General features: G+C 43.5%; 2 protein-coding genes across 3 annotated transcripts in view; both read right to left on the bottom strand.

Annotated features, from left to right (window-relative positions):
- Positions 1–26200: 26200 nt before the first annotated feature.
- On the bottom strand, positions 26201–54092 carry DCDC2B (doublecortin domain containing 2B). Of its 2 annotated transcripts, none has more exons than XM_056560565.1 (11): positions 47337–47791; positions 38300–38357; positions 37214–37278; positions 31438–31569; positions 31218–31352; positions 31077–31116; positions 29229–29297; positions 29013–29136; positions 28828–28925; positions 26533–26595; positions 26201–26440 (listed from the first exon to the last, which is right to left on the bottom strand). In XM_056560565.1, exons 1-11 carry the CDS (start codon positions 47615–47617, stop codon positions 26432–26434), a joined length of 1074 nt encoding a protein of 357 aa, XP_056416540.1. In that variant the 5' UTR covers positions 47618–47791; the 3' UTR covers positions 26201–26431. The 2 variants fall into 2 exon arrangements, with proteins under 2 accessions (XP_056416540.1, XP_056416541.1); XM_056560566.1 differs by lacking the exon at positions 47337–47791 and adding an exon at positions 54051–54092 and having other exon boundaries at positions 26203–26440.
- Positions 54093–61019: 6927 nt separating this feature from the next.
- The window catches only part of IQCC (IQ motif containing C), a 12733-nt gene continuing 1663 nt past the window's right edge, over positions 61020–72089 (bottom strand). Inside the window, exons 2-5 of the mRNA XM_056556946.1 lie at positions 69058–69201; positions 68181–68967; positions 66556–66653; positions 61020–61293 (exon numbers count right to left, since the gene is read on the bottom strand). Of these exons, the coding sequence (XP_056412921.1) occupies positions 61255–61293; positions 66556–66653; positions 68181–68967; positions 69058–69201 (1068 nt within the window). The 3' untranslated portion in view covers positions 61020–61254. The remainder of the gene's footprint in view (positions 61294–66555; positions 66654–68180; positions 68968–69057; positions 69202–72089) is intronic.

Below are 72089 nucleotides of genomic sequence, written 5' to 3'. Positions count from 1 at the left end.
GATTTTAGCTTACTCAAGTTCATTTTGGCAAAATGTAGTCTTGCTTTTTATATCTCTGTGTCAGCAGTGGGGTCCTCCTGGGTCTCATGCCATATCATTTCATTTAAATGTCGACGGATAGTTGACACTGACATTGATGCTCCCTGAGCCTACAGAACAGCTTGAATATCTTTGGAACTTGTTTGGGGCTGCTTATCCACTATCCTGTGTTGACACATTTCATCAATTATTCTCTTCCATCCACACCCAGGGAGATTATGGGATGCAAACTTCTTGACAATGTTGTGCACTGTGGACAAAGGCAAATCTAGATCTCTGGAGATGGACTTGTAACCTTGAGATTGTTTATATTTTTCAACAATTCCAGTTCTCTTCTCCTCTTTTTGTTGTCCATGCTTAGTGGACATACAATGCAAAGACTAAGTGAACTTCTCTCCTTTTTATCTGCTTTCAGGTGTGATTTTTATATTGTTCACACCTGTTACTTGTCTAAGGTGAGTTTAAAGGAGCATCACATGCTTGAAACAATCTTATTTTTCCACAATTTTGAAAGGGTGCCAATCATTTTGACCAGCCCATTTTTGGAGCTTGGTGTGACATTATGTCCAATTTGCTTTTTTTTCCTCCCTTTTTTGGTTTAGTTCCAATACACACAAAGGGAATAAACATGTGTATAGCAAAACATGTGTTACTGCAATGCTTTTCTAGAAAAATTTCAGAGGTGCCAACATTTACGGCCATGACTGTATAAGCTAGGGCTATTAACAGTATTCAGAACATTGGGCAGACTAATGGGCTAAATGGTTTTTTATCTGGCAAAACATTCTATATTTCTTTCTGGCCATAAAGCTTTGTGATTGTGGAATGCTGCAGTGATTGTTAACCTCCATCTGCAAACAGAATCTTTAGAGCTCAGCCACAGTGACCATTGAGTTCTTGGTCATCTATCCTACCATGGCCCTTCTCCCCAAATTATTTAGTTTGGTGGTGGCCAGCTTTAGGAAGAATTATGATTGCTCCAAACTTCTTTTATTTTTTTGTACCCCTCTCCAGAAAAAAAAGTACCCCTCCGCAAAAAAAGTTAATAAAGATCATTTATCCCCTTCCCTAATAAAAGTTTGAATCACCCCCTTTTCCCATAAAAAAAAAAAAAACATGTGGTATCGCCGCATGAGGAAATGTCCGAAGTATAAAAATATATTGTTGATTAAACTGCACAATCAATGGCGTAGGCGCAAAAAAAATGTCAAAGTTCAAAATAGCGTATTTTTGGTCACTTTATATCATGAAAAAATGAATAAAAAGCGATCAAAACGTCCGATCAATACAAAAATTGTACCACTAAAAACTTCAGATCATGGCGCAAAAAAGTTATAGGGGTCAGAAGATGACAATTTTAAACGTATTAATTTTCCTGCATCTAGTTGTGATTTTTTCCAGAAGTACGACAAAATCAAACCTATATAAGTAGGGTATCATTTTAACCGTTTGGACCTACAGAATAAAGATAAGGTGTCATTTTTACCCAAAATGCACTTGTAGAAACAGAAGCCCCAAAAGTTACAATTTTGTCGCTCTATGATTTATTTTCCTTTTCGCCTTAGATTTTTGGGTAAAATGACTGATATCATTACAAAGTAGAATTGGTGGTGCAAAAACAAGCCATCATATGGATTTTTAGGTGCAAAATTTAAAGGGTTATGATTTTAAAAGGTAAGTAGGAAAAAACAAAAGTTCAAAAACAGAAAAATGCTCAGTACTTAAAGGAGTATTCCAGGCCAAAACTTTTTTTTATATATCAACTGGCTCTGGAAAGTTAAACAGATTTGTAAATTACTTTTATTAAAAAATCTTAATCCTTCCAATAGTTATTAGCTTCTGAAGTTGAGTCGCTGTTTTCTGTCTAACTGCTTTCTGATGACTCACGTCCCGGGAGCTGTCCAGCTCCTATGGGGATATTCTCCCATCATGCACAGCTCCCGGGACGTGACATCATCATTGAGCAGTTAGACAGAAAACTTCAGAAGCTAATAACTATTGGAAGGATTAAGATTTTTTAATAGAAGTAATTTACAAATCTGTTTCACTTTCCGGAGCCAGTTGATATATAAAAAAAAGTTTTTGCCTGGAATACCCCTTTAAGGGGTTAAGCAGTTGCCATTCCTATTATATAGACCAATCAAGAAACTTGAAAACCAGTCTTTGTAGGTTAAAGATACATGTTTGTTGTCAAATAGATACGTAAAATAAAAACATCATCTGTCTTACACAAACAGCAGTGACATAGAATTCTACAAGCCCTGGCATGCATTTGGCATCTGATGTTTTAATGTCCAATGCATGTATTTCAACAATGTGCTCCCAGAACTCTTCATTTCCTGCCAGCTGGAAATATACAACAAGCCACATGCCAGAAAGGCTTGCGTGCAATAGAGCTTGAGACAAGGAAGTGATTAGGAAAGAGAGACAAAGTGCACACCCACTTCACAACCTGTTCCTATTCCATGCCAACAGTGGTCACAGTTAGCGAGGTTTGTTTAACATAATCAGGAAAGGCGGGCATGGCATGACATGACATGACATGACCTGGCACACTTTGACCTTCAGATCTAACAATATCTGATTAACCGCAACAGCCGTGTAAATGTTATATACATAAAAGGATTGCGAGAAATTCTAAAAATGGATTGTAAATGGAAACACATATACTGTACATATATCTGAGGTCATACAGACAAATTATGCCTTGGAAGAAACAATAAAGGTGACACCCCACAGCAAGGCTATATATGGTACGCTGCATGCTTGGAAAAGTATTTAACACCCTATAATATCAACAGAATGTTCCAGTAAGTGAATTTATTTAGTCAGTCAAACAAGTCAATTTTATGCAGCGTTTTTGACATTGTTGACTGGGGGATCTTCACTCCAATCTCTGTAGCCTCTTAATAGTTATTAATCACCATCATGTTTTAGGCCTGGGCATAAATATTTGATTAAAAGTGTGGAGTGAGAGCTGCAGTTCATAAGACTGCATTATATTTGAATTCCAGCTGCAGCTAAATAGTTAAAGTCGATAAGTTGTGCTACAAAAATCTCTGTAGCCCAGGCCTAAAGAAATGTCTTTGGGGATGTATCCCCAATCCAAAGGATAGGAGGTCCAACTACTGGGACTGCCTGGGATCTCCAGAACATAGCCCCATTTCTCCCTGTGCATGGAGCAGTGTGCCGACGCGCCGCTCCATGCACAGGGAAAGACGGCTCCATTCTGAAAATTGCTCGGGCGTCAGCTTTCAGGAAATAGGGTGAGAGAGAAATGACACAATCATTCCCTGTGGGGGGTCTGCTCACCTTGTTCCGTTATGTGGTAGACACAACAACTTATATTTGCATGCAGAGTGTATTTCGTGGGGCAGCATGCCTGAAGTATGGTTGCAAGAAAAAAATGCCAGGATCATTCAGTCTAAACCACTTATCAGCTTACATTGGAGTTATAAATAGTATACCAACAATTTATTTCAATACAAAGGTATAGACAGACAAAGACATTAAAAAGGTTCAAACTGGTGCTAGAAAACAAAACTGTTATATGTTACTCAGTATCTAATCTTGATCATGTACATGTAATTTTTATGTCTATCACCCATATTTCACAAAAAAATAGCATAATACAGCTACTCAATGTCTTTTCAATTGTCTCAAAAGGAGGGAGCATGTCCCTCTCTTGCCTACACTGTGATGACTCCTCCCCCCTCCTACACTCTGCTGACTCACTGCTCTCGGGAGCCTGGCAGCCCTGCGCTGTAACCCTTTCCTCTCTGGATTTATGCTGTACACACACACTATGATTATTGGAGATTGCCGATACTCTATCACCAAAGACAATATGGTGAGTGTATAACTTACATCTTCCTGCCATTCATATGTGTCATCCTTAGGCAGTCCTGTAATGCTGGGACTTGTAGTTTTGAAATTGTTACAGTGTTTGGATAACAGTTTTTTACAGTAGTGTTGCCTTCAGCTGTGTGCCTACAGCTATTGCAAAACTACAACTCCCAATATGTCCAGACATCCTTTGACTGTCCAGGCATGCTTGAAGTTGTAGCTTTGCAACAGCTGGAGGCACATGTTTGTTACAGCAGTGTTGCTGCAGGCTGCGTTCCTCCTACAGCCTTGTCAATCAGACATGACCACATGGTCCATGACCCTTGGCTCATGCTGCTGTGGGACTCATCAGTGTCCCAGGAGGTATGGGGACCCCTAGTGGTGGGATTTTTGAAGGCAGTTTTCTTTAATAAAATGTAATAAAATGTTTGTTTTTTTAAAGTTGTATATTAGAAAAACTATTGTTTTGCCAGGATGTACATGTTGCGCCGAGGGCTCCGGGTCCCTGCTCCTCCCCGGAGTGCACGCGGCGTTCTCCTCTCTGCAGCGCCTCAGTCAGACCCGCTGACCAGGAGCGCTGCACTGTCACTGCCGGCGGGGATGCGATCCGAAAGGCCGGACGTGCCCGCCCGCGGGTTGCATCCCAATTTACTCACCTGTCCCGTTCCCCGGCTGTCTCGTCCCGGCGCGCGCGGCCCCGCTCTCTAGGGCCCGCGCGCGCCGGCTCTCTAAGATTTAAAGGGCCAGTGCACCACTAATTGGTGCCTGGCCCAATCAGTCTCAATTAGCTTCCCTGCTCCATGTGAATAAAAACCCACTTCCCCTTCCTGTCCTTGCTGGATCTTGTTGCCTTGTGCCCTGTGAAAGCGTTTACTGTGTTCCCAATCCTGTGTTTCCAGACCTTCTGCTGTTGCCCCTGACTATGACTCTTGCTGCCTGCCCTGACCTTCTGCTACGTCTGACCTTGCTCTTGCCTTGTCCCTTTGTACCACGCCTGTCTCAGCTGTCAGCTGGGGTTGAGTCGCTATCGGGTGGAACGACCTGGGGGTTACCTGCCACTGCAAGTCCATCCCGCTTTGCGGCGGGCTCTGGTGAAAACCAGTAACCCCTTAGACTCTGTTCCCCTGGTACGGCCCACGTCATCACCCCACTGACACAGAGGATCCACCACCAGTGTCCTCGCTGCATACCTATTCGGATCCTGACAGTACAACATATAAAAAGTTTAAGGAGTGGGGTGCCCATTTAAGGAGTCGGGTTATTGGAATGATAAATATACAATGCATGTACTAAGTACAGATTTCACAATCTTGCATAAGACTATGTGAATGCTGAATAAATTTTTGTGCAATATAAAACAATAACAAACTGTCACTGAAGGCTATATGGCCCCATGTGAATATGGAAGTATGGGTGCAATAAGCTAATATAACCACAATTTCAGTGCAGTTACATTTACTTGCACGTAAATCACTCTAAGATCGCTGCCACCACCAAGACTTATACAGGTGCCTTTTGTTACCCTTAATATTAAACTATCAATATCTCTACCCAAGAAATCTATAGAATTAACATTGGTTACGAGTGCTTCATGAGCCTATTTCCTGGGCTAAGTTTAGAAAGAAAGAGAAGGAACTGGATTTAGAGTATTTAATCTGCGTGAACACAGTCATAGTATAAAAAAAATTGCATTAAAGGAGTACTTCGGGATGTTAAAATTGTCATTTATACTGCCGGCAGTAAAAAAATAAAGAGGTACATACCTTCTGTCTGGTAACCCGTTCCCGCCTCCACCGCAATCCTCTTTCTGGTTGCCAGTGGTCAGTGAGTCATACTGCACCCATCCAATCACCGGCTGCAGTGAAGTCCCGTCTTGGCCAGCAATAGGCTTAGCGGCAGTGTGTTACGTTTTCAGCCCTGGCATCCTATCGCCTGAATCACTGGGCAGTTTTCACAGTTTTCAACTGTACAAGGCTATGGCAGTGTTTTACAACAAGTCTGATAAAGCACATTTGCCATAATTGGATATTTCCCAATGGGATACCTCTGTAGTAAAACTAATCTGTTGGGATATAGTATTTTAGGGACCTCAGAATAACCCTACACTGGAGACAAAGTGATAAACAAGTTATGTTAGGTACAACACTACAAACAATTTATTTTCTGCACCAACACCAAACTGTCTACCAAGATGTCTCTCCACACCTGTGGTTTTAGGGCAGTTCATGGCTTTTCTTGCATTATTCTTTGCTGCCAGGTGTTTGATGAATAGTGCTGTCAATAATAAAATATAAAATACAGGGGAGGGGCGTTTGGTATGAGCGGTCGCATGCTGTGAGTGCTCCTGCTCTGAGCCTGCTAATTTATCATCCTGATTACAAATCCTTACAAAATAGGATCAAAGCAAGGAAGATAGCCCCTAAACTGGATCCAGCTAAAAGAGTTTGCACGGGCTGACAGATAAAATGGCGCCGGCCCTAGTGCAACGCTCTCTTCTCTGGCTAATGCGTCGCAGCAGAAATCCACAGCCGGGGGCTCTGAGGACCCAGAGGAGCTTACCCTTAAGGAAGTGAGTGAACTGCTGCTGTCTGCAATCCAGGCTTCCAACACCTCTCTCACAGTCAAACTGGAGGAACTCAAAGTAGATGTGGGATTGCTGCTTCACTACCTGCAGACTGCAGACACTGAGGGACAGGGTCTCGGAGGCTGAGAGGCGCATCTCCACGGTTAAAGACATGGTAGGCCCCGTACCTGAATCCCTGGCGGCCCTTAGATCGCAGGGGGAACTGGCTAAACAAAAGAACAACGACCTCGAGAACCATCTCCTAGCGCCTTCATGGAAAAGTGGCTCCGAAACCTGTTTCCGGATGCTTCCTTCCTAACCACCTTTGCAGTAGAAAGGGCCCACAGGGTTCCTGCCTGACCCCCCATCCCCGGGGGCCCACCGAGACCATTCCTTGCCCAGCTATTGAACTGTAATGATCGATATGTGGTGCTTCACACCACCTGACTTCACTGATTTTCAGAGACGGAGGGCCACCTTTGCTGCTGTGAAGGGTCGTTTTCGCACCAAGGGAATCCTGTACTCCATGGCTCACCCTGCATGCCTTAGGATTGTAGATGGTGACTGGGCCTTCTTCTCATCGCCGCAGGAGGCTGACGACTGGCTGACCCCTCGACATGGTGTATCCCAGTGCCTCTACCTTGGCTGCACAGTGCCTTGGATGCTATGATCCAGTTTGCTGACTCCAGTGTGCTATGGACCTGTTGATCGTGAGTGGGGCCCCCCTCCTTTTTGTTCCCCCTTTTTTTTTTGGGGGGGGGGGGCATATTTTTATATTTTTACTTTTTGTTTCTTGCCCCTTTTGAGGCTTTCTCCCCCTGACTGCTGAGCCCATCTCCTGGACAGATGTGCCACTGCATGCCTTCGGATGTCCATACTGCCCCTTCCCATCTTTCCATGGCCCTTCCCGTTTTTATGCTGGACCCGTTTTTTCTTTTCTCCCCTCCCCCCTCCGGTTCGGGACCCCTGTCCCGTTTCATATGCCCCTCCTGTATACCCCCCGTGAACCTTCTTCCCATGGTGCTGCAGATTGTCCCGGACTGTTGGACTGCTTTTTCGAGGTACTCCTTATGTGTATGCCCACCTGGTTGATATAGTCTCTGGTAACTGGGACGCTCTCCTGCATAATGTGGAGGCCAGGCCTTCCTGATCCGCGATGGTGATCTGTTACCCGGAGTACCCTGATGCTTCTCTCCCATTCCCCTTTCCCTGCCCTTTTTGCCTTGCTGAAGTACACTTTATGGTCTCCTTCGACTTCTTCCGCTTCAGGGGAACCTTTGTACTTTTTCTCTCTCTTTTCCCGTTTCTCAACTGCCCATCCTTTTCTTCTCTGTGTTTCCTCCTTCCCTCCTCTACTTCTCCTTTCTTGTTCTTCTTTTTCTCCTTTACATAGTTACATAGTTAGTATGGTTGAAAAAAGACATACGTCCATCAAGTCTAACCAGGGAATTGAAGGGAAGGGTGTAAGGGGATAAGGGGAAGGGATGTAGTTTTATAATTCTGCATAAGCATTAATGTTATTTTGTTCCAGGAATGTATCTAACCCTGTTTTAAAGCTGTTAATTGTTCCTGCTGTGACCAGTTCCTGAGGTAGACTGTTCCATAAATTCACAGTCCTTATGGTAAAGAAGGCGTGTCGCCCCTTTAAACTAGACCTTTTCTTCTCCAGACGGAGGGAATGCCCCCTCGTCCTTTGGGGGGGGGGTTAACCTGGAACAGTTTTTCTCCATATTTTTTGTATGGGCCATTTATATACTTGTATACGTTTATCATATCCCCCCCTTAAACTCTTCTCAAGACTAAACAATTGTAACTCCTTATAGCTAAGATGTTCCATGCCCCATATTAGTTTAGTAGCACGTCTCTGCACCCTTTCCAGCTCCACAGTGTCCCTTTTATGTACAGGCGACCAAAACTGAACAGCATATTCCAGGTGAGGCCGTACCAATGCTTTATAAAGGGGGAGTATTATGTCCCTGTCCCTTGAGTCCATGCCTCTTTTTATACATGACAATATCCTGCTGGCTTTGGAAGCAGCAGCCTGACATTGCATGCTATTCTGTAGTCTGTGATCTACAAGTACACCCAGATCCTTCTCTACCAGTGACTCTGCCAGTTTAATCCCCCCTAAGACATACAACGCATGCAGGTTATTAGTACCCAGATGCATAACTTTACATTTATCCACATTGAACCTCATTTGCCAAGTGGATGCCCAGACACTTAGTCTATCCAAGTCATCTTGTAACTTATGCACATCCTCTATAGACTGTACCGTGCTACAAAGCTTGGTGTCATCTGCAAAGATAGAAACAGAGCTGTTAATACCATCCTCTATATCATTGATAAATAAATTAAACAACAGCGGGCCCATTACAGAACCTTGGGGTACGCCACTAACAACCGGGGACCAATCAGAGTATGAATCATTGACCACCACTCTGGGTACGATCCATGAGCCAGTGTTCAATCCAGTTACAAACTAAAGTTTCCAAGCCCAAAGACCTTAACTTAGCTGTCAAACGTCTATGAGGGACAGTATCAAATGCTTTAGCAAAATCCAGAAACACTATATCCACAGCCATTCCTCTGTCAAGGCTTCTACTCACCTCTTCATAAAAGCAAATTAGATTGGTTTGACAACTTCTATCCTTAGTAAACCCATGCTGGCTATCACTTATAATACAATTATCCCCTATGTATTCCTGTATGTAATCCCGTATAAGTCCTTCAAACAATTTACCCACAATGCACGTTAAACTTACCGGTCTATAATTGCCTGGCGAAGACCTAGAGCCCTTCTTGAAGATTGGCACCACATTCGCCTTGCGCCAGTCCCTTGGCACAATACCAGACACCAGAGAATCTCTAAATATCATGAACAAGGGTACAGATATTACTGAACTTACCTCTCTAAGAACTCTTGGGTGTAGTCCATCCGGCCCTGGAGATTTGCTTACATTTACTTTACTTAACTTACCTTGTACCATCTCTACATTAAGCCAGTTCAGTACATTACATCATGTGTTACCAGCACTGACCTGTCCAATGTCAGCTCCTTCTTCCATAGTATATACAGAACTAAAGAACCCATTCAGTAGCTCCGCCTTCTCTTGATCGCCCGTGACAACCTCCCCATTATCATTATTAAGGGGTCCTACATGCTCTGTCCTTGTTTTTTTTGTATTTATATATCAAAAAAAATATTTAGGATTTGTTTTGCTTTCTTTGGCCACCTGTCTCTCCTTTAAGTTGTCCTGTCCCCCCCTCCCCTCTGTCTCTGTGCTCTCTCCTGCATTTCCTCTTCTCCTGGGCTTACTCTTCCTTGCCTCCCTGCATTTTCTCCCTCACTTGTTATTCATTTTCTTCCTTCCCTACCTGTGTCTCATGCTCTGGTAATGCCTTATCTTACATGTCATGGCTGGTTCGTCCCACTAGATGGTGCTATAACTGCAGAGATGCTTTATGTGTTCATTGCCTGTTTCTGGTTGTGTTTGTTGTTCCTCCATCCTCCCTCAGTAGCACAGTGGCCTGCTGCATTATCACAATAACTACTACAAGTCCAAGCAAGCCTGAGAGGTTCCCTGTGTCCCGGTTACCTCTGTGGAAACTGCCTAATTGTAAAGACTGTTATCCACTTATTCTAAGTAAAAGTTCAACTTGCTTCAAAACCTTGCTGTGGACCTTCATTCATTGCATACCTTTTTGGGCTGGTTGTCCGCGGTGCCCTATACCAAAACAACCACATCCTGGCGTCACGAACACTAGGGGTTAACAACATCTTGCCCCCGGGGTTAATTCCATCAGTTCCCGCTATCTACACTGCAACACCCTGTGGTCACCACATCTCTTTTGGCATCACGAACAGGATATGGGTGTTTCTGCCTTTAACTATTCAACCACCAGACCACCCGCAGCAAGAAAACGGGTGTATACCATTATTGCAAGAGCCACTAGTCCTCCCCCTATTCAGAATTGTGATTGTAAAATTATCCGGAGCAGTTGCAAGCTGCAACCGAAATTGCACCCAAAAGTGTACAGGACATTGTCAGGGAAATTGTGCTTTTCTGGGGCGCTGGAAATAGTAAGGGGGAGGTGAAGAATACCGTGTTGTTGCTGAAGTACCTGTAAGGGTTAAAAGTCAGTCCCGGGCAGGAGCCAGCAGATGGATCACGGGAGACCAGCAGACGTCTGGGGACCTCATAAGTAGGTCACCCAAGCCGCTGCAGCACACAGTAAGAATTCTTAAAGGGCCAGCGTACCTTAATTACCCTGCAGCCACAGCACACTCAATCAAGGCTACAAAACCAGCACACTCAAACCTGCCTGCAGCAACAACGCACCCCAACAAGTCTACTGGTCAGCACACTAAAAAATGTCTTAAAGGGCCAGCGCACCCCAAATCTCTTAAAGCGACAGCGCACCCAATCAAGTCTGCAAGATGTCAGCACCCAGTTCACCTGGACCACAGGAAGAAGGTGTTCCTGCGACTCCACAAGGGGGGTCACCACTGTCTGCTAAGAGGGTTTTACCCTCTCTACCTCCAGTTCAACGCAACAGTCTAGGAGCTCATGTGGCCGCACCAGTCTTCTTGGGGAACCCTGTTCTTCCCACCTATAATGGGGATCCCTTCACTTTGCAAGATTTCAAGGAGAAGATACAGAGTCTTTTTGTTTTCTATTCATTTCCCCCTAATCAGCAGGTGCAGTTGCTTACTGGACAGCTACAAGGATCAGCCCTCGAAGAAGTCCTCAACTGGCCGGCCTCCGAGAAGGCAATGGTGGAGCAGATCTTTCAGGGACTGTACCAAGTGTTTGAGTCCCACTCCCCATCTCCCCACGTTGTCTAAGACTGTTAATGGTTCTTCCCACATATCAATATGTGGGAAGAACCATTAACAGTCTTAGACAACGTATTAAAGGAGTACTCCGGTGCACACTTTTTTAATTTTATCCCGTCCGGGCTACAAAATAAAAGAAAACACACTTTATCTTACCTGCCAACGAGCCCCCGGAGCTCCGGTACAGGTGTTCGGTCCCCGGGCTGTATTCTTCTTACTTCCTGTTAGCCCGGCACGTCACACGGAGCTTCAGCCTATCACTGGCCGAGGAGGGACATCGCGGAGATCAGAGTCCGGCGATGTCGTGCGGCTGGCTCCCTGGATCCGACGGAAGCCGGTAAGTTGCCTAGCAACATCTGGAGGGTACAATTTGAGACCACTATACAGTGGTCTCTAAACTGTAACCCTCCAGATGTTGCAAAACTACAACTCCCAGCATGCCCAGACAGCTGTTTGGGCATGCAGGGATTTGTAGTTTTGCAACAGCTGAAGGGTCCCAGTTTGGAGATCACTGGCAGTGATCTCTAACTGTGGCCCTCCAGATGTTGCAAAACTGCAACTCCCAGCATGCCACAACAGCAGTTTGCTGTCTGGGCATGCTGGTATTTGTAGTTTTGCAACAGCTGGAGGTCCACAGTTTGGAGATCTCTAAATTGTAGCCCTACAGATGTTGCAAAACTGCAAATCCCAGCATGCCCAAACAGCAAACAGCTGTCTCGACATGCTGGGAGTTGTAGTTGTGTACCTCCAGCTGTTGCATAACTACATCTCCCAGCATGCCCTTCGGTGATCAGTACATGCTGGGAGTTGTAGTTTTGCAACAGCTGGAGGCACACTGGTTGGTAAATACTGAGTTAGGTAACAGAACCTAACTGAAGGTTTTCCAACCAGTGTGCCTCCAGCTGTTGCAAAAGTACAACTCCCAGCATGCACTGTCTGTCAGTGCATGCTGGGAGTTGTAGTTTTGAAACAGCTGGAGGTTTGCCCCCCCCCCCCCATGTGAATGTACAGGGTACATTCACGCAGGCAGGTTTACAGTAAGTTTCCTGCTTCAAATATGAGCTGCGGCAAATTTTTTGCCGCAGCACATACTCCTAGCGGTAAGCTCACTGTAAACCGCCGCCAGTGTGAATGTACCCTAAAAACACTACACTACACTAACACAAAATAAAGGGTAAAACACAACATATACACCCCCTTACACTGTCCCCCAATAAAAATAAAAAACGTATTGTACGGCAGTGTTTCCAAAACAGAGCCTCCAGCTGTTGCAAAACATCAACTCCCAGCATTTCCGGACAGCCACTGACTGTCTAGGCATGTTGGGAGTTTAGCAACAGCTGGAGGCACCCTGTTTGGGAATCACTGGCGTAGAATACCCCTATGTCCACCCCTATGCAATCCCTAATTTAGTCCTCAAATGCGCATGGCGCTCTCTCACTTCGGAGCCCTGTCGTATTTCAAGGAAACAGTTTAGGGCCACATATGGGGTATTTCTGTACTCGGGAGAAATTGCACTACAAATTTTGGGGGGCTTTTTCTCCTTTTACCCCTTATGTAAAAAAAAACTTTTTTTACACTAACATGCTGGTGTTGTCCTTTACTTTTTATTTTCACAAGAGGTAAAAGGAAAAAATGACCCCCAAAATTTGTAACGCAATTTCTCCTGAGTACGGAAATACCCCATATGTGGGCGTAAAATGCTTGGCGGGGGCACAACAAGGCTCAGGAGTAAGAGCGCACTATGTACATTTGAGGCCTAAATTGGTGATTTGCACAGGGGTGGCTGATTTTACAGCGGTTCTGACATAAACGCAAAAAAAATAAATACCCACATGTGACCTCATTTTGGAAAATACACCCCTCATGTCATGTAATAAGGGGTACAGTGAGCATTTACGCCCCACAGGGGTCTGACAGATTATTGGAACAGTGGTCCGTGAAATTGTAATTTTTCATTTGCACAGCCCACTGTTCCAAAGATCTGTCAAATGCCAGTGAGGTGTAAATGCTCACTGCACCCCTTATTAAAATCTGTGAGGGGTGTAGTTTCGAAAATGGGGTCACATGTGGGGGAGGGGTCCACTGTTCTGGCACCACGGGGGGCTTTGTAAACACACATGGCCCCTGACTTCCATCCCAAACAAATTCCCTTTTCAAAAGCTTAATGGCGCTCCTTCTCTTCTGAGCATTGTAATGCGCCAGCAGAGCACTTGACGTCCACACATGGGGTATTTCCATACTCAGAAGAAATGGGGTTACAAATTTTGGGGGTAATTTTCTTCTATTACCCCTTGTAAAAATGTAAAATTTGGGGAAAAAACAGCATTTTAGTGAAAAAATTTTTTTTTTCATTTACACATCCGACTTTAATAAAAAGTTGTGAAATACCTGTGAGGTGTTAAGGCTCCCTGTACCCCTTGTTACATTCCTTGAGGGGTGCAGTTTCCAAAATAGTATGCCATGTGTTATTTTTTATTTTTTTTGCTGTTCTGGCACCATAGGGGCTTCCTAAATGTGACATGCTCCCCAAAAACCATTTCAGAAAAACTCACTCTCCAAAATCCCATTGTCGCTCCCTCCCTTCTGAGCCATCTACGGTGCCCGCCGAACACTTGACATACACATATGAGATATTTTCTTACTCAAGAGAAATTGGGTTATAAATTTTGAGAGGATTTTTTTCCTTTTACCTCTTGTAAAAATTCAAAAACTGGGTCTACAAGAACATGCGAGTGTAAAAAATTAAGATTTTGAATTTTCTCCTTCACTTTGCTGCTATTCCTGTGAAACACCTAATGGGTTAACATACTTACTGAATGTCATTTTGAATACTTTGAGGGGTGCCATTTTTATAATGGGGTCATTTGTGGGGTATTTCTAATATGAAGGCCCTTCAAATCCACTTCAAACCTGAACTGTTCCATGAAAAATTCAGATTTTGAAAATTTGGTGAAAAATTGGAAAATTGCTGCTGAACTTTTAAGCCCTCTGATGTTTTCCAAAAGTAAAAACATATCAACTTTATGATGCAAACATAAAGTAGACATATTGTATATGTGAATCAAAATATAATTTATTTAGAATGTCTATTTTCCTTACAAGCAGAGAGCTTCAAAGTTAGAAAAATTCTAAAATTTAAATTTTTTCATCAAATTTTGGAATTTTTCACTAAGAAATGGTGCAAGTATCGACAAAATTTTACCAATAACATAAATACGTCACGAAAAAACAGTCTCGGAATCAGAATGATAGGTAAAAGCATCCCAGAGTTATTAATGCTTAAAGTGAAAGTGGTCAGATGTGCAAAAAACGCTCTGGTCCTACAGTGAAAATTGGCCTGGTCCTTAAGGGGTTAAGGATGCCTTATCCTAACTTGAAATGAATCCTTATCTCAAGCGAGTCCTACAGTTATCCAATGTCATCCTGTTCGGTAAAGTTACAGAGCATGTATGGACATTTTAATGTGTACAGAGACTCTCATTATTACTTCATTACTTTCCTGTTCATCAGCCTGAAATTGGACGTTATGTAATGCTTCAGGACTGCATACGGCCCAGTGGCCATTTCGCTCATCTACCTAAGGGGACAGACGTCGAGGGCGACTTTCATTAAGTAAGGGGGCTTGTGGTGTCCCGGTACCGAACATAGTTCTGTACACTCCTTAAATCCCCTCAGGAAGAGTCCCTAAGGTCCACAGGGCTCTCCTGCAGGGTTACCCCTAGGTTATATGGTGTTTAATGCATTGTATATTCACTATGTACATTTATTGCATGTGTTCTACTGAGAATGTCATTATGTATAAAGTTGTACAGATTGTATAAAATGTATAGGACCTTCCTTGGTCATGTGACCTGCAGTCACATGATATACCCAGAGTTCCAAGGGCACAGGTACCCCAGGCAACCAGCTACCAATGGGCTTTAGTCCAGCCCCCTAGTATATAAGGGGCTGTAGTCTGTATATTCACTCTCTTAGTTCCTGGCATTGAAGAAAGCCTGCTGCATTATCACAATAACTGCAAGTCCAAGCAAGCCTGAGAGGTTCCCTGTGTCCCGGTTACCTCTGTAGAAACTGCCTAATTGTAAAGACTGTTATACACCTATTCTAAGTAAAAGTTCAAGTTGCTTCAAATACTTGCTGTGGACCTTCATTCATTGCATGCCGTTTTTGGGCTAATTGTCGGCGGTGCCCTATACCAAAACAACCACATCCTGGCGTCACGAACACTAGGGGTTAACAACATCTTGCCCCCGGGGTTAATTCCATCAAATCACGCTACCTACGCTGCAACACCCAGTGGCACACCTCTAACTCACATATCATATGACTACAAGAGACTCATCTCGCCCCTGATAGGAAACACCTAGTCTGTCGCTCCTAGGTACAATGGTCCCTACATTTCTTCCACACTTCCTTCTCCCGGGGAGTGCCTGTTGTGATACATAGATCTCTTCGGTGGGAGCCCACAGTGACACGTAAAGACCCACATGGTAGATATATCTTTATACATGCATATATTCACAATGTTCCCTATGTTTTACTTTTTCTGTATATGCCACACCCGGCCTCCTTAGACATCATCCACATGGCTATTGTGTTTGCAGCTGACTGCCCCAATGCTAAACCTATTTGTCTTGGTGACTTTAATTTACTGATAGAGCCTGTGTTGGACAGGCATAGCCCCCGGGGTGTCCCCCTTGATCAGTCCAGTAGATCCCCAGCCACTCCCTTTGCCTCCCTTCTGATGGAGGTAGGATGGATAGACACTTCTAGAGCTCGTAATACTGTACGTTTATATTCTTGCCATACCCCTGGTAGAAATGCTCTCTCGCGTATAGATCTGGGCCTGTGCAATGCTATGGCTCTCTCCCTAGTCTCTGATGTCACTTACGCCCCTTAGTGGAGTGTCGGACCACTCCCCTCTATTGATAACATTGTCTCTAGGTTCAGCTCCCGGCCCCCCCAGATGGAAAATACACCCTTTTTGGCTAGACCTTATTGGATACTCTGATCGTATTCCTGATGAGTTACAGGTGTTTCTGCAGGCTAATGTTGTAGATACCCCTCCTCCTCTTGTGTGCTAAACTTTGAAGGCCTATCTGAAGGGATGCCTCAGTTCTACTATTTCATATATTAAATAGGATGGCTCTAGAAGGGAGGCTGAGCTTGCTGCAAGGTGTTCTGAGCTGGAGGCGCTATATGTGGCAGATCCATCTGAGGCTAATAAAGTTGTTTGGCTCACGGCAGGTCGCCATTACATGATTAATTTAAATGAGAAAATGAATAGAAAGTTGTTGTTGTTTTTTTTACAAAGCAACACTATTTTGAACATGATAACCAATCCAGCAAACCTTTAGCTCATTTAGCTCGCCAAAACTCTGCTTCTCCGGTAATTTTGTAGCTTACAGCCTCAGATGGATCCACTATCATTGACAATGCCGATATCTCCCTTCAGTTTTCATCATTTTATGTTGATTTACTGTATATAGCTCTTGGGTAAACTATGATCCCCTTCAGGTGCATGCCTACCTGGACTAAATTGATTTTCCCACTTTATCTGAGACACATTGTGAGCCCCAATCTCCCTTCTGAAGTTGCAGCAGGCTCTTAAAGGCATAGCCCACATTTACAATCTAATGTACTCCCATTACTCCCTTATGTCCGTGCCAAATTTAAAATTTGGGGGTCCCTTCCCTTGGCTGTGGGGGGCCATATAAACCTAATTAAACTCATTATTCTCCCTAAATGCCTTTATTGTTTGGAGCATTCTGCATGCCCTGTACCTAAGTCATTTTTGATACTTTTCAGTCCCTGTTGTCCCCATTCATCTGGGGCCCCAATAGAGGTAAAGTGGCTCTTTCAGTACTACAATGTCCTAAACTGTGGGCGGGTGCTGTGCTCCCTGACATCCATTTATATTATCTAGCAGGCCAACTCCGTTACCTTGTTGCTGGGTCCTGTCTGATCCCCTGCCTAGTTCAGAACAAACCCTAGCGAGGTTTGCTAATGTCATGCCACTATGTCCACTCCTGGAGGGCTCCCCAATGAGGGGGTCTTCTTCCGCTTCATAAGGTTGCTATACAGGTATGGAGGGCGGCCAAGAGGGTACATGCCTATACTGATGTGCCATCTGATCTCCCACTGTGGCATAATCCCCATTTGCCTCAATTGCTGGGGTCCCAGGACTCCCACTTTTGGAGTGAGCGGGGTGTTCTTTCTTTGTCTAATGTATATATTGATGTTGTTTTTATGTCTTTTACTCAAATGCAAGAAGCTTAGGATGTACATAGGAACTCATTCTATAGATACCTACAACTGCGACATGCTCTTCAGGAGCAGTTTCCCACAGGGAGCCCCCCCGATCTCTGACTACCCCCTGATAGGGATTTTGAAATCCCAGCGTCCTAGGGGATTGATTTCTGTTTTGTACTCATACCTTATCCAGGCCAAAATTGCCCGAAATCCTTTACCAGCTGAACGGCACTGGCGGAACATATACCTGAAATGTCTTTTTTTTTTAAATTAGTGCCACTTGTTTTTTTGGCTTAGTCTGGTACTGCATTCACTTGAATATAACAGATCTCCAATACTGTACCACATGTGAGTTGCTTTTTCTGGCAGATAGCAGTCATGTTTTTTATACCTCATACACCTTTTTATTTATTTATTTTTTTACATTTTAGGCTAGATTCACACTACAGAATTTCCACCTGCAATTCCGCTTTGAAATTGCAGGCAGAAATTCCACTTGCTAAAATGTATAGTGTAGTGAATGGGTTTCCGTTCACACTTCGGAATTTGTGAAACGGAATTTGTGAACGGAAAATCCGCTTGGAAATTTCCGCCTGAAGAATGACGTTGCACATTTTTCAGGCGGAAATACTCGCGGAACACATTGCAGTCTATTGGAGACTGCAGTGTCGGCGCTGGCCGTACTCTGAATCTCTGGATGGACATTTTCTGCCTGGAGATTCCGCAGTGTGAACCTAGCCTTATAGTCAAACAGTGCAGAAAAAGAACCATCACATATTTTTTACCCAAATTTACCCAAAGCCCCTCACCTTTCTACAGCACCATATCAGATGTATAAAATTAGCTTTATTCTCCAAACCCTTCGGGCAGGTTGAGTATTGTCTGTAGCCTATAACTTCAAGAAATATAGGGGAGTAATATAATCTATAAATAATCCTTAACCCCTTAAGGACCAAGCCCATTTTCACCTTAAGGACCAGGCCAATTTTATTGTTGCATTTTCGTTTTTTCCTCCTCGCCTTCTAAAATCCATAACTCTTATTTTTCCATCTACAGACCCATATAAGGGCTTGTTTTTTGCGTGACCAATTGTACTTTGTAATGAAACCTCTCATTTTACCATAAAATGTACGGCAAACCCCCAAAAAAATTTTTAGGGAGGAAATTTTAATGAAAACCAAAATCTTGCACATTTTGGAGGGGTTCGTTTTCACACTGTACAATTTACGGTAAAAATGACATGTGTTCTTTATTCTGTGGGTCAATACGATTACAATGACACCCATGGCTAGATACTTTTATATTTTTGTACCACTTAAAAAAAATCTTAAACTTTTTGTACAAAATCAGTAATCTAAAATCGCCCTATTTTGACCGCCTATAACTTTTTCATTTTTCCGTATATAGGGTGGTATGAGGGCTAATTTTTTGTACCGTCACCTGTACTTTTTTTAGATACCACATTTGCATATATAAAACTTTTAGATCATTTTTTATAAATTTTTTTAAAATAAAATGTGACAAAAAAAGCAGCATTTCTGGACTTTTTTTTTACATTTACACCATTCACTGTACGGGATCATTAACATTATATTTTGATATTTTGGACATTTATGCATGCGGCGATACCAAATATGTTTATTTTAAAAAATTACGCTTTTTGGGGGTAAAATGGGAAAAACTGACAATTTTCATTTTTATTGGGGGAGGGGATTTTTCCTCTTTTTTTACATTTTTTTTTTACATTTTTCAACTTTTTTTTTACACTTTTTATGTCCCATAGGGGACTATCTATAGCAATCCTTTGATTGCTAATACTGTGCAGTGCTATGTATAGGACACAGCACTGCTCTGTATTATCGGTCATCTTCTGCTTTGTTCTGCTCGATCTCAGACCAGAGCAGAAGACCCCGGGAGACGGCCGAAGCCAGGTGAGGGGACCTCCGGCCACCATGCTGGACGATCGGATCGCCGCAGCAGTGCTGTGGGCTATCCGATCATCCATTCAAAGTACCGCAATGCCGCAGATGCTGTGATCTGTATTGATCACGGCATCGAGGGGTTAATGGCGGACATCCGCGCGATCGCGGATATCGGCCATTATGGGCGGGTCCCCGGCTGCTGCTAGCAGCCAGGACCTGCCGTCTATGATGCGAGCACCGTTCTGATGCTCGCTGTAATACACAGGACGTAAATGTACGTCCTGGTGCGGGAAGTCCTGCCAAACCAGGACGTACATTTATGTCCGTGGTTGTTAAGGGGTTAATTGTAAGTACTGGAACTTTTTATTCGAAGAACCCAGCACCACATTATTTAGGATTTTTCCCCAAGAAGGATCTTCCAAGGGTCCTGTACCTCTCTCCCATTTATCTTTAATATGGTCTTGAAATTTAATAGGTGTTTCATATATTAAACCTTTATAAATGTTCCTCAGGGATTTCATTGTGCTCTGTGGTTCCATAATATAAGTGAAAAGTTTATACCCGAGAGGTCTAATGAACAGTTGGAGGAGGTCCCACCATGGTTTCTCCAGCAGCCAACAACAAATTAATTCAACTGTATATTATCCATTATAGCTACATTACCCCGATTAGATTCCTAGCCATGGGTCGCTCTGACTCGGTGGCTTGTCACCGTTGTCATGCACCTAGGGCGGGCTTCTGGCACATTGTGTGGGATTGTACCCATATTGTACAGTCCTGGATGGAAGTCTTACAGCTCCTAGCCACTTTTTGAAACCTACTCCCCCCCCCCTCTCGTGACCGTCTTCTTTGCTTATTTGGTGTCCTGGATGAGGTGGTGTGGCCATATCATGTCCATATTTTACTCAGGAAATCTCTCTTCATGGCTTGCAAGACTGTGACTCTCTGCTGGATGGATCCCAGACCCCTGACATGAGCTATGTGGAAGAAGCTGATCAACGCAACTCTCCCATTTATGCAAATTGTTTGCAAGAATAGAAAATGCCCAGATAAATTCTACAGGGTGTGGGGTGACTGGTGTTCTTCTCTCCTACTCAATGTACTCCTGCTGAAGTTTGGAGCCTGCTCTCCATGATCTCTGTATAAGCGGTTTCTCCCCCTTTTATGTTCTGCTTTTCTTTTCTATATGTTCCCCAGGCAGCTTGGACGCATATGTACTGTTCTCTCTTTGTTGTCCAGTATTGTGCAATTGGTGGGTCGGGTCGGACGGAGGTATTGGTTCTTTGTATTTGTACATGCTAAGTTTGGTGTGTTCTATGTTTTTTTAGACCGCTGTTACCGGTCTCATCTGTGTAGCATTTGTACTTTTACATGGTCGGATTGATCATTTATACATACTGTTGTATACAGTTGGATGCCTTTATTTTGATGTCCTCTTGCTTCTGTATTAATGATCTGACCATGTAAAAGGTGTTTTCTTTTAGTGTTTCAATAAAACGAATAAAAAAAAAAGAAATATAAAATACACCACCAACTTTATTTTGCACCATTCTCCTCAGGTCTTTGTGTTTGTCCATATAAGAATAAAAAATGTATGAAAAAACAAACAGCAAAAACATGTGTGAAAGGGGGCTTAGTGAAATTAACATCTGGCTGTGTATTGTCTAAAGTGATAGAGATGTTGGGACTAGATGCATTACTGGCACCTCCAATATCCTTTTTCTATTTTCATTATGCATGTTTTTATTTTATTTTATTTTTTTATATGTCTTCAAAGGTTTCCCTCAGGCTGTGTTCCAACATGCTTTTGGACATATGCAGCAGAAACTATGTCCCCATTTTTTCACCAATGATTATTGGCAACATTTTGCAGCCATTGATGAACACATATGGGTGTGGTTGTGGCCACGTGTGTTCACTGCCATGCAGGGTTTACTGTATTTCGGTATAATCCCCAGAACCTTGGTATGTGTGTCTCAAGCATTCATTCATTTATAAAGACCTGACAGTTATCTTAATTCTTTTGGATAGAATAACCCCGTAGCACTATTCAATAAACAAATGCAGCAGCGGGCACAAGGGAGTGTATGAAGCAGCTGACACTCTGCTGCAACTGCAATCCCAGTCATTTAACCACCTAGATGCCATGGTCAATAGCAATTGTAGCATTTAAGTATTACACAGAGGAAGGATGCTCCCACTGTAACCTGATCAGCACCCCCCTGTGATAAATTGGGGGCATGCATCCATAGCTTCTAGGCAACTCGGGGGCCTATTGAAGGCCCCAAGGTTTGCCGTCTTAGTGCTCCTCTAATGAAGGATAGCCTTTTTTCATTCATTATGTAAAAAAATATACACAAACATATTTGTTATTACGGAAGCAAAAAAGAAAAAAATATATGAGAAGCACTCACTGATACATAAAGTCCATACTTCATTTCATATCCGCAAAATCGGTTAGATATGAAGGAGGTCTGTTCAAGTGACGATCATTTTGCATCTGATAAAGGCGCTTTCTCCAACTCTCAAACCACATTTGTAATGATCTTTATCAGAATACTATATCCCTCATGTTATATATCCCTCACAGTAAAAAGCATGAAATAAAATTTATCAAAAAAATGTAATTCACCCCAAAAGTGTTTTATTTAGCAAAAGTAGAAAAACATTACAAAAAATGAAATCTGATATACCTGTAATTGCATTGCCCCCCCCCCCAGAATACTGTTAACATGTCAGTTTACTGCACAGTGAGCGCCACACAAAAGAAGCCCATAGAAAAACCCCAAAATAAAAAATAAAAAAATGTTTCCACTCAACAAAAAAGTGCCAATACATTAAGTCCATTAAATGGTGTTGTATACAGTAAAAAAAATAAAAAGCTTTGATTATGTTGACAAAAATAAAATAAAAAGGAATGCACCAAGGTGTTACTAATAGCTCTGTGATTATGAAACGGGTCATGTTAAGTATCTGACAATAAAGAGACAATATGGTCTGTTACGATAGCTGGTTCGTAATAGGATAGTGCAAACTTACATAATATTTTATAACTGCAGGTTAAGTAATCTAGGTAGGTACTAGGCATGCTAATCCCTAGGTAATGAAGTGATTTACCAATGTGCTGACCCAGCATTGATGAGGACAAACCCATGCCTATGGGTATGAAAATGTAAGCATAATACACATTAAGTGAAACAAGTTGCCTATTTTTTCCAGTTGGATTTTTTGCACTTTTTCTGCCCATGTCACTGGGGGCAAATAAAGGATTTACCGCAAGCATTCACTACCTGTTGAACCCTTCTGTTTTATTCTCCTTTTTAGTTTTATAACAATGTGCATATACACTGCTCAAAAAAATAGGCAACACTAAGATAACACATCCTAGATCTGAATGAATTAACTAATTGTATGAAATACTTTCGTCTTTACTTAGTTGAATGTGCTGACAACAAAATCACGCAAAAATTATGCAATGGAAATCAAAATTATCAACCCATGTGTTCTGGATATGGAGTCACACTCAAAATCAAAGGGAAAAACCACACTACAGGCTGATCCAACTTTGATGTCATGTCCTTAAAACCAGTCAAAATGAGGCTCAGTAGTGTGTGTGGCCTCCATGTGCCCACATGACCTCCCTACAAAGCCTGGGCATGCTCCTGATGAGGTGGCGGATGGTCTCCTGAGAGATGTCCTCCCAGACCTGGACTAAAGCATCCACCAACTCCTGGACAGTCTGTGGTGTAACATGGTGTGAGACATGATGTCCCAGATGTGCTCAATCGGATTCAGGTCAAAACCTTCCTCTTGCAGGAGCTGCTGACACACTCCAGCCACATGAGGTCTAGCATTGTCTTGCATTAGGAGGAACCCGGGGCCCACCGCACCAGCATATGCTCTCAAAAGGGGTCTGAGGATCTCATCTCGGTACCTAATGGCAGTCATGCTACCTCTGACAAGCACATGGAGGGCTGTGTGTTCCCCCCAAAGAAATGCCACCCCACACCATTACTGACCCACCGCCAAACCGGTCATGCTGGTGAATGTTGCAGGCAGCAGAACGTTCTCCACGGCGTCTCAAGACTCTGTCACATGTGCTAAGTGTGAACCTGCTTTCAACTGTAAAGTGCACGGCGCCAGTGGCAAATTTGCCAATCTTTGTGTTCTCTGGCAAATGCCAAATGTCCTGTGTGAAAGCACAACCCCCACCTGTGAACGTCGGGCCTCATAGCACCCTCATGGAGTCTATTTCTGACCGTTTGAGTGGACACATGCACATTTGTAGCCTGCTGGAGATCATTTTGCAGGGCTCTGGCAGTGCTCCTCCTTGCTCAAAGGCAGAGGTAGCAGTCCTGTGCCTGCACTACCTTAGCCACTTGTATGGGTTGTAGACTCCGTCTCATGCTACCACTAGAGTGAAAGCACCGCCAGCATTCAAAAATAACCAAAACATCAGCCAGGAAGCAAAGGAACAGAGAAGTGGTCTGTGGTCACCACCTGCAGAACTCTCTGTTCCATTTGCACAACAGTATGTGAAATTGATTGTCAATCAGTGTTGCTTCTTGAGTGGACAGTGTGATTTCACTGAAGTGTGATTGACTTGGAGTTACATTGTGTTTTTAAGTGTTCCCTTTATTTTTTTTGAGCAGTGTATTATGTATGTTATTTATTTTTTATATTTGCAACTTTTAAAGCACCTAAATACAAATTGTGGTGTTTGAACATATCACCCTTTTGTGACAAGTAGTGTCACCTTCTTTTAGGGTGTTTGTTGAGCTCAGTTTGTAGCATGGTTGTGGGGTGAGTATGATTAAGCTGTGGAGTCTTTACCCAGTCACATCATGATACTAGAGAGGGTCTTCTTTAACCACTTGAATATTGCTATCTAGTAGACACTATGTATTTCGAATGCCCATGTATTCCAAAAATATTACAGCTTTTTTGTGTTATCACAAAAACTTAAGAGTAGTGTTATCCTGTTAGATTAAATAACCTCGATAAAAAAAGCAAAATAATCATCATGATACTTTTCAAAGGCTAGCTAAAATAAAATAAATAATGTTAAACAGCTAACTTTATGGACTACTTAGCTCACTTCTTCAGGTATGGTGGATTAGTTTTAATGGAGTTATAAAATTGGGACTACTAGTAGCACTGATTCATAGGTTTTTGAGACAACCCAAATTAGATTAGATAATTTAGACCAACATCAGAAAGGTCTTTACAACTCCATTTGAGATTAGCCCTGAACACCTGGGGGTAACGTTAAACTGTTGTGTGTACACACTCGGCATCAGGGCATACTGTTACGCTGTAACTTAACAGGCAGAAATCAACACCTGCACACAAACACAAGTGTGGCAGCCTCAGCTTCCTTCCTCAGCTTCACACTTACAGTATCCTGCGCAGGATTTTTAACTGCCGATTAGAAGCTGTGCCCAGTCATTTAGTTTACATTGAAATAGTCTGACCTAATGCTACTGTAATTGCCCGCTGGCACCTGGTATTGCCCATACGGCACAGGTAGGTTTAGTGTTCGGTCCCGTGCCACTTGAGAAACCTTGGAATTGGTGTGCGGGCTCAGGTATGTCCTTCATATAAGGATATACTGGCTAATGTCTCAATTTTAACATCAGTTTTGAGGGTTAGCCAATGTCATTGTTTACATCTACCACAGTAGTGCACCTAAATTCATGTATTATTCTATATGTTACACATCCACACCTTTCATCTGGTGTAGGATGCCATTGTGGCACTTGTAGTCTGCTGCAGGCATCCCCTATTGTATGCATTTTATGCTGGGGATCGGTCTTAGCAACAGACCACAAGTGCAGGATCTGCTCCCCCCAGCATAAATGCACAACTGCATTTTGGGTTGAGCACCTCCTGCTTTTTGAGACCACGTTTTTTCTTCTTGTTGCTTAAATCCTATATTTGGAGGTGTATAAACTCCACATTAATGCGCCTGGATCACTTTCTAGGCAGCATTAAGGTTCACCTGTGAGGCTGCAACATCAGCCAACTTGGGTGGGGCTTATAGCCTGCCTCCCTCCTCCCATTGTATGTGTGCCCAGCTACACTGGAGGGAACTGGGAGCAGGCTGAGAGTCGGACCTAATGCTGCTGTAATTGCCCACTGGCCCCTGGTTTTGCTTATCATGCACAGGTAGGTTAGTGTTAGGTCCCGTGACACTTGAGAAACCTTGGCATTGGTGTGCGGGCTCAGGTATGTCCTTCATATAAGGATATACTAGCTAATGTCTCAATTTTAACTTCAGTTTGAGGGTTAGCCATATGTCACTGTCTACATCTACCACAGTAGTGCACCTAAATTTATACATTGAAATCTGCAGCAGAGAATCCTGTGCATCAAATCCTGCACATCAAATCTGCGTACGTGTGAATGTACCCTTAGAGTTATTGGTTTCGATACTGTTAAGACATTTCACATAGCCAACAGCACAAATGGTTGTGCTGAGCGAAGGGCAATGACCCCTTATCCCATACAATACAAAATCCAATGATCATCAACAGGTTTACCTGAGTGAGTGTCCTAGGGGCTACTAAATCCAGATATTATTTCTGGCTATTGCAAAGAACACACATACTCAAATACCAAACCAATTGCACCTGAGAATTACTACAGTGTCTGATTTACTGTGTATTAATACTGGATGTAGTTGTTGTTTTTTTATTATACTATTCAAGCAGACATATTTACCTTAATATGAAATAAAATGTAGAGACTTCTATCTGTCATTCTTCATGCTATCATGAGAACAGGGAATATATGACAGGCTATATTATAAAAAAAACTATAAAAGTGTTTAGAATTTCATCAAAGAAAAGAGTAATCATTCGGAAGATTATGCAAAAAGTATATATTTGTGAACTGAATATAGGCTGCATTCATTACAGGTAATGGGTTGTCTTCTTTAACTCTGTATGGTGAGAAAAGTGAATGTCACTGGCCCTGTGATAAAAAAACAAGAACAAAAAAATAACTTGCACATACAGATCACTATGAATTCATATCTGTCCCTAATGTGTACTTGTTGCATGTACCTTCTTAGGCTGGACTCCTTTTTTCACGAGAACATTTTCTTCTGGTACAACTTCTGCTTCCCTCTGTACACAAGGAAAACAATGTTTTTTTAATGTTACATTTTTCAAAAATATTTTTTTTACAGAAAACTAATATTTTTTTTATATTTAACTTAAAGCATTTGTCCAATTTGGTAATCTCTTTTAGGGTAGATTCATATGTATATATCACACACATACATTTGTAGTATGCCAAAAAACGTATGCACTAAAACAAGACCTATTTGGCTCAATAATGCATACGCTTTTTTTTTTTGTTTTTTTTTTTGTTAATATATTAAACTATGTAAGAACTGTAAAATAGCCCGAAAACAATAAACTTCTATGGGGAAAAAACATCATATAATTTGCATACACAACAGCATATAGTGCATGCAGAAGTTTTCGATACCATGAGAAACTTGTACACAAACATACAGGGGACAAAAACAGGTTCAACCTGATAGTCTTTCGGCAACTTTTACATAACGGAAGTCTACTGGTATTATCTAGAAGTAAACGAGCCCTTAGTTGGAAGTCTTTCCTTTTAATTGACTATTATCATACAGTTGTTACTCTGCAGTGCCAGCACGGAGAAGAGAAACATTATATAGTGCCTTCTAAAATCACTAGGATGTCACTGAAGTTAATGAGCAATGTTATTAGTAAAGAGACAGTGATACACATGGGATTCTACAACTCCATATACCTATGCATTCTGTCAAAAAACGGATGCTGATGTATACCTTAACAGAGGACAACGGATGTATTCATTTAAATTTTTTCTTTAATTCTTTATTTACTCATTTTCAATAGAAGACAATTTCCCAACGCAGAGGGAATCAAACAGGGATGTATTCATTTAAATGGTTTGAATATAGTCACTTAGTGGGATATTTATCACTGTTTGTTTTGATAAGTAAGTTCTGAAGGCATTTTCTTTTGCTTTAGTTTTGCTTATGTGCAACATATTTATCATACTAACACAGAAGGTTGATAAATTCGCAGCTGAGACTTTTGTCAGACTTTTTTGCGACTTTTTAGGGTATGTTCAGACAAGCGGATCCACAGCATATTTTACGCTGCAGATCCGACGCTGAAGGACCCCTACATGGTGCCTTTAGATGTGCCTTCTTAGAGCGGCAATACGCCACTACAAGCAGACACACTGCTGCGATGTGTGAATTTCCGTGCATTCCCCGTTGTACTCACATACATCGGAGCCGCTCCCCCTGCTCCCTGAGCTAGGCCAAGAGCAGCCGCGATGTGTGAGTATACTGCGCATGCGTGCCGTGACCCACACATGGCAGGGTGTCTGCTCAGTGTATTGCTGCTCCGAGCAGGCACATCTAAAGGCACTGTGTAGTGGTCCTCTGGCGGCAGATCCGCAGCGTGAAATACCCTGTGGATCCGCTCGTGTGAATGTACCCTAAAATTTGCTCTTGTACTGGAGTTTTGTACTCCTAGAACAGACTTGCCATTTTTTGGAAGTTTGCGACTTCTTTTTGCCTACGTGCGACATTCGCACATCATAAATTCATGACCACTGCAAAGTGAAAACTAAAATTTGCTTACGTAAGGCTGTTTGTAACTTTTTGCTTACCCACGAAAGTCAAACAAAAAAGTGCTTAGGTGCAAGTGTGACTTTTTGTGTGCCCTGAGTAAGCAAAAAACAAAACATAATAAATAAATACCTTCATAAATGTCCCCCCTAGTGACTTTGTTTGGGAAGTATGCGCTATTTTAAGCAGACTGGACAATGCAGCATATTGCACCTTTGAGTCTGCTTAAAATAACACATATGCCCCGAACTGAGTCATTAGGTACTCGGTTCGGGCCAATGAATGAATTTGTTACTCTCCATAAAGTATACATCAGCATCCCCTTTTTGGCAGGATGCTGACGGATACCTCTGATGGAAGCTCTAACGCACTGTGGACCTAGCCTTTCCTTTTATCACCCTTTTGGAATGCATGCCCAGGGTTAAATCATAAGTAAAGATGGCTCTTTGCTTTCACGGCCTGTGACTTCATGTCACAGAGAGCAGCACTGAAAGGAAAGATCTGTGCAGTATGACCAATAACATTATAATAGTAAGGTGCTTTATTATACTTTTTTTTGACACCATACACAGGTTGTTTCCTTCACTGGACAACCCCTTTAATTAATTTGATGTAATGTGAACTAAACATGCATCATGTTAACTGACTACGAGCGGACAGTTAGTAAAGGAATACACAAAGTACCTTTATAGTAATACAATATATATATTTGTACCTGATCTACTGGAACCTCTACTCTTGTATGTGCATCCTCCTTTACTTCTTGAGCTCCTTCTAATTCTTGTCGTGTTTCTTTGACTTTAAATACTCCATCTTTTTTATTAAAAAGAATTAGTATTAGTGCAAGTGTATACAAGTTGTTTAGAAAAAATAATTAGATATGAACTGACGTGAAAGTACCTCTGTTTTCTTCCACTGGAGCCTTTTTTTTCCGTGTTGGATGCACCCTTACTGGTTTTGCATAGAAAACAGAATTCGCCCCATCAGGTGCTGCACCTGTGGAATAGATCCTACGACTGTCTCCCTTGGGGTGGGGGGATGGAATACAAGAACAGTATTAATGTACAGGTTTATAAATATCCTGTATCCTGCAAACCCATCCCTAACGTGTTGTACCTGAGTTGGAGAGCCATTAAGAGCAGAGTCGCTAACTCCATCTTGCGATATGCTATAGACTTTCCCCTCCTTAAGAATATGTAATGAAAGATAAATAATTTTAAAATTGCTTATTATATAAAATTTGGTGTGTACACAAAAATATTTACCAAAAATTTACTGTATTGCATCACAAACCACAAAAATAGAACCGTATGTGCAAGGAATCCACAAGGGTTCCCAATTTAAGAGCTGTGTGCTAGACCACAGCTGATGTGAAAGGAGGAATGGCCATGAAATACTGTGTCTGCGGTTGTTACCTCCTTCTCTACTGTGAAACTAGTAACCCACTCTTCACTCAGTTGGCTATACTAAGGAAGCCTTACTTTCTAACATAGGCTCCACTATATGGGCATCACCAATAAGGATGGCTCTTTGTTTTTCTTTTAAAATGATTATCTGCACCTCTCCAGGATCTTGTCCTATATTAGGTTGTGTAAACTGTCAGACGAGGGCAAGTCAAAAACACATAGAGAAGAAATTAGAAAACAATGCAGACTTCAATGTGTTGTTGTAGGCTCAACACGGTGCTAGCGGGAACAACCAAGGCAAGGACAGTAAAAATGGAGTTTATTCACAGACATGCATGTTCATGCATGTCTGTAAATAAACTTCATTTACACAGTCCTTGCCGTGGTTAGTCCTGTTAGCGCCATGTTGAGCCTACAACTCTGCATTAAAGTCCACATTGTTTTCTCCATTGTTCTGGCACCAGAAGGTCTGCAAATGGGACCCAACCCTTTCTGTGATATGTGCATTCCATTGTTGTGTATGTTGTTATACAACATCCTGTGGTAAGCGGCCTTTTGTCTATACCTGCCCCAGGTTCTCTTGGTGTGTTTACGCTATGGAGCGCCTTCTCTTTCTCCTCTAGATTATATTCAAGTACGGAAGATATAAGGATGGTTTCTTATCTTAAACAGAAAAATGCCCCTATAATGAAATTTAGAGGAGCTTTAGAGTACCACTCTTCTGTCTAACATAATGGGGTGGGGCAAATGCTGAGGAAGCCATTGCTCTGCGAATCTCATGCTAGTGTCCTATTAATTTAAAGGAGAGGTCTCATGCCGATAAGTACAGAAAAACGTATCCCCTATCCGCAGGATAGGAGATACGTTTTAGATCGTGGGGGGTCCAAGCGCTGTGGGCCCCCCCTGCGACCTCCTGTACGGAGCCCCGGCTCGCCCACAGAATGGCGCGTCACAACCCCCGGCCAAAGCGGGGGCCGCCACGCCCTCTCCATATATACATATATATGGGAGAGCTGAAGATAGCTGATTGGACGGGGGTTGTGACGCGCCACTCTGTGGGAGATCACGGGTGGCCACAGTGCTCTGACCCTGGAACTTCTCCTTTAAATAGGACATACGCATGAAGGGTTGCATTCAATATGCAACTACATTGACGTGGTCTGAAATGGCAGGAGGTGCTCAACCCCAAGTGCAGTTGTGCACTTGTGGTCCGTTGTTATGGGCGATGTCATTGTGGTACTTGTGACCGTCTGCAGGCATCCTCCATTGTATGCATATTATGCTGAAGATTGCCCGCAGCAACGGACCACAAGTGCAGGACCTCCACCCCAGTGTAGGTACACAACTGCACTTGGGGTTGAGCACCTCCTGACATTTCAGACCACTTCAATGTAAGCTGTTTAATGTATTCAATATGTCTAGTGACTATCTTTCAGTGCTGAATGTGACTTTCAAGGTAAGATAGTAGGAGATCACAGCAGATGATCTCTGTAACAGGTGATATTTTGTGTTTTATAGTACCAATGGTGTGCCTACATCAAAAACATCTAATGCTTACCACAACTTTAGGATTCCTGCGCCTAACACCAGGGCGATTCCTAAACCAAACATGACATAAGTGTAAAGTTCATATTCTTCATAACACGGAACAGACAGAATAAAGGAAAATAATATTTTTAAGGTAATTTAGTGTCTGTACTTGTTTCCTCCAGGTGGACTTAGAAGTTCTTCATATGGAAGACATTTATATTTCTCTGTCCCAACAGCAACATAATATTCTCCAGACACCAGCTCAGCTCCACTTGAGATAGATACTCCATCTAAAGTACAGACCCTGAAGAAGCAGATTATTAGCGCATTCAACATTAGTATCCGAAAGCAAGGTACATTCCTTTTTCATACCTACAAGCTTCACTCACTTTCTTACGGCTCCATTGTACAAGTTGGCCTTTTCAGTAAGCAGAGTTAAGACTAGCTCCCACTCCTTCAAGATACTTGGAGGTATAAGAACTCGGATAGGTGGAGTCATAAGATCTCCATTGCGAAATATACTGGCAAAAGTAGAAATTAGTAAATTAATACGTTGGCAGACTAAAAGAAGTAGTTGTTATTCTAATACACATAATGCAAGTGTCAAGTCTCCTTAATATCAACCTATAATCTTTGGGGCTATAAAAAAAATGTTCTTCTAGTCTTAACACAAAATCTTACACCTTGCATAGATAAACTCTTTTTATAAAAAGTGTATATGAAAATCCCATTCCTCTAGATAGAGAGAGTCATTGCTAAGAAAATCTCTCCCTGGAGGACCCAGTTAGTCAATGTAATACATAGACAGCTTATCGGTTGCCATGAGCACCAGAAGATTTTTAAATGGGCACTGTCAGATACAAAAACTTTTGATATGTTGTAAAGCATGCGAAACCAATAGGTTTTGCAATTGCTTTCATTCGAAAATTTTCAGGATTTCATACTGAAAAAAGCAAGTCAAACAACTGCCCTCCCTGCCTGCTTGGACACATACTAGTCCTGCTGTGTCCATGTGTCATCACCTATGTCATGGACACACTTTCTTGATGGACAGCTGTGCGAGCAGGGCTTACAGCTGGAGGAAAAATCCTCCCACTGTCAGCTTGTGTCCCACTACTGTCAGTGAGGACAAGCTGGGAGTTGTTAATGTTAGGGGAGATGTGAGCAGACAGCATACTGGGTGAGGGGGCGGAGACCTGCACAGTGAGACCAAGCCCCCTCCCTATGAGAGGAATTCAGACTAGTGAGCTAAATTAAAAGTAATATATCTTATCTGCCATAAACTTCCCTTGCCTGGTTCCAGCACCACCTCAGATCTCCACTAGGAACTGGCAGCATTTCAAGCCGCTTTGACGATTGGTCCTACTCTGAACAGGATTGTTCAGTACTGTGTGATGTGGCCAGTCTAGCCAATAAGGAGGTGGGGATGCCAGGCCAATGAGCTGCAGCACCAGCACTCACACCTCCCAGCAGTGGGACATGGGAATTTTCTATGCTCAGTCTCCAGCGATTGTGGTTCCACCCCCTTTATTAGCATTCCTTTGCCTGTTACTGGCATTCCTTACCTGATCTGTTACCTGTTACTAGACTACTCTTCTGCCTGCTCATTTACCCTTACATTTGCTTGTTTAATGTTCTGATTCTGTTTATGTTTTTGTATTGTCTTCCCGATTTTGACCCTCTGGCTTGGGGGATGCCATTTAAGGTGGATCATCCAAATAGGTAGAGACTGTGGTTTGGGGAGAGTATAGGTAAGCTCTGTTCTCTACCTGCCTTGATTCTGTTGGAGAAAAATGCTGCTTTTGTTGCACTTAAGGGTACACAATGAAACACATATTTTTTTTTTAAAGCCGAGGAACATGCTCTCGAATCACCCAAGGTGCAAGAAAAAGTGCAAACATGTTACACTAAAAAAACGTGCACAGAGGATGGGGTCTATCGCAAGCCCTTCTCCAAAAGGAGAGAGGCCCCCCCAAAAACCTTACCCTTCGCCTCCGGACCAAAAGGTACCTGCAAGGTTCCAGGTTCGATGTCCCTTTTCGCCAAAGCTACTAAGGGACCACAAATGCTCCCGGCATCCCCCTTGGCATTAGCCAAGGTATCTGCCCGCAGAGCCGATAACGGTAGGTACCCTGCCAAAGCAGGAGTACCAGGGGTGTTTGCAGGAAGGTGCGGAACCTAATGGCCAACCACACACCCCCCCTAGACCGCCAGGAGGGACACCCAGAAGGGCTACTGCATCCTGACAAATCCAGTGGACACACAACACGCAAAAAGTGACACAGTGAGACAAAAATAAATAAATAAGGGAATGTGTTTAGATATACTGCCCGAAACACATATACATTTGGAAATTACCCAAACTTGACAAACTGACTACATTTAGGCCATTAAAGTCAATGGGGTCTGTGCCTGTCTGTGGTCATATACGTTGGGATGCTATTTTAATAGGATGCCAATATATACATGCCATGGAAGGCACAATCATAGTGTGAACCGGGCCTTAGGCTACTCATGTACTGCTCTACAATGTAGAGGTAGGGAATCAGGGTCTCCTATTTTCTATGCATGTTCAATGACATTTTTTTTTAATTATTATATTTAAAATATTTTCTGTTGGTTGTGTTTTCTTTTGTCTGTTATGTCATTATGTATATTTCTGAAATTTTGTAGTTTTTACATTAGTCACTCAGCCTCACAATAGGCTGACACTTCTTGTTCTATAGAGATCACTTCTTAGGCAACCCCTGAAGGTGAGATACAGGATACAGTGTTATACAGGATCTAGAATGAACAAAAGGTGATGGTCACAGATCACCACCTCCCCCTCCTTGCACACTGACTGCACTGGTAACAGAGGATGCTGGGAGAAAATTCTCCCCTAGAAGTTAATCCAGTCCAGATACCATTCCATGTCGCTGCTGTAATGCATATCTATGAACTGCTGTTAGCAGAGTAGAACTGCAGCTCGGACAAGATAGACAGATTAATGTACAGAATATGGAATAAAATACACAATTGGAAAATAAAAACAGAACAAAAACTATTAAAATAATAATTTCCTCTCATTACTGCTGGAGCATTACAGCAGGGAAAATTGATATCAGCCAGCCAGCTTACCCCAGCAATACAGCAGACTGCACCATTTTTTTAATGGGAATTGGACAACTTTTTAAATGGTTGATTAATACAAGCTTAATTAAAGGAATCATCTAAAGTTACACTTTCTGATTGTGCCCTCTCTATTAGTTAGAAGACAGCACAGGGTATATATTAGATCATTGTAGTATCTGGGGAAACATTTTATTAAAGCAAATAAATCTTTAAAGGGTAGAGTCCATTGCTATGTTACTGACTTTAGTAATTGGATAAAAATGTGGTATATTGATCTACATGTTTGGCCATTATCTGTGCCAGTAATTTCTGGCCAGCTGACTATGACATCTCGTAATTGAGGATTGAATTCTTTCTAGTAAGCAAATTGTACAAAAGAGATGATAATGGAAATGATCATAATCAAACTAAGGCATAATTTATTGTAGGCTGTAGCAGCACAACCTGTAATATATTAATTTAAGTCCCTTTTCAATGTGGACATACTTCTTAAGGGCAGTCTTACTTCCTAGACTGACAGCCTTTCCTGGAAAAGCAGAAGGCTGTCAGTCACTGAGTAGAACCGCCCACTGGACTAATAAGGCTACAGTGAGCAGAGATGAAAAAGAAACAATAAATAAATATACAGCCTTATGAAGTGCAAGGAAAGCGCAATATAGCTACCATTGCCTCATCCTCCTTCTCTGCCCGAACACTTGCTGATATGGAACAGTTTTAACATGACGTATAAAACTTTAAAGATTTTACTCTATCTTGCTGGTGAGTGCTGCTTTCCACTTTTCCTATACATATATATATAAATATATGCATTTTGGGACAGATCACTACGTGTCACTTGACCCTTCTTTTGCTAAGATGAGGACCTCCTGGACTTTACCTACAGCTCCATTGCTAATCAGTACATTACCTATGCTGTGGAAACCTAAGAGATCAATGGTAGTAGCCGGTTCTACAGGTTCCAAACCAACCAAGAAAAATAGCAAGGCAAAAGGAGGTAGCACACCAATTGTAATCCAAATCATTTTTATTAGATCATACAAAACATTGCCCTAAACAATTAAAAACACTAAATAAGGGGTCCATAAGAAACATTGACCACCCTCAGCCATGGAGAGGGACCCCAAGCACCCAGGGGCTCCCCCCCAAGGGACACCCGTCTTAATCTCTCAACAATATATAGTGTACGGTTTCTCTCAAGACAAACAGCCCCTATACAGAGTGCAAAACATGCATGGAATAATAGAAAACTAGCAGCTATAAACCATGTACAAGTACATGCCTATTAAAGTGCACAGTCAATAAACCAGGTAAACATCCATATAGACATAATATAGAGCAATATACAAATAGCAGCTATAAATTATGCAAGTATATAAAAAGTTATACAATCCAGAGAGAAAGTGAAGTCACGGATAGTGACGGAACGCGTGGGGACCTTGTTTTTGGGGGGACACCCGCTCTCTCTATGACAGTGTGACGTATACAGTGACCCCCCGACTTATGATGGCCCCGACATATGATCATTTCAACATATGATGGCCTCTCAGAGCCCATCGTATGTTGAAGGCAGCATCGACTTATGATGCTGCTGTGTGTCGGGGCCATCATGCAAACAGCTATCTGAGAGCCCTGACAACTTCAGCAACTGACAGATAGTTGTTTAATGTGCCCCGTTCTGCCTCCTGTTACTCACATGCTGTCCTGCTAACTCACGCAGGCTTCCACTGTGAGCTCTGTGTAAGCCCCGCCCCCCCAGTGCAGCCATAGCCAATAGCCTGCAGCATCTTGCTGCAGGCATCCAATGAGCTGCTGGCTGCCCTCCCCTTCCTTTCCTATAGAGCTGTAGTCGGCAGGATCGTAATGGAGGACATTCTGTCCACCCCTGAAGGTATTTAAAGAACTGTACAGTACTGTATGCAATATCACACATCACATACAATACATATACACACAATACACCCCATACATCAATGTTTCCCTATCAGTGTGCCTCCAGCTGTTGCAAAACTATAACTCCCAGAATGCCCAGACAGTCAGTGGCTGTACATGCATGCTGGGAGTTGTGGTTGTGCAACAGCTGGAGGCACCCTGGTTTGTTAAACACTCCCCATACACTCCACATACAATGGTCATCCCAGAACCAATTAGCAGTTTCCCATAGAGATATGTATTCAATATACAATGGTTCCGAGGCCCCAGAACCAATTACCATTTTTACATAGACATATGTACTCTACATATGATGGTTTCAACATATGATGGTTCTCCTGGAACCAATTAATATCATATGTTGAGGGACCACTGTACTTCACTTTCTCTCTGGATTGTATAACTTTTTTATATACTTGCATACTATTGCATAACTTATAGCTGCTATTTGTATGTTGTTCTATATTATGTCTATATAGATGTTTACCTGGTTTATTGACTGTGCACTTTAATAGGCATGTACTTGTACATGATTTATAGCTGCTAGTTTTCTATTATTCCATGCATGTTTTGCACTCTGTATAGGGGCTGTTTGTCTTGAGAGAAACCGTACACTATATATTGTTGAGAGATTAAGATGAATGTCCCTTGGGGGGGGGGAGAGCCCCTGGGTGCTTGGGGTCCCTCTCCATGGCTGAGGGTGGTAAATGTTTCTTATGGACCCCCTCATTTTTAGTGTTTTTAATTGTTTAGGGCAATGTTTTGTATGATCTAATAAAAATTATTTGGATTACAATTGGTGTGCTACCTCCTTTTGCCCTGCTATTTTTCTTGGTTGGTTTGTATGCTGCTTGAAGGCATTGATAGCACCCAGGTGATTATTTTGAGGTTGAGCCTGCTATTTATTTGGTGGGTCCTACAGGTTCTACACAAAAGTATAAATAAATATAGAAATGAGTAAATACACTATACAGAATCCACAAAACCAAAAATCAAACTGCTTAACATTTTGTGCAACTTAACATACTTCCAACAGATCATACTGCGTATTCAAAGTCATAATTCCATACTTTTTAAAAAATACTTAAAGCACTACTGCCTTAAGTTTTTGAATATACTCACTGAATTATACAGGGAAGGTGAGACTCCTCCCTCCAGCGACCAGTGACTTTCAGCTTGCGAGAGAACTAGGGAAACATAGATTAGGGTGGGAATATATCTCTGACAACATTAATTATATTTTAGTATGTATTGTACATGCCCTTCCTGAACACCATGCATTCGCTTCTGAACACCATGACACCTGTTAAACACCCTTCCTGCTGACCCAATTTACACACCTCTCCCCTATGAACTTTTGACTCATCAAAAGCAGAGGAAGACCAATCCTTGTATACACACTGAGAAGAGCTAGCAAAAAGGGAAGAGAGGTCATGTATGGAGGAAGTATTCAAGAAAGAGGAACATTCTGGGAATTTTTGTCCTGGCTCTTAAAAGTACAAGTGTTCCACATGGGTTAGTTCACAAGAAATCTGGAGGACAATAACAGCCTCCAGTCTTTTGGATTTGGAGTTCCTCCAACCCATGTTAAATATGGAGGACAATAAGGATGGGTTCACACTACGGAATTCCAGCTGGACAAAATGCGGCTGATGATTCCGAGTGCAGCCAGCGCCAACTAAATCAGTTGATGCTAGGGCCACGCGGACATTGCCTTCCCCATAGACTGCAATGTCTTTTGCCTAAAGAAGGGACAAGACCATTCTTTTGGTGGCAAAATGTCAGCAGTGGAACGTCCCAGGCAGTACACCCAGGCAAATGGGGGTAAAAAGAAGTTCATTTACACAGACAATGATAAATTCCTCCCTATTGTGTTTTGATACGAAAAAAAGTAACTGATGCTTCAAAATCTGCTTTGGTACATGCTGAATTAAAGGGCTATTCCGGCTTTATACATCTTATGCCCTATCGAAAGGATACTTAATGGCCACACCCCCTAGTGACGCCATGCCACGCTCCATCCATTCATATCTATGGGAAGGGGGTGTGACGGCCGTCACTAGAGGGCGTGGCCATGACATTGCATCCCCGTCTTGGAGGCAGCGCCCAGGACAGAATAAGATTTACAAAGCCGGAATACCCCTTTTAAGTGTAAATATAACTAAAAAATGAGAGATACAGAACATTAAAAGACTTAGCTAATTTTACCTGTTGGTTGTCCCTAGCTTGTGTGGAGACAGGCGGCTTAACCTCAGTGTGAAGGTAACTATTATAAGATATGAAATACACAAGGTTAAATACAGTATAAAGGGAAATTTAGTCAAAACTCATCACCATGTAGTCATAATACATCATTAATATTATAAACATACACCATTTAGTCTTATCTTTAAAATCACCTGACAAATATTGTGTAGGTCTCCCTATTCCTCTGAAAACGACTGTAACCTGTCAAAGCAAAGACTTCTAACCTCTGTGTCCTGTGGTATCTGGCACCAAGATGTTAGCAGCAGATCCTTCAAGTCCTGTAAGGTGGGGCCTCCATGGATCTTACTGAGATCAGACTAATTTTGAGCAAAAGTAAACACCAAGAACTCTTTGTCATGTTCCCCAAACCACTCCTAAGGCTGCATTTCCATTTGGCAGGAAGTGGATCAAGTAGGAAGCATAAGTATAAATCCTTCCTTTATATTTCCCATTGTTATTCAATACACTTCTGGCTTTAGCTCAAAATCTACAGTAGCAGTTTTCCCCCAAAAAGGCAAGTGAAAACTCAAAAATGTTTGCAGTGTGGCAGGACACATATCCTGCTGAAAGAGGCCACTGCCTTAGGGTGTAGTGTTACAATAAAGAGGTGTAATTGGTCTGCAACAATGTTTAGGTAGGTGATGTGTGTCAAAGTGCCATCCACATGAATGCAAGAATCCCAGGTTTTTCTGCAAATCATTGCCTGGACTGTGTCTGCCAGTTTGCCTTCTTTCCAAAGTGAATTTTGTTGCCATCTATTCCTCTGGTAAGCAACACAAATATGCCTGGCCATCAATATGATCCATTATACCAGGCCACCTTGTTCCATTGTGCCATGGTCCAGTTCTGATGCTTACATGCCCATTGGAGGCGCTTTAGTTTTTTTACCTATTATATCTCACCACTTAACAGGAGCCATTGTCACAGGATAACCAATGTTATTGACTTCACTTTTTAATGCCCATTGTATGTTGAGGGTTCACTGTACATAAGTATCAACAATACAAAGTGTCTTATATTGACATGATCTGAAAGGAAGAAGACTTCAAGTCATATCAGGTCATGTATGTAAACTTTTCAGGCCATAACTGCTGGGACCTGTCCGCGATCTCCCGTATAGGGCTCAGGCTCTGTTTCTCACCTAGTGCGTCAGCAGTCGAAAAACGACCCCTCCATTCATCTCTATGGGAGAGGTGGAGACACAGGAACGCTGAGTCTCTCCACCTCTCCCATAGAGATGAATGAAGGAGGGTTGTTTGACTAGCCAACGTGCTGGGTGAGAAACATCACACACAGGAGATGAGACAAGGCCCCATACGGGAGATTGAGGGGGGCACAATCGGTCAGACACCCCCCCCCCAGCGATCAGTTTTTTACAACTGGACATCTTCTTTAAGGAGAAATGTCTTCTGGTCTGATGAAACAAACCATAGTATGTAGATGGGACTGATCACACTTCCAAACACAATTATGCTCAAGTGCTTGCAAGATAAGGGGGGGGGGTATCAAACCTGTGCAAAGGGGAACAGTTTTTTTTTTTTTTTTTGTTTGCTAGTTTGTTTTATAACTACATTTTGCCCATGGTGTCCAAGAATTGATGGTGCACTAATCCAGCACTTGTAATCCAAATAAAAAGAAAGTAATAGCTGCAGCACACCTTTTATTAAAAGGAGGTAACAAGGCATAGGCAACAATCATGTCACTGCTAGTGCAGGTTCTTGACAGCCAGAGGCAGGAGACTCTGATCTGATGAAACCAAGATTTTGGCCTTATTTCTAAGCATCATGTCTGGGGAAAACTAGGCAGAGGTGTAAAGATTACAGGGGAAATCTGGGGATTTTGAAGATCCCTGGGTGAATGCAGCTTTCAACTGTGTGTGCATCTTAATTAAAGACAAGTGGCTCTATCTCATCACTTTAGTAGGGGCCTCTGGTGCAAGCAGCGTTTCTGAGTGATGCTGCCTGCACCGTGAACTCAGAGAGCCGGAACCTTGGGGAGCAGAGTGCTGAAAGCTGCGGAGGAACGATGGAGAGATGAGTGGTGTTTTTTTTTTTTTTTCCTGGGGTCTACAGTATGAAGGCATTGTGAAGGGCCTACTACTTTATGGGGGCAAAGAGGGGGTCTAATACTATATGAGGGCAATATGGAGGCACAAAGGGGGTCTAATACTATATGCAAAATGAGGGGCTTCTACTATGTGGGGGCAGTATGGGGCCTAATACTATGTGGTGGCAGTTTAAGGGCTTGCTACTGTATTATAGTTAAACTACTATATGGGGCAGTATAATACACTGCTCAAAAAAATAAAGGGAACACTTAAACAACACAATGTAACTCCAAGTCAATCACACTTCTGTGAAATCACCCTGTCCATTCAGGAAGCAACACTGATTGACAATCAATTTCACATGCTGTTGTGCAAATGGAACAGACAACACGTGGAAATTATAGGCAATTAGCAAGACACCCCCAATAAAGGAGTGGTTCTGCAGGGGGTGCCCACAGACAACTTCTCCCTTCCTATGCTTTCAGGCTGATGTTTTGGTCACTTTTGAATGTTGGCGGTGCTTTCACGCTAGTGGTAGCATGAGACGGAGTCTACAACCCACACAAGTGGCTCAGATAGTGCAGCTCATCCAGGATGGCACATCAATGCGAGCTGTGGCAAGAAGGTTTGCTTTGTCTGTCAGCGTAGTGTCCAGAGCATGTAGGTGATACCAGGAGACAGGCCAGTACATCTGGAGATGTGGAGGAGGCCATAGGAGGGCAACAACCCAACAGCAGAACCGCTACATCCGCCTTTGTGCAAGGAGGAGCAAGAGGAGCACTGCCAGAGCCCTGCAAAATGACCTCCAGCAGGCCACAAATGTGCATGTGTCCACTCATTTGGTCAGAAACAAATTCATTGAGGGTGGTATGAGGGCCCGATGTCCACAGGTGGGGGTTGTGCTTACAGCCCAACACCGTGCAGGATGTTTGGCATTTGCCAGAGAACACCAAGATTGGCAAATTTGCCACTGGCGCCCTGTGCTTTTCACGGATGAAAGAAGGTTCCCACTGAGCACATGTGACAGACGTGACAGAGTCTGGAGACGCCATGGAGAATCTTCTGCTGCCTGCAACATCCTCCAGCAAGACCGGTTTGGTGGTGGGTCAGTAATGGTGTGGGGTGGCATTTCTTTGGGGGGCCGCACAGCCAGAGGTAGCCTGACTACCATTAGGTACCAAGATGAGCTCCTCAGACCCCTTGTGAGACCATATGCTGATGCAGTTGGCCCTGGGTTCCTCCTAATGACAATGCTAGACCTCATTTTGCTGGAGTGTGTCAGCAGTTCCTGCAAGAGGAAGGCATTGATGCTATGGACTGGCCTACCCGTTCCCCAGACCTGAATCCAATTGAGCACATCTGGGACATCATGTCTCGCTCCATCCACCATTGCCACGTTGCACCACAGACTGTCCAGGAATTGGCGGATGCTTTAGTCCAGGTCTGGGAGGACATCCCTCAGGAGACCATCTGCCACCTCATCAGGAGCATGCCCAGGCGTTGTAGGGAGGTCATACGGGCACATGGGGGCCACACACACTACTGAGCCTCATTTTGACTTGTTTTAAGGACATTACATCAATGTTGGATCAGCCTGTAGTGTGGTTTTTCACTTTGATTTTGAGTGTGACTCCATATCCAGACCTCCATGGATTGATAAACTTGATTTCCATTGATAATTTTTGTGTGATTTTGTTGTCAGCACATTCAACTATATAAAGACGAAAGAATTTCATACGATTAGTTTATTCATTCAGATCTAGGATGACTTATTTTAGTGTTCCCTTGAGCAGTGTATATGGAGCATTTTGAGGACTTAACTTTTTTATGGAGGTCCAGCTCTGAACCTCTGGAGTGCTCTGAATTTCCTTGAGTGGGCCAGCCACAGCCCTGATTCAAACCCAATCGAATCAGGACTGTGGCTGAGCCACTGAAAAATTGATTAAAATGGCTGTCCACTGACAGTCACCATCAAACCTGATGCTTAACCCATTGAAGATGCAGGGCCATGGCTCAGCATTGTTTACTATTTGCAATAAAAAATGTAATTGAAAAACTAACAGACATATGTAGTATCGCAACTTGCATAAATGTCTGAACTATTGAAGTATAATGTCAATGAAAATACCAAAATCCAGATTTTCAAATTTTTGGTCCCTTTCTATACAAATGTAATAAAAAGCAATCAAAAACTCCTATCAAAACAAAAATGGTACTGATAAAATGGTCCAGAAAGTGAATCCTCGTACATCCCTGTATACAGAAAAATAAGAGAGTTATATTGATCAGAAGAGGGTAATGTATACCATACAAATTTTCGTACAACATTTTTTTTAAAGTAGTAAAATAAAACAAAACCTATATAGTTTGGGTATCTTTTTAATCATGGACTTACAGAAGAAAGATAGCATGTCATTTGTTCTGTAGAAACAGAAGCCCTCAAAAGTTGCAAAATTCCTGTTTTTTTCTTCTTTTTTTAAGATTTTTACAAGCCCTCATATAGGTCTGTAGCTATTAGAAGGTGAGGAGGAAACAACTAAAATGAAAAATCCCTGAGTCCTTAAGCCCTACAGGACCCATGATGTAACATTACGTCATAACACCCTGGGTCTTAAGGACCCATGACGTACATGTACGTCATGGGCAATTCCGGTCCCCGCCGTGCGCCGGGCGGGGATCAGACCGGGATGCCTGCTGAAATCATTCAGCAGGCATCCCGTGCAAATGCCCAGGGGGGTCATCAACCACCCCCCCTCCCCCCCCCCCCATGTCGGCAAATCGCAGGAGAATTCACACCTGCGATTTGCGCAATTCCAGGTCATACGGGACTATGGTGACCCGGAAAATAAGGGGGATCGGGGTTGTCCAAGACACCCCTGGTCACCCTGAAGGCGTAGGAGTGAGGTGGCAGGGGTGCCACCCCTCCTATCCCTGCTATTGGTCGTATAGACATGACGACCAATAGCAGATCGGGGGCGGGGGGGGGCTAACTTTCGGTTTCCCCACTCTGCCCACCCACTGTAGGCGGGGCAGATCGGCGAAACCGACGGGGACCAGCGCCGAAGTCCACTTACCCATCCGTGGCAGCGGAGCGACGATCGGTGACGGAGATCAGCGGCAGAAGAGGACGGCGATGCAGCTCCCTGGAGTCTATGGAAGCAGGTGAGTTGCCTAGCAACATCTCGAGGGCTACAGTTTGAGACCAATGTACAGTGGTCTCAAACTGTAGCCCTCCAGATGTTGCAAAACTTTAACTCCCAGCATGCCCACACAGCTGTTTGCTGTCTGGACATGCTGGGATTTGTAGTTTTGCAACATCTGGAGGGCCACAGTTTGGAGATCACTGTGCAGTGGTCTCTAAACTTTAACTCTCCAGATGTTGCAAAACTGCAAATCCCAGCATGCCCAAACAGCAAACAGCTGTCTTGCCATGCTGGGAGTTGTAGTTGCGTACCTCCAGCTGTTGCATAACTACATCTCCCAGCATGCCCTTCGGCGATCAGTGCATGCTGGGAGTTGTAGTTTTGCAACAGCTGGAGGCACACTGGTTGGAAAATACTGAGTTAGGTAACAGAACCTAACTGAAGGTTTTCTAACCAGTGTGCCTCCAGCTGTTGCAAGTACAACTCCCAGCATGCACGGTCTGTCAATACATGCTGGGAGTTGTAGTTTTGAAACAGCTGGAGGTTTGCCCCCCCCCCCCCCCCCCCTATGTGAACGTACAGGGTACATTCACACTGGTGGGTTTACAATAAGTATCTTGAAGTTTGAGCTGCGGCAAATTTTTCGCCGCAGCGCAAACTCCTAACGGGAAACTCAACGTAACCCGCCAGTGCAAATGTACCCTAAAAACACTACACTACACTAACACATAATAAAGGGTAAAACACAACATATACACCCCCTTACACTGTCCCCCAATAAAAATGAAAAACTTTTATTTATTGTACAGCAGTGTTTCCAAAACGAAGCTTCCAGCTGTTGCAAAACAACAACTCGCAGCATTTCCGGAAAGCCACTGACTGTCCAGGCATGCTGGGAGTTTAGCAACAGCTGGAGGCACCCTGTTTGGGAATCACTGGCGTAGAATACCCCTATGTCCACCCCTATGCAATCCTTAATGTAGTCCTCAAATGCGCATGTCATAGCCGTGTCGTGTTTCAAGGAAACAGTTTAGGGCCACATATGGGGTATTTCTGTACTTGGGAAAAATTGCACTACAAATTTTAAACTAACATGCTGGTGTTGCCCCATACTTTTTATTTTCACAAGTGAAGTGGTAAATGGAAAAAAAGATCCCCAAAATTTGGAACGCAATTTCTCCTGAGTACGGAAATACCCCATATGTGGTCGTAAAATGCTCTGCGGGTTCACAACAAGGCTCAGGAGTGAAAGTGCACTATGTACATTTGAGGCCTAAATTGGTGATTTGCACAGGGGTGGCTGATTTTACAGTGGTTCTGAGATAAACACAAAAAAAGAAATACCCACATGTGACCCCATTTTGGAAACTACACCCCTCATGGAATGTAACAAGGGGTATAGTGAGCCTTAACACCCCACAGGTGTTTGACGAATTTTCGTTAAAGTTGGATGGGAAAATGAAAAAAAAAAATTTCCACAAAAATTTTCATTTTCACAAGGGAAAATAGGAAAAAAAAAGCCCCCCAAAATTTGTAACTCCATTTCTTCGGAGTAAGAACGTACCCCATATGTGGATGTAAAGTGCTCTGCGGGTGAACTACAATGCTCAGAAGAGAGGGAGCACCATTGGGCTTTTGAAGAGAAAATTTGTCCAGAATTGAAGGCCACATGTGTTTACAAAGCCCACATAGTGCCAGAACAATGCCCCCCCCCCCCCACATGTGACCCCATTTTGGAAACTACACCTCTCATGTAATGTAATAAGGGGTACAGTGAGCATTTACGCCCCACAGGTATCTGGCAGATTTTTTAAACAGTGGTCCGTGAAAATGAAAAATGTCATTTTTCATTGCACAGCCCACTGTTCCAAAGATCTGTCAAACGCCAGTGGGGTGTAAATACTCACTGCACCCCTTATTAAATTCTATGAGGGGTGTAGTTTCCAAAATGGAATCACATGTGGGGGGGTCCACTGTTCTGGTACCACGGGGGGATTTGTAAACGCACATGGCCCCTGACTTCCATTCCATTTCAAACAAATTCACTATCCAAAAGCTCAACGGCGCTCCTTCTCTTCTGAGCATTGTAGTGCGCCAGCAGAGCACTTGATGTCCACACATGGGGTATTTCCATACTCAGAAGAAATGGGGTTACAAATATTGGGGGTCATTTTCTTCTATTACCCCTTTTTCATTTACACAATTAACTTTAACAAAAAGTCGTAAAACACCTGTGAGGTGTTAAAGCTTACTGTACCCCTTGTTACGTTCCTTGAGGGATGTAGTTTCCAAAATAGTATGCCATGTGGTTTTTTTTTTTTTTTTTGCTGTGCTGGCACAGGGGCTTCCTAAATGCGACATGCCCACCAAAAACCATTTTAGCAAAATTTGATTTCCAAAAGCCAAATGCCCGCAGAGCATTTTACTTCCTAACATGGGGTATTTCCATACTCAGAAGAGATGGGGTTACAAATTTGGGGGCATTTTCTCCCATTACCTTTTGTAAAAATGGTAAATTTGGGGGGGGGGGAATGCACTTTAATGAAAAAAATTTATTTACACATCCGACTTTAACAGAAAGTCGTCAAACACCTGTGGGGTGTTAAGGCTCACTGGACCCCTTGTTACGTGCCTTGAGGGGGTGTAGTTTCCAAAATAGTATGTCATGTGGGGGGTTTCCTGCTGTTCTGGCACCATAGGGGCTTCATAAATGTGACATGCCCCCCAAAAACCATTTCAGCAAAATTCACTCTCCAAAATCCCATTGTCGCTCCTTCCCTTCTGAGCCCTCTACTGCGCCTGCCGAACACTTGACATACACATATGAGGTATTTCCTTACTCAAGAGAAATTGGGTTACAAATTTTGTGGGGCTTTTTCTCCCATTACCCCTTGCAAAAATTCAAAAACTGGGTCTACAAGAACATGCCAGTGTAAAATGAAGATTTTGAATTTTCTCCTTCAATTTGCTGCTATTCCTGTGAAACACCAAAAGGGTTAACAAACCTTTTGAATGCCACTTTGAATACTTTGGGGGGTGCAGTTTTTATAATGGGGTCATTTATGGGGTATTTCTAATAAGAAGGCCCTTCAAATCCACTTCAAAACTGAACTGGTCCCTGAAAAATTTTGATTTTGAAAATTTCTAACAGTAAAAACATGTAAACTTTATGATGCAAATATAAAGTAGACATATTGTATATGTGAATCAATCTATAAAAATGTTTTGGAATATCCATTTTCCTTATGAGCAGAGATCTTCAAAGTAAAAAAAATGCGAAATTTTAAATTTCTTCATCAAATTGTGGAATTTTTCACCAAGAAATGATGCAAGTATCGACAAAATTTTACCACTAATATAAAGTAGAATATGTCACGAAAAAACAATCTCGGAATCAGAATGAAAAGTAAAAGCATTCCAGAGTTATTAATGCTTAAAGTGACAGTGGTCAGATGTGCAAAAAATGGCCGGGTCCTACAGTGAAAATTGGCTGTGTCCTTAAGGGGTTAAGAGGATCTTCAGAGAAACAGCAGAAAATCACCAAGTTCAGGGTAAAGGGTCTGGATACTTATATAAATGCCATATTTTAGTTTTTTGATGGCAGAATGATTGTGGGGGGGGCACAAATATTTGTTTTTATATTAGCTCAAGGTGGCAACATAACATTTTACCTGTAAAATGCCACAATTATAATATTAGTTATTACAGTATAAATATCTCCCTTAAATTTCCATATGTTACTAATGTAAATATGCCACTTGAATGCACTGATAAACACATAACATATAATGTAACGGTTCATACTTACTCAAGTTTTCGGAACTTTTCAGTCCCTGCAGCAACATACTGCCCCCTGTTAAGTAGATCACTGAGCTGCGTCACACAATGGCCATTGCGTGGAGTGTAGATGTTGCGTACAGCCGTCGAAGCTTGGATACAGGTAGTCACCTCATTTAAAAAAGCTTCAAAGGTATGAAATTGCTTCTCATTCACAACCATGCGGCGCCCATGGTGAAAAGCGTCCCCATTTCGAAACACAAGTACGTTTCTGGCATGCGGAACCAGCTGTACCCCCGAAGGGGAGCTCATTTTTTTTTTTTTAATTATCTAAAAGTTATAAAAGACAAAAGTAGAGAAAACAAAAGCATAACAGAAACTAAAGTGTTCTCGTTACATTTCCTAGTGACAAGCAATATCTGTTATGCGCACATAAAGGACGCACACTGATCTGCACTCTCCTGTCTATCACTCAGTTGATGTGACTCTTTGCTGTTGCCAGGTGACAATAACTGGTTACAAGTGTTGGAAAGGAGGGTGCTCGGTTACGGCAACCACGCCTCTCCTACTAGAGCTACAGCTCTTCAATGTAGAGTTACTACACTTTTACAACTGAACGGTCGCATATTAATAATCATTCTGTCAAGGTCTTAACCCTTAGGGTATGCACATGGCGTATCTTATCGAAAGCAGAAAACTACACTGTAAAACACAGGGCAGACATTTCAAGGATAGCCTTAAAGATCTGGCTCATATTTAACTCTTTTTACCAGGTTTTGGTTTTTATCACGGTCATAGATGCAAGGTTAGCTGCACTTAATCGGGCTATTCAGGATTTCCAATCAGAATTTGCACAAAATAGTCTGCCATACTTAAAATTCACACAGGAAAAAAAAGGACCAACTTAAAAAAAAAATTTATAAAAAAAAACACTAAATGGTGTTTTTGTAAAATAACTAATTATACAGCTTCTACCTCCACCTTGTGTGCGGACTGGCCGGCAGCGTCTCCAGTCTGGTTCAGTAAAAACCAACAAAATGAAAGGCGCGTTGAAGGCACTAAAAGAAGTACTTTTATAGTATCAGTGATCCAGCCTATGGCACACACTGACCAGAGGTGTTTTCCAAAATGGTCTGTTTTACTAAAAGTATTTCCTGAAGAAAGTGGCTGTGTAGCTCATACTAGAAAAGGGGGGATTACAGATCCTGCAATGCATACTGCCGTATGTGCAGATTAAATGAATAACTTGCCTAGATGAAATGGTTGTGTAGTGATTTGGTAAGTGTTAATGTGGTGTCCCAGTACCGTATTACATACAGTACCTTGGTATGGGTCCCCAAAGTCAGAGTTCCTAGGAACCGTGGGGTCCTCAGGTTTAGTCTTCCCCTAGTCACCCCTTAGATAACTAATATATTGCACAATTAAATGTAAATAAATGTATATAGAAAGTGTACTTACCTTGTGCTAGCGTCGCAGGACCCGCGGGTCACGTAACGAGGTTTAGTCTCTATGGTTAATGCAAAGGGCCTTTGGAGGTTCATAGGCCATGTGATACCCACAATACTTTGTGAGGCTGATTGACAGATGGCGTGGACCAATCCTGGAACGGCCAGCCCCTGCCCATATAAGGGAGCTGCAGCCATTATTCTCTCTCTTGGGTTGCTGTCACTGAATGAGGTAGGACCTCCGCAACTTTCAACGACAATTACTAGGCCAAAGCCTTGCGGCCTCGGCTGAATAGCACAGTGAGTTCTTCTAAATTTCCCCGCAATTATTCGCAAGGACCCTGGACCTAAACAGAACCCAAACTCCAGCAGATCTGCGCATACTAAATTCCTACAAGTTAAAGAACTTACTAAAAGTCCCAACCAATGGTCAATCTCAGCCAAGTTGTTCAAAGACTCTATTACAAAGACTGTTCTTATGTTGGCATGCTACAGAAAATCTTCAGTAAAGTTTATGCAAGTTTTCAGCAAAACTTTGGTTGTGGACAATACTTTATTCTGCAAACACCTATCGTCCTTGGGAAGGGTGGCGATAGGCCAAGACACACAGCATTTAACCCTCACCCTGGCGTCACGACTGCCAAGGGTTAATAACACCCTTTATAACCTGGACAGCAACATCCCGACCCCCATTCACACCCTCAAGGCGGATTCCACATTAATCTACCAAAAAAGGTGACGAAGTAAATATATCACAAATATTTCATTATAAAAATAAATAAAAAAATATACAACAGATTCTGCCAAAGGGCCCTTGTGATTGTAATTCTGAGTAATTACTAAAATATAAAATGCACTAACCACCTAAATGTAACAAATAATGTAATATGCACAAGAATAAAACAAAACGCACAGATTCTGGTACATGCTGAGTGCTTCATACAATGTTCAAATTGGTGTCATGCTAAGCAGTGACTACATGGAATTCTGCATGAATCTATATCCAATGCACTTCAATGGGATTCCACTGTCCCATTCACACAGCAGAATTTCTGCTGCAGAATGTGAATAGACTATAAATTCATGCAATATTTAGTGCAGAAATGTTGCCATGTGACCATAGCCTTAAGGTGCATAGTACTGATTTGAACAGTGTATGAATGATATCTTGTGCATATTACCGTATATACTCGAGTATAAGCCGAGTTTTTCAGCACAATTTTTCGTGCTGAAAACACCCCCCTCGGCTTATACTCGAGTGAACTCTCCACCCGCAGTGGTCTTCAACCTGCGGACCTCCAGAGGTTTCAAAACTACAACTCCCAGCAAGCCCGGGCAGCCATCGGCTGTCCGGGCTTGCTGGGAGTTGTAGTTTTGAAACCTCTGGAGGTCCGCAGGTTGAAGACCACTGCGGCCTTCGACATCATCCAGCCCCCTCTCACCCCCTTTAGTTCTGTACAGTACTCGCCTCCGCTCGGCGCTGGTCCGGTGCTGCAGGACTGTCCAGTGAGGAGGTCGTCCGGTGGGATAGTGGTTCCGGGCTGCTATCTTCACCGGGGAGGCTTCTTCTAAGCGCTTCGGGCCCGGCCCCAGAATAGTCACGTTGCCTTGATGACGACGCAGAGGTACGTTCATTACCAACGTACTTCTGCGTCATCGTCAAGGCAACGCCTCTATTCTGGGCCCGAAGCGCGGAGAAGAGGAACCCCCGGTGAAGATAGCAGCCCGGAACCACTATCCCACCGGACGACCTCCTCACCGGACAGTCCTGCAGCACCGGACCAGCGCCGAGCGGAGGCGAGTACTGTACAGAACTAAAGGGGGTGAGAGGGGGCTGGATGATGTCAAAGGCCGCAGTGGTCTTCAACCTGCGGACCTCCAGAGGTTTCAAAACTACAACTCCCAGCAAGCCCGGACAGCCGATGGCTGCCCGGGCTTGCTGGGAGTTGTAGTTTTGAAACCTCTGGAGGTCCGCAGGTTGAAGACCACTGAGGGCGGATGATGACAAGAGGATGATGAAGGGGGGGGGTGGGATGATGACAAGGGGATGATGAAGGGGGGTGGGGATGATGACAAGGGGATGATGAAGGGGGGGTGTGGGATGATGACAAGGGGATGATGAAGGGGGTGGGGATGATGACAAGGGGATGATGAAGGGGGGGTGTGGGATGATGACAAGGGGATGATGAAGGGGGTGGGGATGATGACAAGAGGATGATGAAGGGGGGGTGTGGGATGATGACAAGGGAATGATGACAGGTGATGATGATGAGGGTCTGGATGATGACAGGGTGAGGATGATGAGGATGTTAATGACGGGGGTCTGGATGATGACAGGGGGGATGATGTATTTCCCACCCTAGGCTTATACTCGAGTCAATAACTTTTCCTGGGATTTTGGGGTGAAATTAGGGGCCTCGGCTTATACTCGAGTATATACGGTACATTTCTTTCTTTTTTTTTTTTTTTTTTTTTACTTTCAGGTGGTTACTATGATTTTATTTTTTAAAGTCATTACTCGAATTATCACAAAGGCCCTGTCAGAATTTGTGATATATTTACTTCTAGCCACCTCCATTCCTCTGTTTTTCTTTTTGATTATATTTTGCTTTATAAATTGTTAGATTATACTTACACTTGCCATATCACTATCAGAAAGGATGTGATTTAAACTACTATTGTATGCAATCGCTATGTTAAAAGTCAGGAATGTGCATAGCATTGAGCTCCACTCCCTGGCAAGCAGATCCAACCTTTTTGCTACATAGACTTAATAGCGAAAAGATCAGATTTCATTGATAACCAGGGAATAAGTGGGACCACCGCAAACTTTAAAGGCTTACTAGCGGAGTACCCGGCGCTGCACGGTTTTTCCTACTTTATCCTATTGAGGGAGGAAAAGCAACAAAGGAGGAAGCTTTTGTCCTCATATCCCGTCCCTAAATCCTGACCCCATATCCCCTCCTCATATCCCAACCCCAAATCCCCTCCTCATATTCCAACCTCATATCCTGTCCCTATATGCCGACCTCATATCCTGTCCCTATATCCCCTGCCCCATAGCTAATCATCATTTCTAATCCTCATATCCCGTCCTCAGGTGGGGCTGCCTTGTAGTAAAGATATTGTAAGATGAAAATAAAAGGGGTGTGGCTTAAAAGGCGGGTGTGTCGTCATGAGATGGGACAAGGCATGCAGGGAGGGAGTGGCTTACCAGCCGGACTGACGCATTCACTAGGAGAAGCAGAGCGGAGCTTGTGTACTAAAGGCACCAGAAGTCCTATATACTTGCATGGGACTTGAAACAAAAACCCCATGCTTCCCATATGGGGGCAGATTGGGGTTAATTTAACTATTATATATTTTTATTTGACATATAAGTAACATGTGACCAAGTATTATCGAAATATCTCCAGCTGTTTGGAAGTTATGATGCAGTAACATACTTCCCATAGACTTTTATGGGACTTTAAATAAAAACCCAGACTCTCACAAATGGGGGTGGGTAAGGGTTAAATTACCTATCCTAAGTTTGTTGTTGACACATAAGTAACATGTGTGCCAAGTTTCATGTTAATATCTTTAGCGGTTTGGAAGTGATCCTGGAAAAAAAAAAAATAAATAAATAAAAAAATATATATATATATATATATATAGATAGATAGATAGCTAGATAGCTAGAGATAGCTAGAGATAGCTAGAGATAGCTAGAGATAGCTAGAGATAGCTAGAGATAGCTAGAGATAGCTAGAGATAGATAGAGATAGAGATAGATAGATATATAGATAACTAGCAGCCGCAGCAGGTCTCAGGAACAAGACCCAATGCGATCAAAACTTTTGACATCTTTGGGCAACATGTCAAAAGTATTTTTAAATAACAGCAATCCTTTAAAAGGGTTATCCGTTTTTGTTTGTTTGTTTCTTTTCCAGAAAACACTCTGTATGACACTAGTCACATGCTATATCTGTAACTCCCATATATCAACTATGTGGAAATAGAAAATGGGACATTCACCGGTGCACCCTGTGCCTTTACCTCGTGGCAGTAGGTATATAAAAGGTAAGAGTAATAAATAACTGCTCACCTTCATGTGTTGCGCTCTGGGCGCAACACCGTTGTCGGCCTTAAAGGGGTACTTCGGTGGTCAACGTGTTTTTCCGTTTTTGACTTACCCTATTTGTTTTGTTTCATTTCTATTCTTGTTGTATAGGCTACTATGTTTCCGTTCTTTGTTGTCTTTTTATCCCCCACTTTGTTTTCCTATCTTTGCTTCTATTTCCTGTTTCTTGCTGTGCTGAAAACTACAAATCCCAGCATGCCACATGCCTTGCTGGTTTGGGGCAGCTCTTTTTTTTGTTCCGCCCTTTAACCACGCTGCTATTTTCCCGGGTCGGCCCCCTTATACACAGAACACTAATAAAATCAGCCCTGGTTGGGATACACTGTCATACACACACAAAATGGGACTACAACTCCCAGCATGTGTCATTCAGTAATCTTCAGTCTGTGGTATAACACCAGCATGTTGCCTCTGTAGTCTCTTGGGGGATGTACTTCACCACACCTCTATAGGGCATACACCAGTGTTTACCAACCAGGGTGTCTCCAGGTGTTGCAAAACTACTACTACCAGCATGCCCGGACAGCCAAACGCTGTCCGGGCATGCTGGAGGTTGAAGTTTTGATACAGCCGAAGACACCCTGGTTGGGAAACAATGCACTTTGTTTGTAATATACTTTATTGGCTAAAACAGTGTTTCCCAATCAGTGTGCCTCCAGCTGTTGCAAAACTACAACTCCCAGCATGCCCAAAGGCTATCAGGGCATGCTGGGAGTTGTAGTTTTACAACAGCTGGAGGCACACTGGTTTGGAAACACTGGTGTAACATGATGTGTATGCTGAATAGGCTAGGACAGTGTTTCTCAATCATTGTGCCTCCAGCTGTTGCAAAACTACAACTCCCAGCATGCCCTGACAGGCTTTGGGCATGCTAGGAGTTGTAGTTTTGCAACAGCTGGAGGCACACTGCTTGGGAAACACTGGTGTAACATGATGTGTATGCTGAATAGACTAGAACAGTGTTTCCCAACCAGTGTGCCACCAGCTGTTGCAAATCTACAACTACCAGCATCCCCACAGTCTGGGCAACAGCTGGAGGCACACTGGTTTGGAAACACTAGCATAGACACATAACAGGGACTACAACTCCCAGCATGTGTCATTCAGGAGCCCCCCCCCTCCCCCTTCACATATAGAGATAATCCCCATTATGAGATTTATTCCTCAGTCCGTGTACCTTGTCATCCCCCCCTTCAGATAACACACTTATCTGTGTTCCTTCTCCTGTGCAGACCTGCAACTTCAGAAGACAGAGTGGGGGAAGGGGAGGTGAGGAACTGAGTACTCAGGCTTCTCATGCAGACCCCCGGAAGGGCATGGAGATGAGGGGGCGTGGCTTATTTCTCTTATGCAGACAGAGAGAAAAAAAAGCCCTGACATGTTGTAAAAGAACAGTAGTAACAGCAGTAAAAGAAAGCACTCTGAACTACTGAACTTTCTGCCCAACAAACAGGTAAGCAAAACACATACATGCTGCCAAAACTTATGTATATTGCAAAAAAACTAAACTTACAAAGAAGATGCAACATAGTCAAAAAAATTAACCACCGGAGTACTCCTTCAAGCAGAGAAGAGACAGCAGACTTTTCGGCTCTTGCTGGGTCAGGAGACGGAGTAGAAAAATGCAGATACTCCAGGTAATATTGAACAGCGTTCTTTTATTGTCTCAAAACAAGCAGTTTACAACGTGTTTCGAGGGGGTCTGCACCCCTCTTCCTCAGGTCAGGGAGCTCCCTGGCCTGAGGAAGAGGGGTGCAGACCCCCTCAAAACACATTGTAAACTCCTTGTTTTGCCACAACAAAAACACAGATCAGACAGGGAAACACATACGTTTCAATTTAGCAGGGGTATAATACGACCTCAATACATAGCTAGATTGGATCAACATATTTCTACTACTAACAACAGCGGAGTAATAAATACCCTCAACCACCTTCCACTGGCATTCAGACAAATCTGGGATATCAGCCACCCATTTATGAAAGACTTCAGTGAAAGGGCTAGGCCTCACCGACTGAAGGAGAGCATAGGACTGAGTAAGGGGTTTAGAAAGATCTGTGGTGCCCAGGAGAAGCTCCACATCAGAAAACACAGGAGTAAACGTCAAGGAGCCAAACAGCGCCTGAACCATATGCCAAAGCTAAATATACCTATAAAAGGGATGCTATAACATTCCTTCATGTCCGAAAAGAATAAGAAAACCTGATCCTCCCCAAACAAGTGGATCACAAATTTGACTCCAAGAGTTCCACAGAAACTGGCCTCCTGTAACCCATGCAGGTGAGGAAAATGCACATTCTCCCACAAGGGTGCCCTAGGAGATACCAGAGGCTGCGGAAATTTGCCTGACACCACGGACCACACTTTAGCTATAGTTTGAAGAGGGATAAAAAAAAAAAAAGAGCGAGAGTGATACCTGTAGAGTGAGTTAGTAAAAGCTTCATAGGAACCCATAAGCGCTCCAGCAAAGGCTGTAGCCGAATTCAACAGATCCAGGTCGATCTACCACACTGCATAGGAGGCAATTACAGGACATAGACCAGTTGAGAGGCAAGAAAATAGTTACAGACATCAGGGGCACACAAGCCGCCCTGCTGTTTAGGAGCATGGAGAAGGGCCCGACCAAGTCTGGGAGGCTTTCCCTGCCAATGGAAGGATCCCAGAGCACCACACAGTGTATTCAAATATTTCTTAAGAGGAATGAGGGGAGCTAAGTGAAAGATGTAAAGGAATATAGGAAGGTAAATCATTTTGAATATATTGATCCTGCCAGCTACGGATAGAGGGAGTAAGGACCAGGCTTCAACCGCTCCACAGTGGAGCATGAGAGCTACTCCAAATTTAGGGAAAAATAATCCATCAGGGATGCAGTGACTTCCACCCCTAGGTATCTAAAACGAGGGACCACCTGTACACCCTCTGGAAGAGAGGAGAGAAGGGGAACCCCAGGTGAGAGCGCCATTAGAGAAGACTTAGCCCAGTTGACCCGTAAGCCTGAAATCGAACCAAAACGGTCAAGTAGGTCAATTAGAGACAGGAAAGACCCTTCCGCATCCGCCAAGTACACTAACGTGTCATCAGCATAAAGGCAAACCTTCTCTACAATAGAACCCCTGGGGATACCACAGATAGTGGGGTCATTGCGATTGGCTGCTGCCAGAGGCTCAACTGCTAGCGCAAAAAGGAAGGGAGATAGTGGGCACCCCTGCCTCGTTCCACAGCCTAGGAGAAAGGGAGCAGAAACATCTAAGTTAGTGCGAGTGCGGGCCCTAGGGCTATCATATAACAAACAAACCAAAGCACAAAAACGGGGCCCAAACCCAAATGCACCCAAGACCTCCCACAAATACGGCCACACCACAGAATCAAAGGCCTTATAGACATCCAGACTAACTACCACTCCAGTAGGAAAACCCTCCCCTACTGCTGTAATATTGAGTTGCAGGCGCTTTACATTCACATCAGTAGCTCTACCCAGCATAAACCCAGTTTGGTCAGGATGAATGATGGAGGAGATGACACCACGTAGGCGAGTAGCCAGTACTCTAGCCAAGATCTTAATAAACATTTAAAAGGGAGATAGGTCTATAAGAATCAGGAAACGTGTCCTTTCCAGGCTTGAGTACCACCACAATCAACGCCTCCCTCAGAGTCAGAAAGAGAATCTCCAACAGCCATCGAAGTGAAACAGTTTAAGGAGGATAGGAGCCAGCCTCTCCCCATTCATTCTATACCAATCATCCCATCTAGACCCAGGGTTTTCCCATGAGGAAGATCACTAATGGCCTGCTCCACCTCTTCAACTGTAAAGGGAGCGTCCAATGCCTCCGCACGACTGAGCATGGGAAGGGATAGCTCACGTAGGAAAAACAAAATTCCCCCCTGACATTGAATGGGATTAAAAGGGGCAGAATACAAGGAGGCGTAAAAGTCCATGAAGACTGAGTTAATCAACTGGGGGTCAGACACTACAGAACCATGCCCGCCCCTGATACAAGGGATAGAGGCAGCAGGTCGGCTAGCAACCTCCTATTCTTGTCCCCAAACTCAAAATAGGGCGGCTTCCCTGTCCGCTAACTGCAACTGAACTGTATCCTTCTGGACAACTAAAATAGACCTCTGAGCTTCGGCCCATGTCCTTTCATTATCAGGAGAGGGATGCCTAATATAAGCCACCTCTAAAGCACTCACATCCTGCATCAACTTGCTCTCCATAGCCGATCTAATTTTCCTCTGACCCGCTATAAAAGCGCCCCTCACCGTGGCCTTGTATGCATCCCATTGAACTAAAGGGTCAAGATAAGCAGCATTATGCTCCCAGTAATCAGCATACGCAACAGCCTCGGCCTGCAGCCAGCCAGGATGCATGCGCAAAACACAGGAAGGACCTAGGTTAAGGACTACAAGTATAGCAGAGTTGTCTGAGATCCTCCTAATGGTGTAGGAAACATCTCATCGCCTGGAGGAGGTCCTCGGACGCCAGAGCAATATCAATGCGAGAAAAGGACCTAAGGGCCGCAAAGTAAAAGGAAAAAGAAGATGCAGTCGGGCACTTCCACCTTCAGAGGTCAGTCAGGCCCAATGTCAAGCGCCAGGTATTAAAAGAGTGCGGTCGGGCAGAGGATCAGGAGCCACATTGAAATCGCCTATGAAAAGACAGGATCGGAGGGAAAAGACAACGGTTTATTAGTAATCAACTCCAACACAGAGACCTGAAAAGACGGAGGCACATAAACTGAGACAAGAACAAAGGAGAAAGAACCCAGAGAACAATGGAATATCACAAACCTCCCAAAGTGGTCACATGCTACCTTGGAAACAACCAATGGCAAGGACTTAGTAATTAAAACAGAGACACCTCTAGTGGAGAAAAGGAGGCATGATAGCCCTGCACTATCCAAGCAAGAACTTTCTGGCCCATAATATGAGTTTCCTGCAGACATATGATGTGAGGAGAGTGACACTTCACAAAATCCAGATATAAGGCCCTCTTGAAATTGGAGTTAAGCCCTAAACATTGCAGCTAATAACTTTTAGGGTCCCCATCACTAAGGCTGGGTTCACACTACGTTTTCTCCCATACGGGAGCGCATACGGCAGGGGGGAGCTAAAACCTTGCGCTCCCGTATGTCATTCATTTCAATGAGCCGGCCGGAGTGAAACGTTCGGTCCGGTCGGCTCATTTTTGCGCCGTATGCGCTTTTACAACCGGACCTCAAACCGTGGTTGACCACAGTTTTAGGTCCGGTTGTAAAAGCGCATACGGCGCAAAAATGAGCCGACCGGACCGAACGTTTCACTCCGGCCGGCTCATTGAAATGAATGACGTACGGGAGCGCATACGAAGGCATACGGGAGCGCGAGGTTTTTGCTCCCCCCTGCCGTATGAGCTCCCGTATGGGAGAAAACGTAGTGTGAACCCACCCTAACTCCTTAACGACGAAGGACATCTATTTACGTCCTGCGCCGGCTCCTGCGGTGACCCCGTGTCATATCGCGGCGGTCCCGGCGGCCATCAACGGCCGGGACCCGCGGCTAATACAGGACATCACCAATCGCGGTGATGCCCTGTATTAACCCTTCAGATGCGGCAATCAAAACTGACCGCCGCGTCTGAAGCGAAAGTGAAACTATCCCAGCTGCTAAGTCGGGCTGTTCGGGACTGCCGTGGTGAAATCGTGGTGTCCCAAACAGCTTACAGGACACCAGGAGGGACCCTACCTGCCTCCTCGGTGTCCGATCGGCGTATGATTGCTCTGTGCCTGAGATCCAGGCAGGTGCAGTCAAGCGCCGATAACACTTATCACAGGAGTGTTAATACATGCCAGTGATCTGTGTAAAAGATCAGTGTATGTAATGTTATAGGTCCCTATGGGAGCTATAACATTGCAAAAAAAAAGTTTAAAAAAAGTGTTAATAAAGATAATTTAACCCCTTCCCTAATAAAAGTTTGAATCACCCCCCTTTTCCCATTAAAAAAATAAAAGTGTAAATAAAAATAAACATATATGGCATCGCCGCATGCATAAATGATCGAACTATAAAAATATATCGTTAATTAAACCGCACGGCCAATGGCGTACACGTAAAAAAAGTCCAAAAAAAGCGTATTTTTGCCCACTTTGTATACCAAAAAACGAATAAAAAGTGATCAAAAAGTCAGATCAAAACAAAAATGGTACCGATAAAAACTTCAGATCACGGCGCAAAATATGAGCCCTCATGGAAAAATAAAAAAGTTATAGGGGTCAGAAGGGGATATTTTTAAACATATAAATTTTCCAGCATGTAGTTATGATTTTTTCAAGTATGACAAAATTAAACCTATATAAGTAGAGTATCATTTTAACTGTGTGGACCTACAGAATAATGATAAGGTGTCATTTTTTCCGAAATGTGCACTGCGTAGAAAAGTAAGCCCCCAAAATTTACAAAATGGCGTTTTTTTATTCGATTTTGTCACACAATGATTTTTTTTTCTGTTTCGCCGTGGATTTTTGGGTAAAATGACTGATGTCACTGCAAAGAAGAATTGGTGGGGCAAAAAATAAGCCATAATCTGGATTGTAGGTGGAAAATTGAAAGGGTTATGATTTTTAAAAGGTAAGGAGGAAAAAACAAAAAGCAAAAACTGAAAAACCCTGCGTCCTTAAGGGGCTAAAGACATCCAGAGACAAAAGCAGGACGGACCAAAGGAGGACCGGGTCAAGGAAGGAGAGAGCACCGGGGCCACACACACCACACGCAATCAACATAAAAACAGACAAGCAAAACATTCCCCAGAATTCCCTGTCTAACACTAAACGGGACTTAGTAAAACGTCTATGCCCTAACACAGTGTAGACATATACCCTAAATATTCCCCGATGTGGAGACAGCGCAGCGCTGGGTTGATAACTCATTCATTCCCGAGGGGGAGGGGCCCGGTAAGAACCGGTATACCGCCCAGCACTAGTAGAAAGCGCCAATCCACAAAGGGTACTCACTGACTGAGGGCAAAGCAGCAGGCAGGACAGGTAACACTCTCCATTGGTGTAGAGAAGAACGCCTTTAAAGTCCCTTTGGTCACAAGGAGGCCAGCAGTCTGCAGCAAGAAGCTTGGGAGGCAGGTGAAGAGCAGGGTAGTGGGGAGACCGCAGCAGCTCAGGAGGACCCTTTATATTACAGGGCAGCCACACAACAGCAGTCCATCCAGGCAGTAGAGGAGCGCACCCCCTTACAAGCAGGAGACCCAGTGGCAGAACAGGAAGAATGTCCACTTCACCCTTAGCAAGACCCTGCCGGCTACGGGAGTAACTATGGCTGCCAGGGGGAGAAGAAGGCCCCGCCCACATAGGCCCAAGATGCCACCTAGATTCCTCCAAAAGAACAGCCCAGGACCGGACCGAAGCCAAGAAGAGTACAGAGCTCCACACTCCAGTCTGCCTGGGATCAGAAGACCTTGCCGCCCACCAGCAGCCACAGCAGCCCCCCACCGATCCTCACACCGCCGGAGCAGCAGTCGCTGGGAGCCGTCTGCTCTTCCACCAGACACCGGAGCCCGACCGGAGGCACCACCAGCTCCCAAGCACCAGGGATATCTTTGAGAAGAGAGGTGGCCAGACAGGATAAGAATTCAGGTGCAGAGTACTCCTGCTCCGTCCTGCCTGGGCTGCAAAAAAACTGAAAATAAACCATCTCTCACCTTCCTGGGTTCCCGCGGAGCGCCACTACAGCTGATCGGTCCTCCGGTCCATCTTCTTCATACTTCCGTGTGAACGAAGCGTCACATGGCGCTCAGCCTATTATGGGCCGAGGCAGAACATTGCGGCGGCCGGCGATCGGCTGAGCGCCATGTGACGCTTCGTTACACACGGAAGTATGAAGAAGATAGACCGGAGGACCGATCAGCTGTAGTGGCACTCCGCGGGAACCCAGGAAGGTGAGAGATAGTTTATTTTCATTTTTTTTGCAGCCCGGGCAGGACGGAGCAGGAGTAGTCTGCACCAGAGTACTCCTTTAAAGCTGGGATAGCTTTAAAGCTGGGATAGCTGGAATGTCTGACATAAGTCAAAAGTGTGGTGTTAACAGGGCCTTATACACAGAAAATGAATTTAACTACTTACTATATGTTTTGTAAATGCTGAAAAGACTTAAAACAACCAAGACACACAATAAATAAAGTGCTTTATTACTTATTTGCACCAACCATTATTAAATGTTGTAAAATGTCCATTGTTATTTCTTAACAGGAAAATTCAGCAGCGAGGATCCTGATCAATTTAGTGAAAAACCTGATGTTCAATCCTCCATGGAAAATCTGTGACTACTGTCCTGAAGTATTTGTAAAACCGGCACTGCGAAAGTTCTGGCTGACAGATGATTTCAAGATCACCGAAGATCAATCACAGGCCCCTATCCTCTGTCTTACCATAAGATACTGCGGGAAAAAAAACGGTTGTCACATTAGATAATAGTAAGAAAGTAGCCAAACACAGTTATATGTGGTACTGAGGGGTTTACACCAAGATCAACTGGTTGTTTTGCAGTGGAACGTTTGTCAGTATCAATCACAAACAGAGCAAAGGACATTGCAAAGCTTTTAGGAAACTTCAAGTCTGATTTTGTGCAAATACCTAGTAATTTCAGGAATGTGCAAAATTGAACACCTTTTTCTGAAGGCATATTGGGCACATAAATGTAAATAAATTGTGAAAAATGTAGGCTGCACAAAATAACCAATTTCCTTATTATTGTTTGGCTGCCTATAAGCCAAATTTTTTTTGGCAATGAGGTCACATAAGTGGGTCATAGACATTGGATAAATGTCAGCTAATTCTGCCAGGAATGGTCAAACATTTTAAAGTGTATGGTGGCAAATGTCCGGGGAATTGGGCATGTTGTATTTCAATTTCCTGATCCCTTTTTAACAAGATAAGGATGGGATTGTATGAAAGATAGAAAGAAATCCAAATTTATATGGCAACACCTTACCTCCACTAGCTTTTTACATATAAAAACATTTCAGCAATGGACATTAAAAGCATTGTCCACTTATTACAGTTTTTCTTTCTTATTTATAAAAGAAGTAATGGTACATTTTTCTAAGATACATATATTTAACCTCTTAAGGACGCAATCAAAAACGTACGTACACCCTGCGCCCGGTCTATAATGCGGGGTCACACCGGGTCAGTCCCGGCGGCTGATGACAGCCGAGACACTGGGCTAATAGGATGCGGCACTGATGGTTGTGTTGCGCGCCATTAAGCCTTTAGACGCGGCGTTCAAAGTTGATTGCCGTGTCTAAAATGAAAGTAAAAGCTTCCCGGCAGCTCAGTCGGGCTGATCGGGACCATCGCGGTGCAATTGCGATGTCCCGATCAGCTAGAACGCGAGCGGAGGTCCTCTCACCTGCCTCCGATCGGCGATTGATTGCTCCAAGCCTGAAATCCAGGCTTGAGCAATCGACCACCGATAACACTGATCTTTGCCGCGTCAGTGCACGGCAATGATCTGTGTATGAGATCGGTATGAGAAATGTAATAGCCACTGGGGGGGGGGGGGGGCTATACCACTGCAAAAAAAAGTGTGATAAAAGTTAATAAGGATCATTTAACCCATTCCCTAATAAAAGTAAGAATCACCCCCCCCCCTTTTCCCATAAAAAAATAAAACAAAATAACTATGTAAATAAAAGTAAACATATGTGGTGTCGCCTCGTGCGGAAATTTCCAAACTATAGAAAATCGATCCTTAATTAAACCGCACGGTAAATGGCGTACGCGCAAAAAAATTCCAAAGTGCAAAATAGAGTATTTTTGGTCACTTTTTATATCATGAAAAAATGAAGGAAAAAAAAGCGATCAAAAAGTCCGATCAATAGAAAATTGGTACCGATAAAAACTTCAGATCACGGCGCAAAAAATGAGTCTCCATACCGGCATCTATGCGGAAAAATAAAAAAGTTATAGGCGTCAGAATATGACAATTTTAAACATATAAATTTTCCTGCATGTAGTTATGATTTTTTTTTGGGAAGTACTACAAAATCAAACCTATATAAGTAGGGTATCATTTTAACAGTATGGACCTACAGAATAATAAGGAGTCATTTTTTACCAGAAAATGCACTGCGTAGAAACAGAAGCCCCCAAAAGTTACAAAATGAACATTTTTTTTCAATTTTGTCGAACAATTAACTTTTTTTCCGTTTCGCCGTGGATTTTTTGGTAAAATTACTAGTCACTGCAAAGTAGAATTGGTGGCACAAAAAATAAGCCATAATATGGAATTTTAGGTGCAAAATTAAAAGCATTATGATTTTTAGGAAAAAACGAAAATGCAAAAACAGAAAAACCCCGAGTCCTTAAGGGGTTAAAATTCTGCTAAAGTACTTTTCTTATACCAGGGAAGTTACCTCATCTCTGTACAGTAGAATGGTATCAATCATAGATTAGTCTGTGTAATATATCCATGAACTAACAGACAGGCCTCTACATGTGTCAGTCATTTGACATGCCACAAACACACATACACACACGTCATGTGACCCTAGAATTCAGTTGACAATGGTTACATGATATCCAGGGCTGACTAAGAATAATTATAGAACAATTATTGTTATTATGGTTAGCTCAACAACTTATTCACTGTGAATGGAAAAATATGTAAAACTTTACCGTCTGTCTCTAGGTAATGTCATGTTGTAAAAACACATTAGGGCCCATTTAGATGTGTAATACAGATTGTAAAATACAGCATAGCAGCCTCCCATTTTTCTCAAAGAGATTATGCTGCACCATTGACACTACAGAATTTCTACAGAAATTCTGGACCCCAGACTCTCCCAAAATAATTACATTTTTCATTCTTTTGGTGAAATCTGAAATGCTCTGCTGTCTATTAACCCCTTAGGGTTAACACCTTAAGGACTCAGACAATTTTATTTTTAGGTTTTCGTTTTTTCCTCCTTCCCTCAAAAAATCATAACTCTTATATTTTCATCCACAGACTAGTATGAGGGCTTCTTTTTTGCGCGACCCGTTGTAATGCCATCACTCACTTTACCTTAAAATGTATGGCGCAACCAAAAGAATACTATTTGTGTGGGGAAATTAAAAAGAAAACCGTAATTTTGCTAATTTTGGAAGGTTTTGTTTTCACACCATACAAGTTATGGTAAAAATGACATGTGTTCTTTATTCTCTGGGTCAATACGATTAAAATGATACCCATGATTATTACCGTATTTATCGGGGTATACCACGCACCGGCCTATAACACGCACCCTCATTTTACCAAGGATATTTGGGTAAAAAAAGTTTTTTACCCAAATATCTATGGTAAAATGAGGGTGCGTGTGTGTGCATGTATACCCCAATATACCCCCAGGAAAGGCAGGGGGAGAGAGGCCGTCGCTGCCCGCTTCTCTCCCCCTGCCTTTCCTGGGGTCTAGAGCGCTGCTGTCGGCCCTTTTCACCCCCTGGTTATCGGCGCCGCTGCCCGTTCTGTCCGCCTGACTATCGGTGCCGGCGCCGATAGCCAGGGGGAGAGAAGGGGCAGCGGCACCCATTGCCGGTGCCGCTGCCCCCCCCCCCATCCCCGGTGGCATAATTACCTGAGTCGGGTCCGCGCTGCTGCAGGCCTCCGTCGTGCGTCCCCAGCGTCGTTGCTATGCACGTTCAGCGCATAGCAACGACGCCGGGGACGCACGACGGAGGCCTGCAGCGGACCCGACTCAGGTAATTATGCCACCGGGGTTGGGGGAAGGCAACGGGGCAGCGGCGCCGGCAATGGGTGCCGCTGCCCCTTCTCTCCCCCTGGCTATCGGCGCCGGCACCGATAGTCAGGGGGACAGAACGGGCAGCGGCGCCGATAACCAGGGGGTGAGAAGGGCCGACAGCAGCGCTCTAGACCCCAGGAAAGGCAGGGGGAGAGAAGCGGGCAGCGACGGCCTCTCTCCCCCTGCCTTTTCTGGGGGTGTATCGGCGTATAACACGCACACAGACTTTAGGCTAAAAATTTTAGCCTAAAAAGTGCGTGTTATACGCCGATAAATACGGTACTTTTCTATTACTGTTGCACTTAAAAAAAAAATCACAACCTTTTTAACCAAATTAGTACAACTTTTTCATTTTTCCGTATAAGCGGTGGTATGAGGGCTCACTTTTTGCGCCGTGATCTGTACTTTTTATTAATACCATATTTGCTTATACAAAATTTTTATTACATTTTTTATTAATTTTTTTTGGAATAAAATGTTATAAAAAAAAAAGCAGCTATTTTGGACTTTTTTTTTACGTTCACGCCGTTAGCCGTACGGGATCATTTACATTTTATTTTAATAGTACGGATTTTTACGCACGCGGCGATGCCAAATATGTATATATAATAATTTTTCTTACACTTTTTGGGGGTAAAATAGGGAGAATGGGACAATTTACGTTTTTATTGGGGGAGGGGTTTTTTCACATTTTTTTTACTTTATTTTTTTTACACTCTTATAGTCCCCATAGGGGACTATTTATACCAACCATTCGATTGCTAATCCTGTTCAGTGCTATGTATAGGACACAGCACTGATCAGGGTTATCGTTCATCTTCTGATCTGGTCTGCGGGAAGGCAGATCAGAGCAGAAGACTCCAGGAAGGCAGCGGAGTCAGGTGAGGGGACCTCCGTCTGCCGTGCAGGATGATCGGATCGCCGCGGCAGCGCTGCGGGCGATCCGATCATGCTTTTAAGTGACTGTGATGCTGCCGATGCCGTGATCTGTATGGATCACGGCATCTGGCGGGGTTAATGGCAGACATCCGCGGGATCGCGGGTGTCCGCCATTACCGGCGGGTCCCTGGCTGCGATCCACAGCCGGGACCTGCCGCGCATGATGCGGGCATCGCTCCGATGCCCGCGGTTATGCTCAGGACGTAAATGTACGTCCTGGTGCGTTAAATACCACATCACCAGGACGTACATTTACGTCCTGCGTCGTTAAGGGGTTAAGACAGCGCATTTCCAAACAGTCCTAGTGTCAGCATGTTTGGCCAGCTCAAGCTCCAGATGAAATATCTCTGGGCAGAGATTCAGTAGTGTGAATGAGCCTTAAGTGTCTCTAGGTGAGGTTGTCTTGTTGATAAACATAACAAAAACAAATCACAGAGTAGTCAGTGAGAAGGATATAAGAGCTGCTTCTACACGGACCGAATGCAGAGATGCTGAAGTAGGTTGTAACGCTGTATAAGTTCTGCTTCTCAATTTACCATTGCTCAACATCTTAGGTATAATGAGTGATAACCAAATGTTATGGGACACATGACACGTGAGGTGGGACACATGATTGTCCATGGCAAGCACTACTATGAACTAACCTGTGGGTTGTACCATTTTTGTTTATTAGAAAGAGGGGGCTGCACTGCTATGAAGAAAGGACTGTGATCAGAATTTTTAATGTATGTACTTTAGGAAACTGTACAACCCTTTAAACATTCTTCTCTTTAGATTCCTCTAGATTTTAAAGCATAAGCCGTTAAGGTCATGTGCAGGAAAAGACTGAATCCATCCAGTCTGACATACAATTTCATTGGAGTTTAAGGTGCATATTTATAGAAGAGCTGACTTCAAAGAATGGCAGAAATGACAACATTTAGGCTGCTGTATCCAGGGAAGCAATGTTACTGTAAGCTTTACACTAACTAGACTCACATTCTTTCTACTAGCAATTGCTTGTTGGACCCACAAGATCTCCATAGCCAAGTGACTTCTGTGCCTTCTTAGCTCACTCGCAGTCTTCACTGTAAGCTCTAGAAGAAAGTACAACAAAAATAGAGAGAGAAGCTGTGCGTCAGACAACCATTATGCACAATAATAATACATACATGTAGACATTAATGTGTTTCATTTATAGAAGTTATGCCTGACTAGCAGTCTTTGTCTGTGTCTGAAATGCAGGAAAAATGCATCTGCCTTCCCAGTATAATGATCTGACTATAGAGTAGTCCTGTACCCTGCTCTTCCCAACCATGAACAACAAAAGACTTACTTTATTATGGGGACACTGATAACTCATCCACTTTACCACACACTAGCTGAGTAGTATGTGTGTACATCTATGTATGCCCTTTTTATATACTGTCTTAGGTCAAAACATATTTGGATGAAAGTTAAATAAAAAGCTAACTAAAATATAGGCAGTACATACTGGCCCCGAATGCAATTGTGTTAAAAGTCATGTGTGTATGTGCTTACACCTTCACCCAGCCGTGGCCGAATTTGAAGCATGACTCTAACAGTCAAGAGCAGAATTTCACGCTCTTAGGGCACGTTCACATTTGGTTTCTCCAGTTGCACTAGGACAGCTCAGAAATACACCATTTCCATAGACAGCAATGCATTTCCGAGCGGAATCCGCAGAAACTTTGAATGGTTCAATGTTTCTGCTGATGTCGAAATTGGTATTTTTGCAGCAGAAACATCTGCCGAGGAAATTCGGCCCTGTACACACTGCAGCAGAATCAATTACATAAATTGGATTCTGCTGCAGCGGGATATTCCCACGGAATTCTGCTCAGAAATTCCACCATGTGAACATGGCCTAATAGTGGGTTATATAGAGACAGATAGAATGGTCAGGGCTAGGAAAATCCAGGTGCTAGAAAACCAATATGGCAAGAAATGTGCCACTGGTGCCAAACTACTGCTGCCTATCAAAGTGATTATTATTAAGCCCCTAAAACTCAAAATGGCTCAGAAAAATCCGGCACAGGCCTCACGATCCAGCGGTGCTAACGGGGGCACGTAGGAAGGTATGTTAAAGTTTATTTTGTTTATTTTTGAGGCCCGGGCACAGGAATATATACAAGTCTTGCACTACAGTTGTCTGTTAAAGTGTACCTATTCCTTAAAAAAAAAACATTTGATATGCCCTGAGAAAAGTTTTGATCACTCCAACCAATTGTCAGAACGAGCAGGGAGAAAACTGACCGTGACAATCCCATATACTTATATTGTAGGTCTGTCTCGCTTAGCATGCTCTTCTGCCAGCTTGTTGTCTGAACTCTGACTCCTAGCGATCAAATAGGTAAAAAAAAAAAATTAAAGTGACAGTGCCCATTTAAGCTTCCAGCTTCGGGTATGTGCCCCACAGCCATTGATTGGCTTAGCAGGCCTGTACCATAAAATCTTGAGTTGTTCTTCTACAAATCATATGTAATTATATATATATATAGATAGCCAAGAAGTTCACTAAATAGGAAAAAGATATATTATGAATTATAAAAATTTAAAAAAAAATGTGGACACTAAACAAATCGTGAATCATTCTTCCTCACCTATATTCTCATTTTCTTTACACAACAATGAATGATCTTTTCTTCTCCCCACAGTCTGAAAGGTGCTAGTTGCAATGTCAGAATGAGGAAAGGTATGCTCTATATCAGGGATAGAAATTCTTGACGGGACTTCTTTTAAATGGCAATTTTTCAGCATCAAAAAATCCTCAATTTTCTTGTCATCGTCAAGGCTGGTCTCCCTTGCTGGAGCATCTGTCTCTGTATGGCTGGCCCCACTAACTGTGGATTCATACTCTGAATGGCACGCTTTTCTTCCTGAGGCAACAGTCCCTGTATGGCTCGCCTCCCTTAAAAGGGCTTTAGTCTCAATGTGGCTGGCCTCTTCAACTGAGGTATCAGTCTCTGTATGGGTTGCCTCTTGTACTGGAGCATCAATGAGGGCAATGCAGCTATCACTCACTGGAAAGCAGTCTTCTCTTTCTGCTCTGGTTCTTTTAATAATGGAGATGTCTCTTTCTGGGTCAATGGTCCCGATAAAGTCATCTTTTACTTTCTGGCCATCAGAGACTGAACGGGAGGCAACTGTTTCTACCGGGTAACATGGTTTTTCTGGAGTCTGTACATCTCTTTCTCTATCTACACAGGGCATACTTGTTTCTGTTTTCATCAGCTGTAGAAAGCCAAGTGTTCCTTTTCCCCCTGAAGTAACATTGAGAGGCGCTTTCCTGTGCTGGAATTCTATACACTGGCCTGCAGATGTTGAAAGTTTGGAATGGGAATAGCCATTATATTCAGGCTTGTTGGGTTTGGTTGCTTGAATTCTATCCTGCAGGCAGAAAATGAGAATAAGTGATAAAGTTGAATAATGCAAAAAAAAAAAAAAAAAAAAGTTCTAATAAAAAAAGAGAATACTTACCAATGTAGTCAACTTTGGAATAGATAATAACCATTTTCCTGGGTACAGGACAAATTCCTCTCCCTCAATCTCTCGCACCACCTCCAAATATTCTTGATGCACCCTTTGTAACTTCCGGCGAACCAGAACACCACGAATGTGTGCCTGATGAAGACCAGAAAGTGTCAGAAATTTGGAGAGGTAATCCACAAATGGCCCTAACAGAGTTTCAGAGAGCTTAAGAAATTAACCAACAAGAATGTTATGAAATAGTTAAAGGACAAGTCTCACAGTAAACAATTGTTCAGCTTTTAGTGCAGAAGGTAAAGTTATATAGGTTTGTAAATCACTTCCATTACCAATGCTGCTTAGAAACAAGCTTTATCTGCATTCTTCTGTCTGACAGGAAATTCAGCTGTTCCAGGTTTTCATGACTTTCGACCCCCTATTCAGGCTGTTATCAGCAGCATCCCGGGCCGTGACGTGACAATTACCCAGAAAACCCCTGTGCTGCAGAGAGCTCCCTGTGCTCGGGCTTAGCCCCTCCCATCTGATGAATATTCACACTGTCCTCCCTCTGTTCTGCAGTGATTGGCTGAGCAGCACTGCCTATATGCCGGCTGATACAGATCATAGCAGCCCCAGCAAACAGGCTGATTCTCTCCCCTCTCCTTGCTAATGTTTTTACACAGATAACGGAGGAGAGGGGGGAGGGGAGGGAGCTGCCAGCGTAGACCTGTCACACTGAGCACTGGGGAGAGAGGAGTGCAGGGCAGAGAAGGGGGGGAGGTGATTGTGCCACTGTAAAGCAGGAGGGGGAGGGAGTCATTTTACAGTGTAAAACTGCAGCTTCAACTCCAGGGTCCCTCTCTCTGAGCACTGAGATTACATTTTGTTTCCTCGTGGCCACCCTGCTGTATAGGGCTATGATTGGAGCTCAGTGTTATGTGGGAGTGGCTAACATAAGTTAGGGGAGGTAACAAGTTCTCTGCTCAGGCAGCTGAGAGCAGGAAATGTGAGCAGTGCATGCAGGGAAATGTAGTCTTTGAGATCACAGGCATAGCCACCATAACCAGGAAGTAACTGGAATTTATGAGCTGAATAGCCGGTGAATGGGGGGCGGAAAAAAAATCACAAACATGTCAGAGAGGTGGTAGGTGAATATACTATGGAATGGCTAGGTATTTATTTTTTCTTTGCTGCATGGGATATCTTCTTTAACTTAAAAAACATGGGTCACTTGTCAAACCTCCGACTGGTGTTTTAAAAAAATGCACTTACTGTTACGTTCCTCGCTCCTGCTCCACCACCGCTATCACGGAGCTCTGATTCCTGCTATGCATGGCTATGAGTTCAGGGACATGATGGGACATGTCTGCTCATCCAATCAGAGGTTGAAGTGATGTCCTGCCTCAGCTGCAGATTGGTGAGCAGGCGTGTGACATACCTAAACATAGAAGCCTCTCACAACAGAGATGTGGGAAAGGCAAGAGTGGGTTGTTTCTGTTTTGTATTTTTCTTCTGTGACAAGAAACATGTAAATGAACAGCAGTTATTTTTAATACTAAAGTCTATTGCAAACGGATGAGCCTTTATGTCATCCGTTTGCACCTGGTTTATAATATCCGTTATTACTTCTGAGCACGCTCAGAAGAGATGACATCAGCAGACTCCTGCAGTGCTGAGGGACTACTGCTACTCCCATCATGGAAGACTTGTTCCCATGATGGAAGTAGTAATTCCCCGGCCGCTGTGGGGGCCAGACATATGGATATATGTCTGACCCCTGCAGCGCATCTATATAGAGATGCAGCTGCAGCGCTATGAATGACAAGTATTGTTTTAGCAGCGCATCGGGCCGGCCAGATGCGCTGCTGTTAGAATACTTTTCATTCATAGCGCTACCGGGGGCTTATGATAGCGATGCGGGGGGAACATATGTAAATGCGCTGCAGGGGGAACATATGTAAATGCGCTGCGGGGGGGAAGATATGTAAATGCGCTGCGGGGGGGAAGATATGTAAATGCGCTGCGGGGGGGAAGATATGTAAATGCGCTGCGGGGGGGAAGATATGTAAATGCGCTGCGGGGGGGAAGATATGTAAATGCGCTGCGGGGGGGAAGATATGTAAATGCGCTGCGGGGGGGAAGATATGTAATTGCGCTGCGGGGGGGGGGGAAGATATGTAAATGCGCTGCGGGGGGAAGATATGTAAATGCGCTGCGGGGGGGAAGATATGTAAATGCTCTGCGGGGGGAGATATGTAAATGCGCTGCGGGGGGGAAGATATGTAAATGCGCTGCGGGGGGGAAGATATGTAAATGCGCTGCGGGGGGGGAAGATATGTAAATGCGCTGCGGGGGGGGGGAAGATATGTAAATGCGCTGCGGGGGGAACATATGTAAATGCGCTGCGGGGGGAACATATGTAAATGCGCTGCGGGGGGAACATATGTAAATGCGCTGCGGGGGGAACATATGTAAATGCGCTGCGGGGGGAACATATGTAAATGCGCTGCGGGGGGAACATATGTAAATGCGCTGCGGGGGGGAGATATGTAAATGCGCTGCGGGGGGGAGATATGTAAATGCGCTGCGGGGGGGAACATATGTAAATGCGCTGCGGGGGGAACATATGTAAATGCGCTGCGGGGGGGAGATATGTAAATGCGCTGTGGGGGGGGAAGATATGTAAATGCGCTGCGGGGGGGGGGAAGATATGTAAATGCACTGCGGGGGGAAGATATGTAAATGCGCTGCGGGGGGGAAGATATGTAAATGCTCTGCGGGGGGAGATATGTAAATGCGCTGCGGGGGGGAAGATATGTAAATGCGCTGCGGGGGGGGAAGATATGTAAATGCGCTGCGGGGGGGAAGATATGTAAATGCGCTGCGGGGGGAACATATGTAAATGCGCTGCGGGGGGAACATATGTAAATGCGCTGCGGGGGGAACATATGTAAATGCGCTGCGGGGGGAACATATGTAAATGCGCTGCGGGGGGAACATATGTAAATGCACTGCGGGGGGGGGACATATGTAAATGCGCTGCG

This window comes from Hyla sarda, chromosome 2 (genome assembly GCF_029499605.1).
Source record: "Hyla sarda isolate aHylSar1 chromosome 2, aHylSar1.hap1, whole genome shotgun sequence".
NCBI classification, from domain to species: domain Eukaryota; kingdom Metazoa; phylum Chordata; class Amphibia; order Anura; family Hylidae; genus Hyla; species Hyla sarda.
The sequence above is the reverse complement of the archived record's forward strand: the minus strand, read 5'-3'. Positions and strand labels throughout refer to the sequence as shown.

Bases quoted from the DNA above. Each gene is read 5' to 3' on its own strand.
- DCDC2B (XM_056560565.1), bottom strand. From the start codon at position 47,617: ATGAGCTCCCCTTCGGGGGTACAGCTGGTTCCGCATGCCAGAAACGTA. The intron at 31,570-37,213 runs GTGAGTATATTC...TACTTTTGCCAG, and splicing joins CACCTTCCCTGTATAATTCA to TATATTTCGCAATGGAGATC. The intron at 29,298-31,076 runs GTAAGCATTAGA...CATATTCTTAAG, and splicing joins GCAGGAATCCTAAAGTTGTG to GAGGGGAAAGTCTATAGCAT.